This window comes from Elephas maximus, chromosome 1 (genome assembly GCF_024166365.1).
Source record: "Elephas maximus indicus isolate mEleMax1 chromosome 1, mEleMax1 primary haplotype, whole genome shotgun sequence".
NCBI classification, from domain to species: Eukaryota; Metazoa; Chordata; class Mammalia; order Proboscidea; family Elephantidae; genus Elephas; species Elephas maximus.
This window is the reverse complement of record NC_064819.1, coordinates 1,304,909-1,376,997: the sequence shown is the minus strand read 5'-3', so window position 1 is coordinate 1,376,997 and position 72,089 is coordinate 1,304,909. Positions and strand designations below refer to the sequence as shown.

The following is a 72,089-nucleotide window of genomic DNA, read 5'->3' as shown; positions in this document are numbered from 1 at the left end:
TCCTGTGCAAACTCTCGGATGGGAAACTCATTTGCTCTGTAAACTTTCATCTAATGCACAATAAAAAACATTTTTTTAAGTGATTTTGTGGGTGAAGATGATCTAATGTTATCAGATATTATTCTTTTCTCTATATACCTAAAAAACTTGAAAATAGAATTTTCCGAACTATCTTTAAAATCTTCCAAAAAGATTCAGTGTTTTGACCCATTTGCTTAGAATGTAAAATTGCAACACTTTGCAATTCACTTGCAAAAATAGTTGGCATCAGGACAGACGTTAATTCACTAATTAAATTTCATCAAAAGCCTTCACATAATTTGTGGTGACTTGATTATTACTCAAGTTCTGGCAGCAAAGAAGAATGAGCATTATTCATTATTCCGTTATTAGACATCTTCCAACAAGGCAAACAGACTTCATCTCTTAAGTGGTGGATACTTTTGCCTCTACATGTAATAATTTTTATTTTCTCTTTTCTAAAACCATGTGTCTTTCTTGATTCTTCTCTCTCTGACACCAGGCAGATTCAAGCCACGTAGGAAGTATGACATGTTGGCCATAACCACACGGACACTTTCTTTTCTGGGATTACAAGTTGCTGGGGAATTTGCTCTCAGAAACTAAAAAAATAAAATAAACAAAAAAACTGGCCATCATGGGGATTAAAATTCAACACAGACCCAGAGATTCAGATCCAGACTAATGACTTAAATTAGAAATATTAGGGCCGCAATTTCATTTAATCTTCATAAGAAAAATTGTTATGTACACAAAACTACACAAGCACTTTTCGAATTCAAAGAAGAAAAGTAACACGATATTTATGTATTTCATTATGTTTTTATTTAAAAGGAGTCCCTGGGGGGTATATATGGTCAACATACTTGCTGATAACTGAAAGGTTGTTGGCTTGAGTTCACCCAGAGGCACCTCGGAAAAAAAGGCCTGGTGATCTACTTATGAAAAATCAGCCATTGAGGACCCTGTGGAGCACAGTTTTATTCTGACACAAATGGGGTCACCATGAGTTGGCATCAACTCAACAGCAACTGGTTTGATTTTGGATTATTTAAAAGGGCAGCAGGGGCCTACCAGCAGGTAATCCACAGACGCTTCCTGATTAAATGCTCCTGGTCTGCCTTTATCTGGGGAATCAGACCTGCAGGTTGAAGCTATAGCGAATGCCAAACCTTCTGACTTATGGGCTGTCCTGGTTCTACTGCCCCACTTACCTCCAGCTTTACCCCAAGCCCCAACACCACATCCCAGCAAGGAACTAGGGAGGGTAGAATAAAATGTATCAGGATTAGGTTCATCGGAGAAAAACATGGACCGCTTCCCCTCCACCCGAAAAAAAAAGTGCCTTAAGAAAGATAAAAGTGTCATTTCTGCTGGTGTGAAATAATTCCAGGGATAAACAGGAAAGGTCTGATGGCAACTCCACAGTCATCAGGGAACCAGGAGTTTTCCAACCTTCTGCTACAACATTCTTATGGTTCAAGATGGCTGCTGTGGCTCCAACCATCTCATCAGCTGGATGGAGAAAGGGGAAAAGGACGGCTTTTTCATCCTTTAAAGAGACCTCTTGAAATGCCAGACAATACTCCCACTCAGGGCCAGAGTAAGGCACATGAGGACCTTAAATACTGACGATCTGTGGTGCCCTTCCTCTGCTTGCTCACGCATTTGAATGGGATATGTGAGTTGTGTGTGTGTGTGTCTTCACTACCTACAATGTAACTTCTTTTTAAATGCAACTATAATATTTTTTTTTTATAATATTAGCAATTGAACCCAAAAGTGGTGTATGCCATTTCAGCAGAATGAGATGAATTGGATTATAAAATTTTTAGTGCGTGTTTTGAGAGGTACTAAGATTTTTACCATATACCACATTTTCTACAAAAGAATTTTCCACATATTCTACGACAAAGAAAATGAGTCAGTGAACCTAGTTGTTTCAATAATCAGTGTAAAATTCTGTTGATTTCCAACAATAAAAAATTTACTTTCACCAATTTTGCATTAAACATCTCATACTTCAATTTTCATGCTTTCATTTCTAACACGTTGTAATTAAAAGTGTCTTTCCATGCTTTGCTCATACAAATTCTTAAATGATTTCATCACAATTAAGCTGCCAAACAATATCTACTTCCATACATCATAACGATAATGAATCCAGTCTTTCTTGAATCCTTGTTGTAAAATGAAGGTTTTTTGAGTCTCTTTAGGGACAAAAATGAGCATTCTGTTGTGCAGTTTGTGATCATTAAAGTTAGGTATATGCATAAAACAATTTCAACATCGGGAAATACGCATTGTATTTCATCTTCTATTATGGAATCATACATGCCTACATGAGTAAAATTTGTCTTCCCTGAATCTGTAAATTTAGTTCTCATGTAAGAGTGAAACTGTCACACGTCTCTGTACAGGTGTGTATTTAAGTCTTTGGGATAAGCCTGCACTAATTTCTTGAATGCCTTCATTCATTCTTCATCAGGTATAGCCACACTGTCAAAGAAGGAAAATCTATTTGAAGGAGCGTGATACGCTTTTGCTCTTCTTTTCATGCAAGATTCAAGTGTGTCAATAATAGTGTAGCATGTGGTTATGCACAATTGATCTCTGGCCCTCAATGATACTTCTAGAGCACTTCCATCATTTACTTGTTTCTGCTTAATGTATCTGTGATGGTGAACTGCTTGATAGTCAGTATTCGGCAGTATTTGTTTTGTTGTGTTTTCAAAATCTTCTCTTAAATTATGTAAGTACTCTGTTAATGACTGGTGGAGACCTGTGCACATCTTTAATTTTTCTTCTGAATTGAGGAGAGCTTGACTCATATGACGAAAATGCTGCAGTATATTATTCCACATAACCAAAGTAAATACATACTCTAGTGTTTGCATTTTGGTGATGTTTTCAGCAATTCCAGGTTGCACCCATTGCTACATCATGCACTTCCCAACATGTATTAAAAAGACATTTTAATACTCAGTCATTGCCTAAATATATTTTATGAACTGCCCATTGGTGAGTAGAAGTGGCAAAAAATGTGTAGAGTAACTGAACAGTAGAAAAAAAATCAACTGCTCCTGGACAACAATGTAGTGCGCTACCTCCTACAAGATTAAGTAAATGTGTAGCACGTGGTATGAAAATGGCACATTCATTACGTTCTCAAATTTTCCATTGCATGCCTTTATAATGCCCTGACATGTTGGCAGCATTGTCATAGTACTGGCCACTGCACTTAGAAAAATCAATTTTGCAAACTTCACATAACCAGTGAAGTACTTAATGTGCAATTTCTTTCTGACTTTTTAAAGTAGAAAATGTGATAAATCACTCAACGGGCTTCCCAGCTATCGGAAATACGTATCTTAAAGTAATACTTAGCTGATCTGTATGATATCAGGAGTGGAATCTGTAGACAAACTGAAATATCGAACTATCTTATTTCACAGAAAATAGTCAATCGAACTTTATCACTTATTAAGTTTATTAATTCTTCACATGTTATTTTAGACATATGTGATGTGTTGCCCTTTCCTGTGTTACCATATTTTGAGATGTGATCTGCTAAAAATGGATCAAACTAAGCAACAAGTTCAAATAAACTCCCCAAATTTCCATTTTGTGAGGACTGAAACACTTCATTTCTTCCTTCAAAAGATAGTCCACGTTCAGAGATTGTTATAATGACAGCAACAGCATGTGGCAAAACAGCTTTCCAATACTGACATTCTTCATTAATTTGTGTTTCCATTTCACGAGTTAAGCCAAAACCGTGTCTTCAGTTTAAATATGACAATATGCAACCTCTGCGAATTAAACTGTTCATCAGTCATACTTGAGTTGTGCCAATCATTAAATCCATCCACAGCAAATTGAGAATTAAATGATTATGACTGAATAGTTTGCAAACAAAACAATATACAGAACCGACTGGTGGAGAACACGGTAGCCACTCCCGCTTATAATTTTCACCACTAGCTTTGCACCCTAGAAGTATATTCTGGCTACAGAACCTTGTGTGTTTACCATCCAGAAATTTCCAACACAAATTTCAAATGGTCCACTGTGATGTTGATAGTCACTTGGCTTGCTTTTGATCCAATAACTTACATCATTATAAGAAAAATTATTCCACAAAGCAGGATCTGTATTTCTGTTGATGGGGTCTGCAGATGTGACAATTTCAGGTTCTAAAATAGTTTCACTTTCTGTACTATTATTAGTTTTTTTCCTACAGCAGGGAATGGATGCAGAATTTTGAACAAATTCTGTTATACTCGTACTGCTAGTAGTCATTTCGGCACTAGAGGTACTAGTAAAACAATTCACACCCATCAAACTTGAGCATTCAATGGAAGGAGTCTCTTCTGATTCGTTACGTTCTAAAAAGGAAGCGAATTTTGAAATTGTCTTTAGCGATTCACAAATCTTTTTATCTTCCGCGAGCTTTTGCTTCTGTGCTCCATTCATTGTTGCTGTTTCATTTTACTGGGATATGAAATTATGTCACTTTTAAAATTTCGTTCTACCATAGCAAATAAATTTGAACAATTGAGAATAAGTAAAATTTATAAAATAAAATTTACATTCGAATTTGGGTGTTAACGTAAAAATTTTTATTTGAAAATTAGTAAATAAAAAAATTCATTCTGGAACGTGTCATTTTGTTCTTCAGGTAGTCAAAAGAAATACTTACAAGGCAGTTGGAAATAACCTCATTCATTTGTTGTATGATGTTTATTGGCAGGCCCTTTGCAGAGCTCCACAAGCTTTTTTCATCTTGAAATAATACTAAAAAACTTGTACGCTCACTTTCCAACCTTTGATGCTGCATTGTCACAGTTCATTGGACTACTGCTGAATACCCAATGGGGCGAGAGTGGTCACAAAGAGCATGATACAAATACAAGGTATGCTCAATCTGAAGACGAGTTTTGGTTCACTTTGCACAGGACCAGATATGTCACAAGCCACATCACTACAGTGATACTGGAGAGTTCTTATGGGGTTGATGAGAATGTACTGAATGTGAGGTTATACCTGGTTGGTCTGAAATAAAAAGGAAAGTATAATTGTTATCATACATAAAATTTGTAAAATGGTATCAATTTCATTTAGTGCCCTGCCAGTTCTGTTCCATGGTGAAGCTCGATTTTCCTTGTGTCCTCTCTGCTTGGCATCTATGGGTCTTTGCTTTGGATGACTGTTTTGTTGATGCCCTAAGCATGTGCTTACCTTGCTTGTTGGGTAATCCACCCCTGCTTCTACTTATATCTCCTGGCCCAAAATTACACATGGTTACCCCTAACCACAAGAAAAATTGGGAGTATGTGTATTTTCTTATATTCTCAACTAAGAGATGAATTTCTTACTACTGAAGAAGGAGAATGGGTATGGAGAGGCAACTAACAGCCTCTCATATCTCTCATTCCTTCCTTTAATTATTTCCTATTTTATAAAGACAGAAAAGCTCATATTAATTATAAAATGGGAATCTTTTGTACTACGGAACCTAATTTCTTTTATTCAGTTTCCCAAAGAATTTTGAGTTCCTGGCCCAGAGACAACCCCAAAGATTAAGATTCCATGACAGTGGGCTGTTGATATGACTCATATTTTTGCTCCAATCCAAAAACAAATTTTTTTTTTCTTTACTCCTTCATTCTGTGATTAACAGCCGTGGAAACTGGATAATCTCAAAAATACGCAGGTTCAGAACTTGTCTTCAGAAAGCTGTAACTGTAAACAATGCTAATCATATTGTGACCGACAGACCTACCTTGGTCTCCTAACTGTTGTCAAGATTAGGACAGATATTGAGAATGAGACTTTAGAAACCTTTATAGAAATGTGATGTGGCTTCAACATTCAAGCATGTGTTTGCTTTTCTGGTAATTTATTATTATTACATTTCACAAACATACTGGTCTGCAATCAACTATATTTAACAAACAAAACTAGAACTTTACCATAAATAATTTAGAAAGCACTGACTGAAAGCACTTAAAATCATCTAGTTCTGCCCCTCTTATTTTGGACTTGGGGAAACCAAAACCCAGAAGGACGAAGCCAGAAAATACTAGAACCAGATCTTGAATCCAGGTGTCTCAATTCCTGTTCCAATGCATTTTCTCAATGACTCTCGATCCTGAATCTAAAATTGGCATTTCCTATCTGGTTAGAGTATGTGGGTCCACTCCCTCTCCTTTTCTTCCTTCTTGCAGCTTGTGCTGGGACCATTTTCATGCTCAACAACGCTTCCACCAGGGGGAATTCTAATGTATCTTGGAAAAAGAGCAGGGAAAGGCCCACATTGTGGACCCCCTTAATTCTTATATTTTTTTTCTTCTGCCACAGAAAGATGAGGAGGCCTCAGGGATGGACTTATTCATATATGGATTGGGCAAGTACCTGACTTCAGAAGCCCTACCTGCCTACCAATATATCTCCAATTAATCTTTGGTGAGGAACCCCAAATAACCATTGTGAAAGTGTTGGAGGAAACCCTGGTGGCATAGTGGCTAAGTGCTACGGCTGCTAACCAAAGGGTCAGCAGTTTGAATCTGCCAGGCACACCTTGGAAACTCTATGGGGCAGTTCTACTCTGTCCTTTAGGGTTGCAATGAGTCAGAATTGACTCGACAGCAGTGGGTTTGCTTTGGTTTTTTTTTTTTAAGTGTTGGAAACCACTCCTTCATCCCTTACCTGTAATGTGGAATACAACTTGACATATTCTTTCTATCTTTGGAAATTTGAGGTCTGCTCTATCTACCAGAGGAGGATTCATTATTTACTGACTGCCAATTGTCCATCTGGAAAACAAGCAGGACTCCTATTGTTCAAAAGGTAGTGTGAATGGAAAAAGAGAATGGTGGTTATCAGAGAGCTGGAAAGGAGTTTTGGGACATCAGACATTTGACACAGTTACTGTGAGAAAGGACTAAGAGGCTAGAGTCCTGTAATAGAGAGGCAATCCAGCCCAACAACACGTGTTCAAATCTGAATCTCTCTGAAAGAGGTTCTCTGTTTTCTAGCCTGGCTCTCGCTTTAGCTTTCCTTGAGTTTCCTCTAGGAATTTCCTAAATTTTCTCTAAAAATTCCTTTTGGAAAACCCCTACTCCTTTCAACTGATCAAAAGAGGATGTGATTAGTTGACAACGAAGGCAAGGTACCCAGGAGGAACTGAGGGTCCTGGAGGCTAGAATGGTGGCCACATGCACCTTGGAAGATAGGAGAGAGAAAGAGGAAGTCATGGTGACTCTGACTGAAGAGCCCTTTGTGCCTGACATTTCTTCATACAGGATCTGCTTTCCTTGTTCCATGATCCTTCCCTTGCATCAGGCAACCAAATGCAGGGCCACTCTTTCCAGAAGTCCTTGACATAATAGAGGGTGGGAAGGCAAGTCTTTGAAGATGTTAGGCTTCATGAACACCGTCACAGAAGTGGAGGAATACTATAGGCTAACTGCCCCCTTGGAGAGCACAGCAAGGTAAGGGTGACAGTCAGATTTTGAAGGAGAGGTAGAGCACCATAGTGATGGTATTGTTAGCTGTCATCAAGTCAGCCCCTAACTCTTGGCAACCCCATGCACAATGAAATGAAATATTGCCTGGTCTGATGCCATTGCCATGGTCTACCATGGATTGAACCATTGTGATCCTTAGGGTTTTCATTGGCTTATTTTTGATGTAGATCACCAGGGCTTTCCTTCTAGTCTGCCTTAGTCCATAAGCTGTTCAGTATCCTAGCAACACACAAACCACCACCGACTGATGGGTGGTTGCTGGCATGAGGTGGATTGGCTGGGAATCGAACCTGGGTCTCCCATGCAGAAGGCTAGAATTCTACCACTGAACCACCAATGTCTCCTAGAACATCACAGTAGAAGTTAGAAATGCCTAAGAAAAGAAGGGCAGCACTGGGTCCAGGAAACTAGGGATGAAGAGCTAAGACTGAAGGAAAAATCCCAAGAGAGAAGAACTGAATACAGAAGTCAACTCCTTCCCAGTTTTTCCAGGACTAGATTTATAATGAAATGACAATACGATGTCACCTTTTGCTGTGACCCCCACAGGTACACGCATTCTGTCCATGTCTCTTGAATCCGAATCAGTTCTGCGTAGTACTTGGGAACTCTTTTAAACTTTGAAATTTCACTTTTAATAAAAGCAAAGGTATTGGTGGAAAACTATATGAATGATTTTTTTTTAAATGGGGGGAGAGTAATGACTTTTACAGTCTACAAATTTCTAAATTTCCAGGTATTAGGATATCGTAAGATCCCGAATCTTTGACTACTGACCAATTATCTTTTTATATAGATAATATACAAAAAAATTGATCAACTATCAAGATATCAAAATATCTTTTTATTTATTCTCATTTTTAAAATATATTTTTTTTGTGGTCAGATTCCAAATTTAGGAAAAATAATCTACTGGGTATTTCAGGTTTTTCAGTAAGGATTTTTTGTGAACTATTTACAATGTCTGCCATCTTTTACTCAATACTTATTAAATTCACATTTTTATTGTTATTAACTTCCTAACTTATGTTCTCTAAATGTTTTTAGCATTTTCAATATTACCAAATTATCAGACATTTCAGTGTCCCCAATTCAATTTGCAGATGTCTCTTTTCAGGCTGTCTTTGCCATAAAAATGCCCGGCAACAGATTTGAAGGAAGAACACAAAGACATAGAGAGGAGACATGAGAATATATCCTTTTGATAGTCTTATTTCTTTTTTTAATTGGGTTTACATAAATATTTTGCACTGCAGGAGTAGCAATGGGAATTGAAATTTCTACAATAGGTTTCATGTGATGTCAATATTGGATTACTGTTTGAGAGTGATGGTTCCATCCAAGGATGATTAGATGTTGCTAATCTGTCATGTTTTTAAAAGATCTCTTTAAATCCCTATCACATTCATAGGGATATGCTGTGGATGTCAAGAAGGGCTCATGGGAATAGTGTTACCCTTCACCCTTAGGTCTTTTGTTTTCATCCAACACACTTTGTGAATGGCTAATATCCGTGTTTAGTAATTGAGGTCTACATAAAACCAAAGAGAAATCCGTAGTGGATAAAGCCACAGTAATCATCAAAGATGCTAATTAGATGGTGGGTAGTAAAGTTAGATTAAGGTAAATTGGCAAAGCATGAGTAAATGGGACTTCCGCTGCTAGTGTATAATAGCAGTATATTTCCTTGACTTTTCCATTTCAACATGCATTTGGGAAACCAGACCTGAAATTATTTCCTCTGAAAGCTAGGGTGCTTCAACATGATTTCTAAGTGGGAGATTCACATAAAGAGAAAGCAGAAGATTTGAACAATTCAATGATAATTTTTTTACTTAAATTTTAATAGATTTAAAAATAAAGCATGCTTAGAAAGAAAAGCAGCTATGTCTTCATTGGTAAAACTCGGGTCATAGTAATACCTACCTCCTCTGGTTACCCAGTTACCCATGTTGGTTTTCTCTCTTCAAAGAGAATGATCAAGATGTAAATATGACTATTTCTCTGGGTCTCTTACAGAACAGAACAAATTCAGTTTGGAATGTGCTACTTTTCACTTACAGATCAAAAGTCCTTCTTTTTGATGAAAGCAGCCAACTATGGTAGAAGTAGAAAAATCTTTAGAAATGTATTCCTTCCCTTGAGATTTTATCCCCATTGACTGTCACACAAGAGGCTATTGAGCAATATCCACTATATTATAATTCCGCTGTCTGTAATTAACAGAGATAAATATTTAAGTTAAAGATTAAGGTAACTCAAACTTTTTTTCTTTTTATAGAATTATAATTTGGGCTTTAAAAAAAGGAAAGAAAGAAAACAAAGGCACTTCATGTGAGAAAGACGGTGTAATGGCAAACACATGATAACTGTAACCATGAGCTCTGGGTTTTAATTCCAGTTACACAAATAGCACTGGGTGCCTTGGAGACTAGTCCCCTTGCCTGTGAAATGGGGTGATACCTGCCTTGAGATTAAAACAATGCTTGTAAAACACTCGGCCCACTGCTTAGCTCACAGTATTCACTCACTCACTCATTCGTTCATTCAACAAGATCTTACAATCTGTCTGGCAATGTGCTAGGCCCTGAAAATACAGCAGTGAAATCATAGACCCGGTTCCTGCTTTCACAGGCTTTAACAATATGCTAGAAAGGAAGTCATTAAAAATCACAGGAACAACAGCTTAATAAATAAAATTAATTCAGAAAAAAAAAAGTTCCTTTTCGCTTCTCCTCATTTGTAAAAAGAGAATACTTGCCCTTTCTATTTCCACTTATGAGAATTAAATTAATGAACGAATGGGAATCCACTCTGAAAATTCTAAAACCAAAAACCAGACCCACTGCCATTAAGTCAATTCCTACTCATAACGACCCTGTAGGACAGAGCAGAACTGCCCCCTAGGGTTTCCGAGGCTGTGGGTCTTTATGGGATCAGACCGCCATGTCTCCCTCTTGTGGAGCAGCTGGCGGTTTTGAACCACTGGCCTTCTGGTTAGCAGCCTAGTGCTTTAATGACTGCACTGCCAGGTATCCAGTGAAAATTCTAAGGCTCTATACAAATGTCTGTTGCTATATTTGTACCAAAAATTTATCAAACATGTGCTATTTACAAGGCTCTCTGGAAAGTACAAAGATAAACTACTGGGGGAAGGAAAGACAGCTGGGCAGGGTGAGGTCTAATTCCAGGCAGAAAGTACTCAGGGGAAAGTGCTTGGCTATTTGGAGGAAGCCAAGATGGGCTCCAGTGAGGAGGGCCTCAGGGAAGACTTCAAGGAGCAGGTCCATTTGAACCAGGCTTTGAAAATTAGGGGCCATTTGGACTTGAGGAAGTGAACCATCAGTTCCTGTCAAATTGATTCCAGCTCAGGGCGACCCCATGTGTGTCGGAGTAGAACTGTGCTCCACAGGATTTTCAGTGGCTGATTTTTGGAGGCAGGTTATCAAGCTTTTCTTCCAAAGCACATCTGATGGACTGAGACCTCCACCCTTTGTTCAGCAGTTGGCCACATTGACCATTTGCACTTCCGGGGGACAGAATAAGCAAAAGCACAGAAATGGGAGAATAAGAGACAACAAAGGAAGAGTGCGTGGTGCATTTTGGCTAGACTGGAAGAGCCATTAAGAGCAGCAGTTGGCAACAAGAGTTTGGACAAGTAGTTGGGATCAGATCCTAGGAGACCCTGAGTGCCAAGCTAAGGATTATGGCCTGTATTTTGACAGAGATGGGCCATTAATGGAATTCGAGTAGGACAATAAAATGATATGAGCTGAGAGTCAGGAAAAGTCATCTACAACTGTGTGTAGGATGGATTCTTGTGACTATCGATATTATTTTCCTGAAGGGTTTGGGGAGAAAGTTGAACTTCTATATTTTAGCACTCTTGAAATCCAGAGTCTGTAGTGATCAGGGTTGGAGTGGTACTTAATTTTATTCGGTAGTTGTGCAACATTTAGAAAACAAAGGTCCTTCTCCGAATTATATGGAACTCATTTTTTTTTTCATAATATTAGTCTGAAGAACATACTTCTTTGGCAAAAATGAAGCCCTCTCTGTAACTACCTCTTTCATTTGTTTTAGCCCCAGTCACATTATCTATAACCACATATTACAGAAATAGGGGCGAGAGACACCAGGAGGGAAAAACAACTGCTTTACACCAAGCTACTACGATCACGATCCTAAAAGGCGCGCACCAGACTCTCTGCCTGCCTCAGACCCACACAGGGCTGTGACTTTAGCATTCAGCAACGGCTTATCAGAGCAGCTTAGTGAAGTGTCCTTGCTCCTGGAGTTCCCATGGGCTGCACGCACAGAACAGGCTGACCCTAACACTACTGCCCTCCTATAAGCCTCTCGGAGCCAGAACAGCTGTGGAAGATGAGTGGTGTCTGGCTGGCCAATCAACAAGCAGCTGACGGACGACAGACCCCATTTGTGACTCTACACAGATGATAGAGGAAGCTGAGTTGCCCTGCCCTGCTGGGTTCAGAACTCTCGATGGAAAGAGAATAACGGATGTTCAATAAAAAGAAGAAAAAGCCAACTACGAACCCAAAACATAATTTGGCTCCACAAATAACATGCTGGTGGATATCTGGAGAATCAGAGCCATTTTTGCCAGCTCTCACAGGGCATCTGGATGACAAACACAGAGGGAAAGAGTTACATATTTCTGATCTCTGTCGCAATTCCGTGATGAACTCCAAAGAGTGAGACACTGTCTTGGCATGTCCCACAGAGAAGCTCTCTGGGCTCGCACGGGTTTGTTTAGAACCAGAGGCAAACATGGGAAGGGGTTTCCTAGCCCCAGGCAAGGAGAACTCCTTAAGAAGGAGAAAGATGGGGAGCTGAAGACATTGTCCTCTTACCTCATATGAAGATCATCACATTAAAGAAACATACCTGCCATGAATTTACAGACATAGACATGGAGCCATCCAGATAGTCTTTTTAAAAACTCAAAGCCCACAATTTAAAATTCTCTGCATTCAAATAAGCAACTAACTCCAAGGGTTGGGCCCTCAAGGATCCACTTATTATGTAATAAAGAGAGGCAGCCAGGGGTTAAGCCCTTTCTTTCCCTGATGAGCAAGTATGGGAAGAACTTCCACAGAGGAGAATGCTGCCTCAAGGCTTGTCCTTCAAAATCCTCACCTTGCTGCCTTGCCCAAAAGGCCAGGGTGTTTACGGCCAATGTCTGAGGTCATGAGTTACAGAAATGGCAAGGAAAGTGCAAGAAAGTCCTTGACTAGCTGTTTGGATGCTAAAGCTGGGCGTGGATTTTAGTCTACGTTTGTGGCTGTGTGTTATCTGAAACTGCCTCCGAAGACTTCCCAGTTCAACTACGAGAAGACATAAATCCACAGCTCAGTACCAGCATTTACTGACAACCCAGCTCCCTCCCAGGCCGTTACTCTGTGATTAGAAAAGGACCTAACTGGCTTCTGGTGAACTGGAGAGTATGCTCAGAGCGCCCTTTCTCTGTGACTCCGTCAAGGATAAGGTTAGATTTACTTTAAGAGCCCTAAATGATATCTATGAGGGTTGTAGGACTAGAAATTGATTCACATAGGTACTCATACTGATGTGCTGAACCCCAAAATGCCAGAGGTGGGTCAAGAGGCAGGAGCAGGGTTCATGGAGTAGACATCACAGGCAGAGCTGGGACTGACCTAGTTTAGGAGAAGATACCTAAGTCTAGGTACTTTGAAGCCCCTGAAGAATGACCCATAGTTGCATTCAATGACTAACATCCCCTGGGATGCTTCCCACTTCCATAAACTGTTTCTGGTCTAATTAATTAACAGAATTATCTTAAATTTCTAAAGAAGCTTCTGACACAAGAAGCTTAGACTTCTTCCCCTTAAATTGACATATACCTGCTATTTCGCTGTGGATTTGTGTAGGGTGGGAAAGGTGAAAGAATTTCTTATTATTTATTAATAACATTAAGTTATTACTTATTATATTAAGACTATACCTATTAACATGGTGCACCTAATTTTGTATGTATGGTTTTAGATTGTATTAAAGAACTCCCTTTAAAAGTTTAAGAGATCCCTACACTCAACAATAATTTAATATTGGGAAAGAAATATTAACACTAATTTAATACTGGGAAAAGGCCACTAAAATTAACCCATTTAAACAGGTACTAAATGTCACAGGACATAGTTTAAAGTATATTTGAAAAACTTATCTTAAAAACTGAGGAAAAATATGAAAATAAGTCTATTTTATATTTAACAAATGAAGTTGTAATAGCAAATATGCACTAAAGTCTTAGGATGCAGAAAGAGTGACTCAGCTGTTGAGTCCAGGGAGAAAAGCATTTTCCATCAAAATTGCAGTACAGCGTGACATGGTGCCCGTCACATCACTGTTGGGCTATCACAGCACAATCCCAGCAAAGGTCACTGTTTAAAGCCTAATTGCTGGCTTTTCAATGGCTTCATTGGTTTTCTGAAAGACTTATTTTTTAATTTGTTCATATCAGAATACTTTTCACCCGATGTACCAATTATTTCTTCATTTTTGTGGTTTCTCCTTTGTCAAATCCATTTGTCTGTATCTTGGTATGTGATTTCAGTGGTTCTTCACCGTCTCCTTTCAGACAAAGGTGCTGATGGGTGGGCTGAAATTAAGTTACATGGAGAAGAATCTTTGAGAACCAATTTTGTAAGTGGATACTTCATTAGTAAATATTTTTGTGTTATTGAGACAGGCAAGAGATCACACTGGCTACAATTAAAAGGCCTTTGACTCAGTATTCTTAGAATTTAAACCTAAGCACAGACCACCATATAACTTTTACTGCTAGCACCCGAGAAGTACTTGTGATTAACAAACTGGGTGCTCAGACAAGATAAGGGGCTACATTCCAAGGCCCTGTGTGCTTGACCAGCTATAATTAAATAACCTCTGAGTCAGTATTCTTGGAATCTAAACCTAAATGCCCACCACCACATAACTTTTACTGCTGGTACAAAAGGGCTACTTGTGACTAACAAACTATAGGTGCTTAGACAAGATAAGGGGCCATATTTCCTATCCCTGCATGCTCGACCAGCTATAAATTACTGATAACCCTCCTGAGTTGTTTTTCAAGTCCCCCACCAGGTGCAGAGCATGTGCAGTAAAAATCAAGGTAACCTATGAATGACCTTCCACACGAGATAATTGTGAACAAAGATCCCTTGCTGAGACTTGAGCCAAGATCCAAACACATCATGCATGCGAAACATCCCAGGGTAAGTCCTGTTCGACATCCCAGGAGGCTTTGTGACAGACTCCATCCTAGTTCCAGCAATCTCTGCGAGGAAATCCATCTTGAATTCCAACTGTGCACATTTGATTTTCATAACCCCTCCCCTTCTCCTGAAAATTCCCACCCACCTAATGAATAAAGATACTGCCTTTTTATAAGCACTAAGAAACCCTTCGTTCAGTGAGACTAATTTTTTTCTTTTTTTTTTGAGAAACCCTTCGTTCAGTGAGACTAGAGGCTAAGAGTAGGTGAAAACCCCTCTCCGTCTCTCCCTTACAAGCCTTTTCCTAATAAACCTTTGTTCGTGTGGAACCTCTGAGCCTATCCTGGTCATCCTGGTCATTCTTGATCAGGAGAAGGTAAGAACCTAGACAGGGCTTAGTCCTGAGCTGGGAAGCTCTGCCCTGTAACATTATGATGACACTTGTTTCCCTAGCTTGTCCCTTAGATGACAACTCTGATAACAGATTTATAAATAAATCCCTTGTAATTATTTTATTTCTCAATAGGAAGCCGGGGCAATTATTACATCGACTCATAATAAGTGATTATAGTGACCATTTAACCTGTTGCCATCAGTCAGCTTCAACTCCTGGCAACCACATGTATGTCAGTGTGCTCCACAGGGTTTTTAATAGCTCATTTTGGGGGGAAGTAGATTGTTAGGTCTTTCTTCCAAGGCACCTCTTGGTGGACTTGAACCTCCAACCTTTCAATTAGCAGCTGAGCAGGTTAACCTTTTGCATCATCCAGGGACCTCAGGGTACCAAAAAATAAAAATAAAAAACCATAACCATGGAGTCAATTCCAACTCATGGCAACTCCATGTGTTAGAGGAGAACTGCTCCACAGGGTTTTCCTGGCTGTAATCTTTATGGGGAAACCCTGGTGGTGTAGTGGTTAAGTGCTACAGCTGCTAACCAAAAGGTCAGCAGTTTGAATCTGCCAGGTGGCCCTTGGAAACTCTATGAGGGCAGTTCTACTCTGCCCTATAGGGTCGCTATGAGTCGGAATTGACTCAACGGTAGCAGGTTTGGTTAGGTTCTGGTAATCTTTATGGAAGCAGATCACCAGGCTTTTTTTCCCACGATGTCACTGGGTGGGTTCCAGCTGCCAAAGTTTGGTTAGTAGCCAATTCCAAACCATATGAGCCACTCAGGGAATAGTAAATATAGGCTCCCAGAATCTTAAAAGGATAAACCTTCACCTAGTTTAGTCATTTACCAAATGCTTTATATTCCCCTATTTTACCACTTTCTCCAACAGGGAATTCACTGCTTCCCCAGGCATCTCTGCCCAACTTTGAATAGCTTCGATATTTATATCATTTTCCTTATGTTAAGCTGAAATGTTCTTTAGCATTTGAGCATGTGAAAATATGGCTGACAGGATGCTGGCGGGGGGCGGGGGAACTGTGGAAAAGGGAGAGAAAAATTAACTGAGGTTTTTTTTTCTTTGTTTTTTCAATCAAGGTGAATTGAGGCTGAATATTTGAATGAGTGTCTAACTGACCATTGCAATGGAAAGGAGCCCCTGGGTGGCTTGACTACTAACCAAAAGTTGGTGGTTTGGAACCCACCCAGAGGCACTGAAGGTGAAAGCCTGATGATTGGCTCCTGAAAGACCACAGCCTTGAAAACCCCATGGAGCAGTTCTACTCTGTACACCTGGGGTCACCATGAGTCAGAATCAACTCGGCGGCATCTGGTTTTGGTTTATTGCAGTTGAAAACACAGGGGAGAAATTGGTTCTTTTAAAACATCAGTCAGATTTTCAAGCTTTGAATATCTATAGACAAAAATCCTCTCCAAGTACTTGTTTCAATAAATTGGGTGGAGTACTCATTTACACATAATAAAATATATTTGCTTTAATTTTTTTTTTCTTAAAGAAATAAACTCTGGGTTAAAAATACTATTTTATGCTATAATTTTCTCTTTGATCACTTTCTCATGCAGAAGTCTTCATACCCAGACATACTAGCTCTTCACTAATAGGTCATGTTTTAATGCTCGTCTATTTTGAGACATTATTAAATTAAAAATAAAATTAAAACTGCAAAATTCTTCCTGCCCCCAAGCCCCTCCCACTCCCCAACCCGCACCCTCTTTTTAAGTTTTAAGTATAGCCAAGTTAATTTAAGTCCAAAGTGGTAAAAAATTCTTTCCATCTGATTTTTGATGGCCAAGTTTGGACTCAGGCAAACTTTTTTATAACCAAGTTGTTAAAACCCTTAATTAATGGAGCAACTTCTCCTCAATTCCAAATCATGCCTTTGACCTGCTCCGTAACTGGAAACAGCAGTTCTGAGGCCCTGCTTTCCTCTTACACCGTGAAGCCCGCATTCAGTGTGTCCTGTGAGGTGTGTCGAGGGTGTCTCATAACCCCAGCAAATCCTGTGCAGCCCACATCCTAACTGTCAAGTGGTTTTCTCCTGGAGACCACGGCCATAGCCATAGGCCATGGACTCCTCTTGGACCTCCCTAGGGCATCTCTTGTATCACCGGTAGCAGGAGGAAATCTCAGGGGACCAAGCTCCATTCAGGCATTACGTTGCAGGCATACAGTCTCTACTCATTCCAGCTTGACTCGACTTCACAGCACCCTCAGGTGTTCATTGTTACCTCTGGGATCACTGCCCATTTCCCAGCTCACTTCTAGCCCAGAATCCTCTCTCTGAAGCTCTCTGCTCAGTTGAGGAAGCAAGCTTTTCCTCAGCTGACTCTCCAGATCTTATCCTTGAATTCATGGGTGATTTTAGCCCACCTCTGTATAACCCTACGGTTCTCACCCGTGCTGTTTCACCAGCCTTTTGCCTCGGTTTGGAAGTCTGGGTTTATGACTCACTACTCTTTTGTAAAGGTACCATTTTTCCCACCATTGGCTGAGTGCCGGGCATTGTGGTAGGCACATTTCATACATTAGAAATAACCATTCTCAGTTTTATAAATAAGGAAACTAAAGTTCAGGGGTATGAAGAGTTTGCCCACTTCACACAACTAGCGAGAGTGAACCCAGGATTCCAGTCTGTTGGTCTGTTGGCTGCAAATGTTGTACTGCCTTCCCGCAGGCCAAACAAATCTCATCCCATGAACGAGTGAGATCTCCAAATATGGGGACTCTTCTCCAATCAGAATTTTTTTTCCCCTTATCTAAGCTGTTTCTCTTATCTTTGATGCAGTTACATTTATTTGTACTGACCTCTGAATTTTCTCAATAGTTACCGGCAAGGCTTCTGCCAAAATCTACCATCATGAATTATTTCTTAAAGGTTCACATGCCTTTATTTTCCACATTTAACTTTTAAACAAAAATAACATAATTTAAAAATTTTGGAATGTTACCTGTTAACTTATTCGGAATGGATTCTGCTTTGAACTTCCTAACTCACTTTGAAGACCCCGATGCATTTGATTCTTGTTCTGGAACTTTGGCAACAGACTTTGGTTAAAAGCATTTAAGTTCTAACTTAACATAGCTTTTAAACAGAGCTTTATGAGATGTGATTATAAACTAATGGGCCTTTTTTTTTTTTAACAGCAGAATTCAAATTAATAGTGTTCACTTCAAAGCAGTCACTTTGAGAGACGGTAGATAGTGACGCTCAAGTTATTCATTCATTGAAACATGTATTAAATACTTATTCTGTGCCAGACATTCAGAGCAGTTTTGAAATTCTTTTCTCAGATTTTCTCCAAAGCCACCTAATGAGCCATGCAGGACACTCACTACTTTATGGTTGGTTGTTGGTAGGTGCCGTCCAGTCGGTTTGGACTCATAGCAACTGTATTAGTCATCTAGTGCTGCTGTAACAGAAATACCACAAGTGGATGACCTTAACAGAGAGAAGTTTATTCTCTCACAGTCCAGTAGGTTAGAAGTCTGGATTCAGGGCGCCAGCTCTAAGAGAAGGCTTTCTTTCTCTGTCATCTCTGGAGGAAAGTCCTTGTCATCAGTCTTCCCTTGGTCTGGGAGCATCTCAGTGCAGAAACCTCAGGTCCAAAGGACGTGCTCTGCTTCCAGCACTGCTTTCTTGATGGTGTGATGTTCCCCTGTCTCTCTGCTTGCTTCTTTCTTTTATATCTCAAGAGATTGCCTCAAGACACAGTCCAATTCTATAGGTTGAGGCCTGCCTCACTAACACAACTGTCGCCCGTTCTCCCTCATTAACATCATAGAGACAGGATTTAGGACACATAGGAAAACCACCCAATACCGGGAATCATGGCCCAACCAAATTGATGCACACATTTTTTTGGAGACATCATTCCATCCATGACAGCCCCACAGAGTTTCCAAGGAGCTGCTGGTGGTTTTGAACTGCTGACCTTTTGGTTAGCAGCTGAGCTCTTAACCACTGCGCCACCAAAGCTTCCTTTACTGTATAGTCATCTTTTATTTTGACCCCGACTAGAATTACACAGTTTGATCATCTACCTCGTTCACTAAATTTGGCTCTAAGAGACTTTGGACTATGACTAACACTCAACAACGACTTCAAAGGTTAAAGAATTCATAAAATAGAAGCTATGCCAAAAATTCATTTATATGCAGAATGTAACTATTTTGACAAGAATACCTCTTGATAATGTCTGATCACCCCACCTTAAATAGCACCTTCCTCCCTTCATTCCTATTTTTCCTGCATTGTTTTTCTCCAAAGTGCTATTCCCTGCCTGGGTCTATTTGTCTCTCAGACCAATAAGTTCCATGACAGGTGAGACCTGATCAAGTTTGTCTGTTTCTGTATTCCCTGCACTGGAATAATTTCCAGCACTTAAAAGGTGTTTCCTTAACCGCTTTTGCATGAATGAATGAATTTATAAAATGTTTTGCCTCAGTTTTCACAATTCCATGATTCAATGCATGTATAAGTTTTAATTGTGATGATCTGTGAGTACAGTACGTCTTCTGTTCCTGCTATTACTTTGAGTAAATAGAGCTAAAGAGACCCTCTGTTTCAATAGCAATGTAGACTTTTTTCTTCTTTCCTTCTTTAAAGTGATAAGTCATTGTTGGTGCTATGGATTGAATTGTATCCCTCAAAGCTATGTTGAAGCCTTAACCCCTGTACTCAGGAATGTGACCTTATTTGGAAATAGGATCTTTGAAGATGCTACCAGCTAGATTAACATGAGGTCATACTGGAGAAGAGTGGGTCCGAATCCTGTATGACTGGTATCCTTACAAAGGAGTAGCATTTACAGAGACAGGGGTAGGATGTCCTGTGACCGGCACTCCAAGTCAAGGAATGCCTGAAGCTACCAGAAGCTAAGATAAGAGAGAGCCATGGAAGATATTTTCCCTCAGAGCCTCAAAGGAACCAACACAGCCAACACCCTGATCTCAGATTTCCAGCCTCCAGAACTGTGAGACAATACATTTTTGTTCTTATAAGTCACCCCGGTTGTGGTACTTTGTGACAGCAGCCCAGTGACACTAAGACAGTTGGGTAACTGACTTCTGAGGTTTCGCCATTTCTTTTTGAAGCTATATTTGACCGTACCTTAGCTATATACCAGTGTGATAAGAAGAATGCAGCATCAATGTAAGGCAACTGCGTGTTCTCAGAAGCCTAAAGATCTACTTGAAAGAACAAGAACACACATGTGGGGCACACTAGGTGGGGTGAATGAGACTTTACAGGATGCAGAGGACTTCAGGAAAAGGAGAGTGGCCCAAGTTATGCTGCTGCGAAAACCCTATAGAAGATGTAGTATAAGAGGCAGCGCAGGACCTGGACACTGTCAGGTGAGTTGAATGCAGGCACATGTACTGAGGACATGTGGAGAAAAGGCCAAAGAGGTAATGTCTTAGTCATATAGTGCTGCTATAACAGAAATACCACAAGTGGGTGGCTTTAACAAAGAGAAGTTCATTTCCTCACAGTAAAGTAGGCTAAAAGTCCAAATTCAGGGCGTTAGCTCCAGGGAAGACTTTCTCTCTCTGTCGGCTCTGGAGGGCGGTCCTTGTCCACACTCTTCCCCTGGTCGAGGAGCTTCTTAGGCGCAGGGACCAAGGGTCCAAAGGACGCGCTCTGCTCCTGGTGCTGCTTTTTTGGTGGTATGAAGTCCCCCACTCTGTGCTTCCTTCTCTTTCCTTTTATCTTTTGAGAGAGAAAAGGTGGTGCAAGCTACACCCCAGGGAAGCGCCCTTTACCTTGAATCAGGGAGGTGACCGGGGTAAGGATGGTGTTGGAATCCCACCCTAATTCTTTTAACAAAAGGTTACAATCACAAAATGGAGGACAACCACAGAATACTGGGAATCATGACCTAGCCATGTTGATACATGCATTTTTGGGGGGACATAATTCAATGCATGACAGGTAAAGTGGCTCAGGCTGTGGGCTACTGAAAACGCCATGTGCTCTGGCCTGTTTCCCACCCCTCTTCTGTGCCCTCTGCTCCTGCTCTTCTTGGCTTCTATCTACTGCATTCCAGTCTGGGGGCCTCTTTTCATAGCCACCTATACCAACTGCCTGGGGAAGTTCTTCCAGCCTCATACTTTAAACAGCTTCCCAAATTTATAACTCCATCCCCAGTCCTCCTTGAAGTCCAAACTCATGTATCCAACTGCCTACTCAGTATCTCCACCTTGGTGTCCCACCTGATTTTCAAAGGAAACCTTTGATTCTCTCACCCCCAAACTGTTTCTGTCAGCTCTAGCTTCAACATATATACCAAACAGGATGACTTTTCCGCACCTACAGTGCTACTAGCCTCCTTGTTCAAACAAGCACACCTTTCATTTATACAGTATCTTCCTAACTGGTGTCTCTGCTGCCACTCTTGCTGCCATACTCTGTTCTCCAAGTAGCATCCATCTCAGCTACTAAATTATATATCACGGCTTGTCAAAATTCTTCCGTATTGCTCTTCTTGGACACACCTGTCAGCCACACCCCCTGCTTTAGTGTCCCTGTACTTGTTGTTCCCTCTACCTAGAACATTTTCCTCCTCCCCCAAAGCTTGAGTGGCTTGCTTCCTTACTTCACTTAGGTAGGACCAGTATTCTTGACCTTCTATCTACAATGGCCTCCTTTCCTTTACCATCTTTCATTCCCTTCCTTTAAAACGAGCACTTACCTAGGTGTAGGTGTATTTATTTGTTTCCATTCTTATTGTCCATTTCTCACTACTGAAATATAAACTCCATGAGGGCAGGGCCAAATCCTGTTCACTGTTATCCCTTTAGTGACTAGAAGAGTGTCTGGCATTGAATAAATCTTTGTTAAGTAAATGAATTGCCATCCTGTTGGTTAACACTACTGATGTGAGCTGATGCCCTGGGTGATGTAATCAAAACACCAAGTGAAAGGCAGTGCTATCCAGCAGGGCAGAGGCGAAAGACACAGCCAAGACTGCGACTGGGAAAATCAGAATGAAAGGACTGCCAGGCAATCTACCACATCCTGCCAGGAAGAGTATTTTGGACTTTGCTGGATGCTAGAGCCAACATAACAAGCCAAGCAAGAACTTCCAGGTGTCACACAGTGGTTGCCAGAGGAAGTCTCGTTCTGTGTAAAACCTACTCCAGGAATCAAAGAGGCAAAGTCTCCTACAGGAATGGACTTTGTGTATATTGACTGTAGCCATAGTGCTGAATTTTTACATGAAGACAGAACTGGCAGTACTGTTGCAGAAAGTCCATGTTGTTGTTAGCTGCCATTGAGTTGGCCTCCAACTCATGGTGACCCCATGCACACTGAAACAAAATGCTACCTGGTGCCCTGATTAGTTGCCTAACTCATACCCATCTCCATGATCAGTTGCAGATTGGACCATTGTGGTCCATAGGGTTTTCGTTGGCAGACCTTTGGAAGTAGGTCACCAGACCTCCCTTCCTAGTCTGTCTTAGTCTGGAAGCTCTGCTGAAATGTGCTTAGCGTCACAGCAACATGCAATTGTCTACTGACAAGTGGGTGGTGGCTGTGTGGCTGTGTATGATGTGCATCAGCCTGGAATTGAACCCAGGTCTCCTGCGTGGAAGGTGAGTATTCTACCACTGACCCATTACTGCCCCCTGCAGAGAGTATCATTTGTTTATCTTCAACAGGCTGTGAGCTTCTAGCGGGAAAAGACTGGTTCTCTATCGTGTCTGGTACAAAGTCTGCACTCTTGGTAAACATTTGAGAGGACAGAAGAAAGGGGGAAACAAAAGGGGTCATTACAATCTTCTTTGCTAGGCCTCAGGGCGTGGAGAGCAGGATGACCAGATTTCGCCCCTTCAGGCCCAATTGACATAAATGTTTTATAGGTATTAAATGGCCAATGATTAAGACTCTGAATCCGGTGTTGTCCACCCTTTCCCAGCCCAGGCCTAACCTCCCAAGCAGCAAATTCATATACCCATATCTTAGTTATCTAGTGCTCCTATGACAGAAATACTACCAAAAAGAAAAAACACCCGTTGCTGTTGAGCCGATTCCGACTCATAGTGACTCTATAAGACAGAGTAGAATGGCCCCCTAGGGTTTCCAAGGAGTGGCTGGTGGATTCGAACTGCTGACCTCTTTTTTTTTTTTTTTTTTAGCAGCCATAGCTCTCTGAAGCTCTTAACCACTGCATCAGGGCTCCCAGAAATACCACAAGTGAGTGGCTTTAAAAAACAGAAATTTATTCTCTCACAATTTAGGAGACTAGAAGTCCAAATTCAGGGGTCAGCTCTAGTGGAAGGCTTTCTCTCTCTGTTGGCTCTAGAGGAAGGTCCTTGTCTCTTCCAAGCTTTTGTTCCTGGGCTCAGCAACTCTGCCTTGTCTCTGTTAGCTCATTTGCTTGTTTAACCTCTTTTATATGTCGAAAGAGATTGACTCAAAAAACATCCTATGCTAATCCTACTTCATTAACATAACAAAGACCACCCATCCTTAAATGGGATTATAACCACAAGCAAAGAAGTTAGGATTTACAAAGCATATTTTTGGTGAACACAAGTTCATCCCCCTCACGTAGAATGACAACCTATAACAATCTGAACTTTAAATCACTAATGTATATTAGACATTTAAAATGAGTCATTAAGTCATTCCCACGGCTCCTTAATCTCCGCCAGGGCTTGACATTTTCTTAAACAAATTTCCACCTGAAAAAAAAGTGCCTTAAATGTTCCCCCAACAAATTCTGAAGTAACTAAAATAAATGAATTTTTAAAAATCAGTAACTGTTTTCCCTAGAGTTTTGGGCATTATCCCACTGAAGCGGCAGTCATGAAAAGGTTACTAATAGTTGTTTTTCAGAAAAGTCTACTCTTGCTTCATTTTTGTTACAACTTTTACAGCACTTCACCAGGATTGGTCGAATCCCCGGGCTTCTAGTCTTCTCCTGGCCGGAGGCCAAGGCGCGGGCGCACAGATCCCCAATCTGCCCGCTATATGACCTTCCTGGGGTGGCAGTGGAAACCCTGGTAGCGTAACGTCTAAGTGCTATGGCTGCTGACCAAAAGGTCAGCAGTTCAAATCTCCCAGATGCTCCTTGGAAACTTTACAGGGCAGTTCTACTCTGTCCTATAGGGTTGCTGTGAGTTGGAATCGACTCATTGGCAGTGGGTTTTGGATTAGGGTGGCAGTAGGGAGCCATTGCCATTTTTCCAGGGCTGTGCACAGTATTTTTAGAGCTGTGTGCAAAAACCCATTTGGTAAAATTACGCGGACTGTGCACCCATCAAAAGACTGAAAATCCTGCCCATCACTGTTCATGCATATGTATGTTACTCCCTATAAAAGGAGCAAACCTGCCCCGGTTCAGGGAGCTGGCAGCCTTGGGGCACGAGACCCTGCCTGTCTCCCACTTTGCAAACCGTGAATAAACCTTTCTGTTCTTCCAACCCTGTGTCTGGTTGACTTCAATTCACTAGTCTGCTTGACAAGGACCTGTTAGTTGATGGCTTGACCGCCAGGTAACTTTTATGTTTATTTATTTTAAAAAAGTATACTATTTCCTTCAATTTTGGATTAAACATGTGACCTTGTTGACATTTCAGGAATAGTTGTGGAATTATTACTTTTGAGGGCTAATCCTTTCAAGGAGTCTCCCTGGGCTGAAGCAGTATCTGGATTTAATACTCATGGGATTGGGACGGAGGGAGGGGTTTGCCCTTTGCCCTTGGTGTTAATTTCCTTAGTTTGCCCTACATTGTGAATACAGAGAAAGAGTTCTTTTTTATTCTGAAGGACATAAAAAAGTGGTCTAAGAGGACATTTGATTAAGGTCTGCAAATGGAGAGGAAAAAAGTAGCGACATCCTCAGTGTAGATTTGGGTTGTGTCTCTGCCAGGAAGGTGTAATAAAATGGCTACAGCCTTCCCTTCAAAGACCACACTGAATGAAGAGCCTGCTTTTTCTTTTCTTTTTTCTTTTTCCTGGTTTCCTCTCCAGCAAATAATGCATTGAGAGAAAAGAACAATGTTTCAAATTCAGGTCAGTATCATCCACCAAACGTTACTTTGTGTCAGTACCAAGTGTGGGAGGCAGAATCCCTGGTTCCTCCCCTTTCCCTGGGACAGACAGCCTTTTTCTCTGCATCTGGGTCCCCAGCTGCCGATGCCTTAGGTTAGTGTGGGACTATTAGTGCACCCCTTTCTGGATGTACCCTTACATTCCTTCCATGTTTCATTAACAATTCCTCCCACCCCAGTTTCTGCAAAGCAACTCTGTTGCACCCAGTCTTTCCTTTCCTCCCCCAGAATAACCAATAGCAAGTAGTTTCTTATCAGCAGTTTCCCAAATTAGCATTTCCAAGTGCTATTTTAAAACTTCATTTCTTTTCCCTTCCTCTAGGAGCCCTGGTGGTGCAGTGGTTAGGGCAGTTCAGCTGTGAACCGAATGGTCGGTGGTTCAAACCCACCAGTCACTCCACAGGAGAAAGAGGTGGCAGTCTGCTTCCATAAAGATCACAGCCTGGAAGCCTATGGGGCAGTTCTACTCCGTCCTGCAGGGTCGCTGTGAGTTGGAACTGACTGGACGCAGTGGGTTTGGCATACCTTCCTCTGACTGACCTTCCATTCATCCACCTGACCATCCATCCATCCGTCTTTCTCTCAGCTAGTTGGCTGATTGTTTTTCTCTGTCAGGTTGCAGGAAAAATGGAAAGATCTAAATGGTGAACTTCTTAGCACAGGGTTCTTAAGTCACTAGGAACTGAGAATCAGGGCAATGCCATAAATTGTCATGTTTGTACACAAAAAGGTTGAAGGTTATCCAGCTTCCTACTTGTTCCAGGCGAGTCGCCCCCTGGACTTCCCCAAGGGGCTTTTCTAAGGTTCCAGGTAAGGGTCTAGGTATTGAGGTTGAAAAATCCTAAAGAAACACAGAGGCTCCGCTTTGATCATGTGTGTCGGGGGAGGGGAGAGCTGGGACGTTCCCCCATGTACGTATTTAGCGCGCCATCTAGTGGCTGAAGCTCACAGATGGCAAGAAGGCCCGAGGTCCCCAGGAAGACACACAGCTCAGGGTGGGGTGACCTTCTCTTGGGGTCAACTCCTGGTCACTAGAGTAGCTGCATTTCGGTTTTTTCAGTGCACAGGTGATCGGTGTTTTGCGCATCGTTGGAAGGTAGTTGGGACCCGTGGAATATGCAACAAAAAGGATAAAAGAGTTTAAGGGCCAAGCAAGAAAGCAAAAATGTAACTGTACGGTTATTCCAGAAAGTGTTGTTGTTAGGTGCCATGGAGTCGGTTCCAACCCACGGAGACCCTGTGTACAACAGAACGAAACACTGCTTGGTCCTGCACTATCCTCGCAATCATTATTATGTTTGAGCCCATCGGTATTCCAGAAAGTAAACAAAACAAAAAATAAACAGTGTCGTCAAGTTGATTCTGACTCATAGCGACCCTGTAGGACAGGGTAGAATTGCCCCATAGGGTTTCCAAGGAGTGGCTGGGGGATTCAAACTGCCCACCTTTTGGTTAGCAGCTGAGCTCCTAACACTCAAAAAATTCTAAGTGCTCTAGTTCAGCAAATAAATGAGGCTCTTCTGTGAACGTGAGAAAACACAAAAAGGGATTGAAGGAAGAGAAAAATGAGCAGATACAGATAGCAAATGCCGGGGGAGGCAGGATAACATAATGCTTTGTAGACAGCTCTAAATCTGAGTTCAAATTTCAGCTCTACTGCTTACTATTTGGAAACCCTGGTGGGGTAGTGGTTAAGCGCTACAGCTGATAACCAAGAGGTTGGCAGTTCAAATCCGCCAGGCACTCCTTGGAAACTCTATGGGGCAGTTCTACTCTGTCCTATACGGTCGCTATGAATCGGAATCGACTTGACGGCAGTGGGAGTGGGTGCTTTCTATTTATGTGATGTTCACAGTTTATTTAACCTTACCAAGCCTCAGAGTGTTCGTTTGTAAAATGCAATCCCACCTCTCCCTTAGGGATATTATGAGGTTAAATAAAAGAATATATGACAGTGCCAAGTTTAGAACTTCACACGAAAGTGTTCATCGAACAGCAATTATATAGTAGGAGCCCTGGTGGTGCAGTGGTTAAGAGCTACAGCTGCTAACCAAAAGGTTGGCAGTTGGAATTCACCAGCTGCTCCTTAGAAAGTCTACGGGGCAGTTCTACTCTGTCCTATAGGGTTGCTAGGAGTCAGAATTGACTCAACAGCAACAGGTTTTGTTTTCTTATTATTCTTAGTAGGGAGTCCCTGGGTGGTGCCAAGGTTTAGTGAGTTTAGCTACTAACTGAATGTTGGAGGTTCGAATCTACCCAGAGGTGCCTCGGAAGAAAATCCTCGTGATCTGCTTCCAAAATATCAGTCACTGAATACCCTACGTAGCACAATCCTACTCTGACACACGTGGGGTAGCCAGGAGTGAGCGTGGACTCCATGGCAACCGATTGGGTTCTGTTTTGTTTTGTTTTTTAGTAGTAGTAGGGAGAAGAGAAAAGAAAAAGAAAAGAAGGCAAGGAGGAGACCCAGTGAGGGGCACCATAGAACATTATGAGGGGACAAGAAGTAACATCTAGGACCATCCAAGTTAGGACAAGGCATTTGATTAACTTAAAGGGTGAATCCTGTGAAAACGTGAAGTCTTCTCTGACTCCCGTGACAGAGTCTCCGCTGGAAACCCACCTTTGCTTTTGTGCTCACAGCTCTGAGAGGGCTCCACAGGAGGCCCTTTCTTCTTGGGACCACTTGGTCTTCAGACAGGGAGCTGAGGGCTGTACTAAATTTCCTACTGGACTCTCTCAATTGAGTGCTTAGAACTTATGTGAGGGAAAGGCACACACGACCAGACAGAGATGGGGCTGATGGAGGGGTAGCAATTAGACACAGAGATTTATCTAGTGAGGGTAGTCATTAGTGTGGCCTAGCTTGCAGGAGCCTTCTGAGAGCTCTGATTCACCACGGGACATGACAGTTAATATCTCGGAGAGTCAAGAAGACATATCCGTATAATCTGAGGCATCTTCCCTCACCAAGGAAAGCTGAACCCTCATGGCTGACCCTGGCGGTAGAAACCCAAAGCTGCCTCAGTCTTTCCTTTGGAACCTGAGGGGGCTACTTCTAAGGATTGCCTAAAGCCCCACAGACACCTGAAGCTTCCGGAGTGCAAAATGTTGTACTACCCCCTCGCACTCTCTCTCTCTCTCTCTCTCTCTCACACACACACACACACACAGACTCACGCCCTAGAAGGAAGCTGTTAGCCTACCATCTCTAGCCAGGTCCCTGGGCTGGAGATTATAACACCCTTTCCCTGATGTAAGGGCTGACCACAGTCTCAGGGGAGTAGCAGCCATTGCCTGCATTGCTAGCCTTTTACCAGCTTCCTGTCATGCCAAGGAGAAACTAGGAACCAGGACACAGTAATACGATCCTCAATTAGCATAAAATAAAAACAACTCAGTCATGTTTTCCACGGGCTTTTCCAACCTCCAACTAAAAGTGTGAAGCAGGGAGAAAGAGATAAAAAATATACACGTGGAGCTACAAATGTATATATACTGTCTATGTACGTACAGCCGAGGACCATGACCCGAAACGAGTATCTGTCTCTAAGAAAACCACGCAACCAACTGCAGCAACCTGAGAATTCTCCTTTCCAAAGAGCAGCGTGAGAACAGAGAGAAAGGGAAAGTAGCCTGACTCTGTGGTGTGTGAGGGGTTAAGTTCTCAGCTATCCTATTCTAAAGTGATTTATGATGATGTGTAGCGTTTCAAAACTTTCCCCCACCCCAAAGGACAGCCAGCCCTCCCCCTCCTGGCCAAGTCCACCCTCAACGTGCTGAAATGGGAAGGAGGCGGGTGTTTTGCTGATCTGTTAAATTCTTAGTGAAATTTCCTTGATTTCCAGCGGCTGCTGTTGTTTGAGTTTGGTTTGGAGCAAAACTTAGGTTGTCCTGACATTTCTGGGACTGAATCTCGGCAAGAGAAAGAAGAAAAAGAAGGAGAAAGAAAAGAGGAGAAAAAAGGTGGGAGAAAGAAAGGGAGGAGAGAAGAGCAGGAAAAGAAAAAAAGGTCCTTTTGCAACATCACATTCCTGGGTTTTCCCTCAGCCTGGAAAACGTATTAATCCCGGGGCTTTTACGCTCGGAAACAAAAGAACTAAGCCAGACGGTGGGGAAAAGGGTGATAAGAAGCATCCTGGAACTTAAAGAGAGAGACACTCAGAAATAGCTGGGGCTCCTCTTTAAGGGCTGATCTGTGTCGGTGGGAGAGACCCAGGGACGCACAAGACCAAGCAGAAGCTACAGACAAATGGAGACGCCAAGATTTAAAAGGACAGCTCCTTTTGCTTCAGCCTACTTGTCAAGAAGGTAAAAAGAGACAGCAAGGAAGAAAAGCAGAAAATCCTCTCAGTTCAGAGAACAAGACAGGACTCTGGTGCTACTTGGACAGCTGGGGCCACTGCAAACCCCCTTTGTACTGCTCACCCCTGGAGAGGAGAAAAAAGGGTTGGGAGGAAAAACACTTCATCTAGGAAGCCGTCTTGGGACCCAACTTCAGCTTTCTTTTTAATCCCTCTGCATTCCATCTCTATGAGCCACAATGTAAGTGTATAATCCTTTCTGTCTGGGTTTGTTTCTTTGTTGCTGACTTGAAGCCCTGAAATGTGAATGTTGTCATAAGGAATAGGCTCAGTTTCAATTTTCTCTGGAGCGTCCAGGGAATCAGTTGAAACTCAGTGCAAGCATCCTGCCTGGGGGACCGACTTGTATTCCCTGCTTAATGTAACTGTCTCTGCTAAGAACTGACAAACCACAGGGGCTTAAAAGCCACAGCATCTCATCCTATTTTCCATTCCCTGACTTCCTCCCTTCTTTTCTGATCCTTCCTTCCCCCTCCCCTTGGCCAAGGTAGGGAACGGGAGACTACCCAGCTCTGTTTGCAATTAAATGATTTCCTTTCTCTTCTTCCCCTCTCCCCTTTCTGTCTTATGACCCTGCTGCCTCTCAAAGTGGATTACACCATGACGTGGAGAATGGGACCCAGTTTCATCATGCTGTTGGCTTTGTGGCTGGTATGTGGATCAGAACCCCACCTCCACACCACGAAAAGAGGGAGCCATGGAGGGCGGAAACTGCCTCTGGTTTCCCAGGTCGGCAGTAGGCCAGCTCGGTTTCTGAGGCGCGCAGGGAGGTCTCAGGGAGTTGAGAGAACCACTCTGGAAGAACCAAGCCTTCAGCCCCTCCAAAGAAGGAGGAGTGTGCCAGTGTTGAGACTAGCTCGCCCAACTGTATTGCCAGCCTCTGCAGGCATCAGTGGGGCCCTGGTGAGGCCCAAGAGGAGACCAACGGCCAGAACCCCCCCTCGAAAGATGGTCCGAGATGAGGGGTCCTTGGCTCGGTCAAGAATGTTGCGCTTCCCCTCTGGGTCCAGCTCTCCCAACATCCTTGCCAGCTTTGCAGGGAAGAACAGGGTGTGGGTCATCTCAGCCCCTCATGCCTCAGAAGGCTACTACCGCCTCATGATGAGCCTTCTGAAGGACGACGTGTATTGTGAGCTGGCAGAGAGGCACATCCAGCAGATCGTGCTATTCCATCAGGCAGGCGAGGAAGGGAGCAAGGTACGGAGGATCACCAGTGAAGGCCGGGTCCTGGAGCAGCCCCTGGACCCCAGCCTCATCCCAAAGCTTATGAGCTTCCTGAAGCTGGAGAAGGGGAAGTTCAGCATGGTGCTGTTGAAGAAGACACTACAGGTGGAGGAGCGCTACCCTTATCCAGTCAGACTGGAGGCTATGTACGAGGTCATTGACCAAGGCCCCATCCGCAGGATAGAGAAGACCCGGCAGAAGGGTTTCGTCCAAAAATGTAAGGCCTCTGGTGTAGAGGGCCAGGTGGTGGAGGAGGGGAATGGTGGTGGTGGAGGAGCAGGAAGGCCCAGCCTGGGTGGTGAGAAGAGGAAAGAAGACCTGAGGAAGGCACAGGTCCCACCAACCAGGGACAGTCGGGTGAAGGTGACAAGAAAACCGGCCACCACAACAGTGGCTCCTCCCCCACCACCCCCAACCCCAAGGGTCACTACCCCTTCTCTGGCTCCAACCACAACGGTGACCCGGGCCACGTCTCGGGTGGTAACTGCAGCTGCAAGACCTACAACCACCACTGCCTTTCCGACCACCCAGAGGCCCTGGACCACCTGGACGCACGTCTCCTCACGCTCCCACAGGCCCCCCACCACAGCTGAGGTGATCACTGCCAGGGGGCCCTCAGCCTCGGAGAATCTCTATCCTCCCCCCAGGAAGGAGCAACACAAGGAGAGACCACAGCCCACCCGGAGGCCCAGCAAGGCCACCAGCTTTGAGAGCTTCACAGCTGCCCCTCCCACCACCATCTCGGAGCACAGCACAAGGGTTGGCCCAGGCCGTTTCCGGGACAACCGCACAGACAGGCGGGAACATGGCCACCGAGACCCAAATGTAGTGCCAGGTCCTCTCAAGCCAACAAAGGGGAAACCTCCCAAAAAGAAGACTCAGGACAAACTTCTTAGCAATGAGTATGAGGCCAAGTATGACCTCAGCCTGCCTACTGCCTCTCACCTGCGGGAGGAGCTGCAGGTGGGCAACATTCCCCCTAAAAAAGCAAAAGAGTCTAAAAAGCATGAAAAGCTGGAGAAACCTGACAAGAAAAAAAAGGTGAAGAATGAGAAACCAGACAAGCTACTAAAGAGTGAAAAGCAAGCCAAGAAGGACAAGGCTGAGAAAAAGAGCAAGCAGGAGAAAGAGAAGAGCAAGAAGAAAAAAGCTGATAAAACCGAGCAGGATGGCTACTTGAAACCCACCATGAAACATTTCCCTCAGAGTCCCAAGAAGTCAGTGACTGACCTGCTGGGGTCCTTTGAAGGCAAACGGAGGCTCCTAGTAAGTAATCTTCTCCTGGGGCTTGTTTTGTGGGTTGAGGGAGGGCGTGCTAACGTTTGATCTCTTATTTTCATAAGATCCCATGGCTAGATGCCAGACTGTGGCTGAACCTGTACTGTGTCAAAAAGGTCAGGAGATTTGTCAGGAAAGGGTAGCCAGGCTACTAGCTTCTGTTGGTTTAGATGCTCCGTGAGCCTGTGCCCATGAGACTCATGGTTGTAGGGTGTGGACTCAGTAGCTGGGATGCCTGAGATGTGAGCCCAGGGAAGCACCTGTGGTCAGCGATTTCCAGACCTGTCAGTGGCCACCCCCGCCCTTACTGTCCTCTTCCAAGGTATATTTCTGGGTACAGCTCTCTTTTTCCAAGTGTGGAAAATAGGAAAAGAATGAAAAAGTTCTTAGAATGGAATGTATCGTCTCTAGTCATAACTGCTTGAGCTTGAGAACCAGAAGCAGGGTTCCTCCCCTCTCTCCACTAGTTATATCTAGCTTCATAATGAAAAACCGCAAAGGTAAGGCAGCCTTGGTGGGGAGCAGGCATGAGTGGTCGTGTGGAAGGGTCCTTGTTGGTGTGACCCTCATGAACACATGTGAAACCAGCTAACAGAAATAATCCCCCCTTAAAGTCTGCCTCCCCATCACCACCCAGCTACCAGTAAGAAGCCAAAAGAATGGAGGGTAGGGAACTATGTTCTTTGCTGCAGTTTCCAATACTCCTAAATTTGGAGTCTAGGTGTCAGCTTCTCCTGAGCCACGATAAAATGAGCATGAGCATGTGTGTGCATGCGTGTGAATGTGTGCACGTATGTGTGTGTGAAAAGGAGGGGGGACAAGCAGCCCTTGTCCTTATTCAGCTTTGTCTGTGGTTCTAATTGCTGCTGGTGTTGAGCAAGTCACAGATGCGACTCAGCCACCCTCTCTTCTGGCCATTATGGGATCTAGTTATACCCACGGAGGGCTTTGAGCAGCAGTGAGCACCATCCTACAGCCAGGGCTCCTTCTTCTTTCTGGGCCTCCTTTTTCCATCTTTTAGTGCCTTGAAATTTCTACCCCTGGCTTCCTAATGCTGTCATTTTACTCTGAGCTGTCAAGGAGAAAAAGATTGTGATACAATTAATTCAAACTAAAAGGTGAGTAAATCGACTCAGCTGCAACTAACAACAGCAGTGTGGGTCAGGAGGGGGGTGATTGTCTCAGCACCCGGGGGGAGGAAGCCATCGCATGCCACTGAGTTCAGCCCCATCCTGCTGAGGGCACAAGGTGACCCCCGCCCTGCAGCCCCCACCAAAACAGACAGTCACTCTTAAGGCGTTTCTCAGATGACATCTTTGAGTTTTCAGCCTGGCCCACATCTGGATTAATGATCTGGGCGGAGAGACTGCTGCCCGCTTATCTTTAGTGGTTTCAGAAAGCTTCAGTGCGCCTTTGAAATGTTCAAACAGAGTCTCTTGTGGGGTTTATCATGGCGTGTCCCAAGATTCTCCTAGCTGTTTCCATTGGTAGTGAACCTCTGTATTGGAATGACGCTCAGGCTTTGGTAGATTCTAAGGGTTCGTGTGTCTCTGTGTGTGTGTCTTTTGTGCTACAACTTACATATTTTTTTAAATATATTTGAATGCATTTACTTATGAGTTTTTAACGAGAGCCTTAGACAGCATAAATTTAGGTTAGCGGAGGATAAACTGGCTGTTAGCGTAGTTTAACAGCTATTTGGATGTTCAGAGTAGATAAACAGAAATCTTTCCGTCAAAATGAAAAGAATCACTGATTTCAGAACAGAATTCCACATGATACTTGAGTGTTTGTTAGGGGACCCATAGGGGCAAACTTCTCTCTTTTGGGTGTGGTATGTTCTGTGCTCTCCTCCCGAGTACACGGGACTGGGTCCAGTCTACTTAAGGACATCCCCCAACCCTGGTCCTTTAGCCAACAGCGCAGGCTTAATGGTTAGGATCAATGGCAGGGAGGAGGGTTAGGAAGAGAGGAGCCATGGGTAAAATGCCAGGATTGTAACTGTGCACCCACCTGGCAAATCCTTTCGTTGCCCCTAGTTTGTGAAGCAAAAGAAGGGGGGTTTTCACTACTGAATCCCCAATACTAGTTATGCCTTTTCCTCTCTTCTTCCTTTCGCTGCCTTGGTAAGGAACCTGAAAGCCCAGCTGGGCCTTTTCTGCTTTGAACAGTATCCCTGCTCATAAATTTCTAGCAAATGAAACTCAAATGACAGCTTCTGCTGATGTCATGTAAGGCAAAGCAGAAACCAGCTGGGATTGCTCATGGCGGCGTTGGCTCCTTGGGGCCCGCAGGAGAACAAGGCTTGTTATTAGAAAGGAAGCCCCAGCAGGAGGGGCTATTGTCCTGCCACCCCGTGGGCCCCAGTCAGACATTTGTTTTCTGAAGAGCTAATGATGACTAAAACAAGAATGGAATTGGAAAAGAAATGATGGGATACACATGATACAAAATCAAAAGGTGAAGAGAAAAGAGTTTTCTTCTCCAGACAGAGAAGACCAGGGTTTCTGGGTGAAAATCTTGTGGGTACCATTTCTCCTTTTTTTCCTCAGTTTTCCCATCAAGCCCGGATGATGTTACTCAGGAAACTCAGAGGTTCAATAAATATTCGTAAAGGTTAGCACTCTCCAAGCTGTCCAAGGCCTGAGCACACTTCCTCCAGGTGGCCTCAACTTAACGCCATGTGCACACACTTCAACAAGGGTTACCTTCCAAGCAGTTGTACAGGTCTTTGGGCAACTCTTTCCAGCTTTGCGGTAACCTGGGGCCTAACTACAATTTATCACAAACCACGAGAGCTTTTCATTTATATACTATTCTTCAGATGTGGAAAAAAAAAATCATATAATCATTCCTTTCCCAATTACTTGGGAGAAACACCAGTAACGAAGGCATAGGCTGTGGTTGGGTGAAAGGAATCACAGAGAGCTTCAAGAAAGCTGCAGGTGGACCCAGGTCCTCCATTCTTAAGCCAGAGTTCAGTCCTTCAAAATCGCTTCTGCTCAACTTGTCCAAAGACAAGGGCATAACTTGCAAGGGGTATGACAGGGACTTTGTGGTTGTAATTCTTACAACAACCTCAGGAGGAAGGGCTTTTTAAGCCCCATTTTACAGACGAGGAAGCCGGAGATTAGAGACTTTGAGGAATTGCCTAAGATGTATAGCCAACATGTGGCAAAGCTGGTATTAGAACTCAGGTCTGCTTGCTTTAAAGCGCGTGCTCCAACCGGTCCACCATCTGCCTTCCTGGGGGGATGCACTCCCTGTAGGCACATGCCATGAAGGGAAAGGAAGCCTAGATAACCTCCTGTTAGTAAATCCATCTTCATGTTTCAAATTCATTTTCAACCATGACTTGTTCAGATAAATGGTAAAATACATTGTCAACATTTTGTGCTAAGCACCTGCAAATGTGCGCTTTCTGCCTTTAATACTGGGCTAGTTCTATGCACCTTAAATCTCTGGTTCTCCCAGCAGTCAGTCAAGGACAATAGATTGAGTCCCGGTTAACCTAACCCGTCCGACGGCTTGGCGTCAGCGTAGGGTCAACTATGATGAGTCTATAAACAAGCTGTCTATCACCAAAGCGTTACACTATGTGAATACAGCTGGCAAGTCATCTTTGAGGGACCCTGAGATCAACTGATCTGTCAGTCAACAAGAGGCTTTATAGTTCTGAGCTGTGTAAATTCAGGTCAAGTTCAAGCATTCTTTGGAGACTGAATCTCCTGTACTTCAAGTGAGTTGATATTTACAATCTAACCTCAGAAAACATGGACATGGAGATACCAATCTACTTACTTGGTTTAATTTAGAAAAGGGTTTAAAGTTATACCTTAATAGCTTGAATGTTCTTTTTCTGTGTACTGTAAAAATCTAGTGCTTTGAGCCTAAAACCAAAACCAGGTACCTAGTCAGCTCTGACTCATGGTGACCTCATGTGTGTCAGAGTAGAAGCGTGCTGTATAAGGTTTTAAATGGCTGGGTTTTTTGGAAGTAGATCTCCAGGCCCTTCTTCCAGGGCACATTTGAGTTTACTCAAAGCACCAACCTTCTAGGTAGCAGCTAAGCATGTTAACTGTGTGTACCACTCAGGAACTCTAGGGTCTAAAATAGTATTTAGAATAGTCTAAGACGGAAAATATCTTCCCACACAGCATCTTCCCATTCCTGCTTGCTCCTGTTAGATATGTAAACAGGCTTCGTTATCCTCTCAGACTCATCGAGCCAACGCACCATTTGAAACAGAAACATACAAGAGAACCACAACACAATTTTAAATTCCCTGATTTATGGCTACCACACTGGTAGCCAAGCACAACTGCCAGACAGTAATGTTTACTGTGAAGTACTAGGATGCTCTTTTTTGGAAGAGGGAACTAGAAATGGTTTCCATCTTAAACACTGTTTGAGATACTGCCAAGCTAGAAAATGAATGTGACAGGGATGCCAGTATGTAGGGAAAGAGTCCCTGAAACATGTACAGATGACCCCTTCTCCCTGATACAAACTCCAGGAGCAGATGAAATGTGAGGAAGAGGGTCTATACCAATGGTTTGTGGGCTGTGTCTAGACAGAACCAGGGACCACAGCGAGCCCCTCTCTTCTCTCTGGCTGTAGTGATCTATGTAACCTGAGGAATGTGGGCCAACATTTATGCTCCTACCTTTACGGGGCCCAGGGATAGGGGCTGGGGCTTTAGCTTCTTAAGGAACTTAAACTCCAGTTGGGGAGGTATGACATAATATAAAGGACAAAAGGGACTCAGGGAAACCCAAGAAAGTAGTACAGACAATAAAAAAATCACAGAAAAAAAAAAAAAACACAGTTGTTATCGAGTCAACTCTGATTCATGGCAACCCAATGTGTGTCAGAGTAGAAATGTGCTCTACGGGGTTTTCAATGGCAGATTTTTTTAAAGCCAGACCTTTCTCCCGAAGTTCCTCTGGGTGGACTCAAACTTTCAGCCTTTTGGTTAGCAGCGAGCGCATTAATTGTTTGTGCCACCCAGGGACTCCACAGACGATGTCGCGGTGGTTGTTTGGTGCCAAGGAATCGAATCCAATTCATAGCGACCTCATGTGACAGAGTAGAACTTCCCTGAAGGGTTTTCTAGGCTGTCGTCTTTCCAGTCTTTCTGTTGTGGAGCCACTGGGTGGGTTCAAACCTCCAACCTTTTGGTTAGCAGCAGAGTCTTCAAACATTGTGCCACCAGGGCTCCTTCCACTGACAATAAGAACAGTAATTAAAAGAAGGGAGAGACCACTATGGGCTAGAAAAGGAAAATGGTGCATTTCAAGAATGACTGGGAGTCGGATGAGGTGGAGCAGATGGGGGGCTGGCTAGGTGAGGGCAGGTGACATGAGCAGAGGAAGCAATGCCAGCAAACTATTCAGAGGCTACGGTCGGGCACGGGGCTTGGGTGCATGTAGCCTGTTCATGTATATTTTTTTCGTTTGATTCTCACAACAACTTGATGAAGTTGGCAGAGAAGCTGTTCCGTTTTAAAGATGAGAAAGCTGAGGTTCATAAGATTAAGTGGCTTCCTTAAGGCTACAAACTAGCCAGGGGCTGAGCTAGGGATAAAATGCAAACCCTCCGATTCTGATGGCAGCCACCCTTTCTCTGTGCCACTCTGCCCAAGATTCCTTTCCTTTCACAGTTTAGATGGATCTGGCTGCTCCGGGTGAACGGGTTGTGGAAGGGAGGAAGTGGAGGAAAGGCTAGCAAGAGAGACTGGGGCCAGAGGGTGGAGGTAAAAGAGTGAGGAAATGAGTCATGCAGAATGAATTTCACCTTAGCAGTGGGTTAAGGCACCCCAGGGCCAAGGGCCTGAGGTGAAAACAAGCATCAGAGACCTGTATTTATTTAAGTCTCATTCCTACTGGGTATCCACAGCTTAGGGCTGCTGTGTGCAGGAGAAGAGCTGCCCAGGGGAGCCGAAGGTTCTGCTTTACAAATTGTCTGAAATCCTTAACTAAGCACAAGGGGAAGACTAGAGCTCTGGGCCTGTCATCTTATGGTCTGCTGAGGGTTGGCACAGTTCATGGCAGAGGATAAGATGATGACATGGGGGCTATGAGTGGTTTTAATTTACAGAGCCAGGTAATTACCAGTGATCTAGCATCTGGGCAGTTGTACACAGATTCTAAATATGGGCTTGTCCTTAACTTAGAACTCACCACCATCATCCGTTGCCGTGGAGTTGATCCTGACCCCTGGTGACCCCATGTGTGGAAAAATAGAACTTTCCTCCAGGAGACTTTCAATGGCTCATTTTTTCTGTAGTAGATCTCCAGGCCTTTCTTCTAAGGCACCTCTAGGTGGATCGGACCTCTAATCTTCCAGTCAGCAGCCAAGAGTGTTAACTGGTTGCCCCACCCAGGGACTCCTAATTTAGAATACCCCCCCCGCCAAAAAAACCCAAAACCAAACCCATCGCTGTTGAGTCAATTCTGACTCATGGCTGGGGCGTCTAAAATCATTAACAGTAAATATTTCTCTTACTTTTATTTTTGACTGTCCTAAGCTTTCACTTAAACATTCGTTTTATTTATTTTAAAATAGTGTCTTTATGAACAAAGATCAGCCAGAAATAGAAACCTAAAATAAAACTCCAAGATGTGGGCTACCATCGAAACCTGAAGAAATATTTTCAAATATCATATAGCTAATTAAAACAAACCAACGAAAAATGCCATCGCCATATCTTTTTATAAACACCTTAATTTTTTTTTTAAAGGCTTAGTATGAATAAATGAATAAACTTGGGGAAATATGATTATTTTTTCCCCTTGAGAAATTACATTTCTAAAACAAGTGTTTCCTACTCACCATGACCATCTGAACAGGCATATAAACACAAAATAAAAAATAAACTAGGTTATGTCTAATTAAAATAAATAATGGGGGAAAATCACTTCATCCCAGAAAACCTTTGTTCCACTCAAAGGCCATTGAACACATTTTCATTTGCAGGAAGGAGAGTAATATTTTGTCCTGTGTGGAGAGTTCTTAGAAGGGAAAACCTGCATACAGTAATAAACTCATCTCTGAAAGAGAAAAATAAACAGCAGGATCAAGCTGGTAGCAGATTTATTAAGTGTTTTTGATAATGTATTTGGAAGAGGTTTAACAAAATGACATCTTACCCTCTGATAAACACCCAACTGGGTAATATAAAGTGTTCACACACTGGGCTGCTAACTGAAATGTAGGGGGTTTGAGTCTACCCAGAAGCACCTTGGAAGAAAGGCCTGGCAATCAACTTCCCAAAAAATCAACCATCGAAAGCCGTATGGGAGCAAAATTCTACCCTGACTCACATGGGATTGTCAGGAGTCAGAGCTGACTTGACAGCAACCAGTATTGGTATTAACCACAAACTGCAGAAATATTTTATAAGCCTAGGTAAACGTAGTAGAAAAGTGCCTGGTAAATTAGAATATGTTCAAATGTTAAAAAAAAAAAAAAAAAAAATTGGGGAAAAGTAATTTAAAGAGGCTTGCCTCTGAGCTCAGTGATGAATCAGCAAAGGGTAAATAGACCGTGTTCGTTGCAAATATTAGCTCAGTGAGCTGTCGTCCTCAGGAGGGGCTGGAAGAATAAAATTCACATCTTTCCACTCCCGGGGTAAGCAGCGCCGTGCCCCGCCATGCATGGCACATGGGACGCAGTTCTGGTTTCAGCTCAGGAAAAATCTGGTGATGTTTGAGAAGGCTCAAGAAAAGGTGACTAAAATAATCAAGGGAGTAGAGAGCTTTTATATTAGGCTAGATCAAAAATATTGAGACATTCTTAAAGAGGGGGTTCAAGTGGGTCCCTAAAATATAGGGGTATCCCCATTTTATGCAAAAGAAGGAAATATTTTTCCAGATGGCCGATAATTAAAACACCTCTTTCAATTTCTCTGTCTTTCCTCTTTTTCCACAGAAGAAGTCAGGGACTATTTGTAGAGGGCTGGAGGCTTTCTGAGGGTGGAGGAAAGGGGCTAAGTGAGAAATACCAGACCTGAGTTGGAGAGAAGGCTGGACTGAACAAATCAAAACTATCCTCCAAAATCAAAAGATGTCTGCCACGAGCTCCAAACAGGCACATTGTGACAATGAGTATTTTCTATGACAAAACAGAGGACAAGGAGCATCCTAAAAACTTTGTCCAAGATGGCCCAAATAAAAAATTCTAAACCGCAGGATGTCCCATAGTGCCCAAGGCTGGCTTGGGAAGCTCTCAGCTCTGTAGAACGTGACATAGGAGTAGTAAGCACTGAATTCGTAGGTGTCTGATCAGCCAGTTGGGGTAAGGAAGAGCAAATGAGGAATGGAAGGTAACATTTATTGAACACTTATTATGTGCCTGGTTTTCATGTAAAGCTCACAACAGCCTTGTGAATAAGAACTCCTGTGCAGAGTTCACCATGAGAAAGCCAGGACACAGGGAGATGAGGGATGAAGGTAAATAGCAGAACAGAGTAGAAAACTAAGCTGCTTGCCACCATTTTACAAAAAGCGCTTTTCAGATAATCTTTCTTGGCCCTAATTTTGCTGAGCGTCCAACAGAATAGTCAGTAGTTTAGATGTCAGTCACTACCATCCCTCTGTTCCTAACCGTTCATTTGGCTTTTGCCTCAATGTGAAACTATCACCATAAATTAATCTTTGCTCCCTTCCCCCACCCACCTCCAGCTGCTCACCACTCCTAAGGCTGAGAACAACATGTACGTGCAACAGCGAGACGAATATCTGGAAAATTTCTGCAAAATGGCCACCAGGAAAATCTCTGTGATCACCATCTTCGGCCCGGTCAACAACAGCACCATGAAAATCGACCACTTCCAGCTAGGTTCTCTTAAAAATTTTTATTTATTCTTGTCTTTCTTACCTCTAAGGGGGAGACAAGCTCTACAAGAGACATAGAATGGGGTGGGGAACCAGAAAGGGAGTTCAGATGACCCGAGGGCCTTTTTTCCTTGCATCAACATAGGTCAGTTTGCCTACCTAGTTATATAACCGTGCAGGGATTTTTCTGGTTTGTTTCAACACATGCAAGCACTCTATGGTTTAAAGGTCAATGGGAGAAGCACCCGGGAGGCACTGAGACATTTTTGTTCGGATCCTGAGTCTTTTTGCCTGTGAGAGACATCACCTGATCCTCCCATAAGTGACTCATACACAGATGGGGACCCGCCAGACCCTTGGAAGTACTTGACTTCTGGCAAGGCCAGGGAGGGAATTAACCAGGGCTGAGAGAAGCTATTAAGATAAATGAAAAGTCACTGAGACTGTGGACTGCATTGTGACCAAGTCCTTTTGGAAAGAGAAGGAACTTGGCTGAATTTAGGAGTTTTCACAACTTTTCATATTAATGATGCATGTGAGACGCATGAAGCCCACAGCTCCGTGCTGGGCAGCTGAGATCTAGGTCACTGTAGGTCTCATGGGAACATTGTCGGTCTTATTGTGAGTGATTAAGCCTCAGAGAAATCCAAAGAATGACCCACCTACTTTATTTTATAATTATTCCATTTCTAGGGCTCTATTCTTTTTAAAAACTTGTTCCTACACGCATTATCTGCTTTTGGAGCTGCGGGGTGGTGTGAAAGGTTAGTATACTCAGTGGTAATGGGAGGTTTGAGTCCACCTGGAGGCATCTCAGAAGAAAGACCTGATGATCTGTTTCTGAAAAACCAGCCCCTGAAAACCCTATGGAGCATACTTCTGCTCTGACAGTCAGAATTGACTTGTTGGCATCTGGTTTTTACCTACTTTTATTGGCTCACTTTCCCCTGAGATATCTCCAAAGGGGAAAAAAAAATAGTTTCCTTCCTAGGGTCCCATCATAAATCATTGTGTATCAGTGATTGGTTTGTGTGCCAGCACCCCTGGACCTTTCTCCTTGTGTTGTGTGTATGTTTGGGGGAGAGAACACAAACAGCAACAACAGTGGAAGTCATTCACACATACCAAAGGCACAAGAGAGATTCTGGAGTCAAAGGAAGAACTCCAACGCCGACCCACAACCTAAATGCTGTGTGACCTTAGGCGAGTCTCAGCTCAGAGGACAATCATGTCTCTGTCGCAGGCTATGGTGAGGATTACCTGATATAATGTGTGCAAATGCCTATCGCATAGTAGGCACTCAGTTGGTGAACGGTATTGTTCTGGCCTTCATTGTCGCCATCAGTTGATTGGGCATCTGGAGGTCAATGAGCAGTCACTGGGATGACTAAACCCAAACCGAACCAGTTGCCATCGAGTCGACTCTGACTCGTGACAAACCCGTGTGTGCAGAGTAGACTGTGCTCTGACTCGTGACGACCCCGCGTGTGCAGAGTAGACTGTGCTCTGACTCGTGACGACCCCGCGTGTGCAGAGTAGACTGTGCTCTGACTCGTGACAGCCCCGTGTGTGCAGAGTAGGCTGTGCTCTGACTCGTGACGACCCCGCGTGCGCAGAGTAGACTGTGCTCTGACTCGTGACGACCCCGCGTGCGCAGAGTAGACTGTGCTCTGACTCGTGACGACCCCGCGTGCGCAGAGTAGACTGTGCTCTGACTCGTGACGACCCCGCGTGTGCAGAGTAGACTGTGCTCTGACTCGTGACGACCCCGCGTGTGCAGAGTAGACTGTGCTCTGACTCGTGACGACCCCGCGTGTGCAGAGTAGACTGTGCTCTGACTCGTGACGACCCCGCGTGTGCAGAGTAGACTGTGCTCTGACTCGTGACGACCCCGCGTGTGCAGAGTAGACTGTGCTCTGACTCGTGACGACCCCGCGTGTGCAGAGTAGACTGTGCTCTGACTCGTGACGACCCCGCGTGTGCAGAGTAGACTGTGCTCTGACTCGTGACGACCCCGCGTGTGCAGAGTAGACTGTGCTCTGACTCGTGACGGCCCCGCGTGTGCAGAGTAGACTGTGCTCTGACTCGTGACGGCCCCGCGTGTGCAGAGTAGACTGTGCTCTGACTCGTGACGGCCCCGCGTGTGCAGAGTAGACTGTGCTCTGACTCGTGACGGCCCCGCGTGTGCAGAGTAGACTGTGCTCTGACTCGTGACGACCCCGCGTGTGCAGAGTAGACTGTGCTCTGACTCGTGACGACCCCGCGTGTGCAGAGTAGACTGTGCTCTGACTCGTGACGACCCCGCGTGTGCAGAGTAGACTGTGCTCTGACTCGTGACGACCCCGCGTGTGCAGAGTAGACTGTGCTCTGACTCGTGACGACCCCGCGTGTGCAGAGTAGACTGTGCTCTGACTCGTGACGACCCCGCGTGTGCAGAGTAGACTGTGCTCTGACTCGTGACAGCCCCGCGTGTGCAGAGTAGACTGTGCTCTGACTCGTGACAGCCCCGCGTGTGCAGAGTAGACTGTGCTCTGACTCGTGACAGCCCCGCGTGTGCAGAGTAGGCTGTGCTCTGACTCGTGACAGCCCCGCGTGTGCAGAGTAGGCTGTGCTCTGACTCGTGACGACCCCGCGTGTGCAGAGTAGGCTGTGCTCTGACTCGTGACGACCCCGCGTGTGCAGAGTAGACTGTGCTCTGACTCGTGACGACCCCGCGTGTGCAGAGTAGACTGTGCTCTGACTCGTGACGACCCCGCGTGTGCAGAGTAGACTGTGCTCTGACTCGTGACGACCCCGCGTGTGCAGAGTAGGCTGTGCTCTGACTCGTGACGACCCCGCGTGTGCAGAGTAGGCTGTGCTCTGACTCGTGACGACCCCGCGTGTGCAGAGTAGGCTGTGCTCTGACTCGTGACGACCCCGCGTGTGCAGAGTAGACTGTGCTCTGACTCGTGACAGCCCCGTGTGTGCAGAATAGACTGTGCTCTGACTCGTGACAGCCCTGCGTGTGCAGAGTAGACTGTGCTGCATAGGGTTTTCATGGCTGAGATCTTTCGGAAGCAGATCATCAGACCTTTCTTTTGAGGTGCCTCTGGCTGTTTCGACTCTATAGGGTCGCTAAGAGTCGGAATCGACTTGGCGCACTGGGTTGGGTTTTTTTTTTTTTTTTTGTCTGGCTGTTTCAAACTGCCACCCTTTCAGCTAGTAGCCAAGTGCTTAGCCATTTGTTGCTACCCAGGAGCTCCTTCACAGGGACTAGAGCACTTAAAGTTGCAAAATACTTGTAATTATTTTCTCCTAATCACAGAATGTTGACCCATGAGCCCTCACAACTGCCTCCCAGGGTCAGGCTGCATTACTACTCCTGGTGAGAAAACTGAAACCCACGAGACTAACACTATGAAGCCAAAAATTCAGTGGTTCATGGGGATTCAAGCCGTTTGCTTTCTGGATTTTCAAATAGCAGCATGAGCCAGTGAGCTTAATTATAATCCAGATGTCTAAAGAGGAAGTAGATGTTCCATCCAGCACAGAGACCGGCGCTGGCTGGGGTTGGAAGCCATCCTTGACCAGGTGTTCCTAGTGTCAAATGCATTACCCACCAGCCCTTTCACAGAGTGAGAGAAGTTTGGAAAAATCATTATCTCTTCCACCTCAGCCTCTATATTTTCCTAGCTATTATAAGCATTTGGTGCTGCCTTGGCAAATTTTTCACATAATCCTGCCGTTTTCTGGATGTCTGGGTTGACAATGAGTTGCAGAGTTGCTGAGGTTTTCTGTTCTGCCTTATTGAAAAGCAGGTATGGTGATTTGGGTGTTTGTCTCAATGAGTGGCAGTCTGGACCAGGTCTGGAGGCCTTTCGTTTTGCTCATCGCTAATTCCTGCAAGGCCTTTCTTTCCTTGTGTCCTGTCCCACGTCAGCCTTATGGGAAAGGCTGCAGCGCTTTGAGCCAAGGCTGAGAGCAGCCATGGGAAAATAAGAATTGGTGTGAGCGTGGGCTCAGTCAACCAAACGCCAGCCTGGACCAATTTTCAGCTGGAAATCTATCAGATGGCCTTACTTTCTTTAAAAATAAATCAAGTGCCCTCTGCTTTTCCAGGCTTTTGCTGGGCCTTGAGAGTAGTGATCCACATCCAACTGCAGTGTTGGCTGTACTCACCAGCTGGCCCACCTTTCTCAGTATTTGGAACATCAGTGATGGACCTACAAAGACTAGGAAATTTACCTAAGATTTCAGGCATTTGCCTAAAGAAAGTTATGTATTCTCAGCAAATTCCCCTGAGAGACAGCCCATCTGGTTTGGCCCAAAAAAATAAAACCCATTGCCCTCGAGTCAATTCTGACTCATAGTGACCCTACAGGCAGAGTAGAACTGCCCCCATAGAGTGGATTCGAACTGCTGACCTTTGGGTTAGTAGCCATAGCACTTAACCACTATGTCACCAGGGTTTCCCTATACCACCAGGGTTTCCAGGATAGTGTATATTAAGTACAAGGGTTTAAAATGACATACCATATAAATACATTCTTAATTGTAGTGATATTTCAAATGTCGATCTAGGATGGGGTATTGGTGGGTGGGTGTGTGTGTGTGTGTGCATGTGTGTGTGTGTTAAGAGGATGGATTATAGACAAAGTTCTTTCTATAGACAGGAGGAAGTTGCTGGCTAAAGACACTTTATTGTAGAATAAAAAAAATGAAGCGAGAATGAAGTTAGCATTTCTTTCTTAGCAAAATATACAGATGAAAAATATTTTGATGCTGGTACTTGACCACCAATTTTGAGAGCTGGAACACACTTAGGACACCCTGGGGGCAAAGGGAACTCTTTGATAGCTTCTTGTGAAGGAAGGAGTTTGAGGGTAATTGATAAAAAACGGGTAGAGTAGTTGACAGAGATGGAATAAGGCAACAAGGAGAGGGGTTATTGATGTGCAAATTATATGAGTAAGGAGGAACTTATGGATTGAATTTTAAATAACCCTTATAAGTGAGAAGGATGGAATACGTTTTGACTATCAGTAACCTAAAATACTCTTTTCAGTCTTTGATCCCATTGAAGAGAATTGTTCTTTATGGACAAGCCTCAGAAGGATAAGGATCCATAACAATCTGAAAACGCTGCTTTCCCTCAGGAGTTTGTTGTTGTTCTTAGGTGCTGTTGAGTCAGTTCCAACTTATAACGACCCTATGTACAACAGAGCAAAATACTGCCCAGTTCTCTACCATCCTCACAATCATTGCTGTATTTGAACCCATTGTTACAGCCACTATGTCAATCCATCTCCTTGAGGGTCTTCCTCTTTTTCATGGACGCGCAAAAAAAAAAAATTTTTTTTTTTTTTTTCCTACTTTACAAAGCATAGTGTCCTTCTCCAGGTACTGGTCCCTCCTGATAACATGTCCAAAATAGGTGAGATGAAGTCTCGCCATCCTTGCTTCTAAGGGATTTTCTGGCTATACTTCTTCCAAGACAGATTTATTCATTCTTCTGGCAGTGCATGGTAAATTCAATATTCTTCGCCAACACCACAATTCAAAGGCATCAATTCTTCTTCAGTCTTCCCTATTCATTGCCCAGCTTTCACATGCATATGAGGTGATTGAAAATACCATGGCTTGGGTCAGGCATACATACCTTGGTCCTCAAAGTGACACCTTTGCTTTTTAACACTTTAAAGAAGCCTTTTGCAGCAGATTTACCCAGTGCAATACGTCATTTGATTTCTTGACTGCTGCTTCATTGGGCATTGATTGTAGATAGAAGTAAAATGAAATCCTTGACAACTCAATGTTTTCTCCATTTATCATGATGTTACTTATTGGTCCAGTAGTGAGGATTTTTGTTTTCTTTTGTTGAGGTGTAATCCATAGTGAGGGCTGTAGACTTTGATCTTCATCAGCAAGTGCTTCAAGTCCTCTTCCCGTCCATCAAGCAAGGCTGTGTCATCTGCATAACGCAGGCTGTTAGTAAGTCTTCCTCCAATCCTGACGCCGAATTCTTCTTCATATAGTCCAGCTTCTTGGATTATTTGCTCAGCATGCAGGTTGAATAAGTATGGTGAAAGGATATCTTTCCTGATTTTAAACCTTGCACTATCCTCTTGTTTTGCTCAAAAGTCCGCCTCTTGGTCTACGTACAGGTTCCACATAAGCACAATTAAGTGTTCTGGAATTCCCATTCCTCACAATGTTATCCATAGTTTGTCATGATCCTTCAGGAGCACTCTTGAAAAATTGACCCTTAGCCACCAATTCCTCCTTTCATCAGTGGTGACAATGCCTGGCAGCTGCCTTCTCTCGATCTTGACACCTGAGTTGGGAAGAGAGGCTGAGTAAGTGCTCAGATGTCCAGCCAGTGACTGCTCGCTCTGTTTATTCAGTCTTTGACGATCAATCATTCTGCATCCAGAGACTAGAGAACCTCTCCTAAAGTGTTCAGTCCTCCTATTCCATTGCCCTTGCTGCCTCTAATATCAAGAATATCAGCGCCAAGATCAGCCCCTGACAGTCAAGGCATGAAAAGTGCCTGATAATCAAATGCATGAAACAAGTGTTGGAATGATGTGGTGGAAGGCTGAGCTCTTCCAATTGCAAATATCAGAGAAGGTATCGTAAATCCCATCGAATTTTGAGAAGTGAGCTGATTTAATGGAGGGGCTGTTAAAATTGAATAAATTGTTTGATAGGTGATGACACTTAAAGATATGTTGGTTTTTTTATTTAAGTTTTTTGATAAATGATGTTTTCTAGTTTCAAAAGTCAAGCTATATAAAAAGGTATACACAGACTAGTCTTGCATTTGCTCACCTATTTACCTTGCAAATTTTCTGCCCCTGTATGTAATCTTTTATATGATTCCTTGTGTTCCTTATATTCCTTTAGTGTTTCTTTATGCAAATAGGAATAAATATAAATACTTATTGTCTTAGTCATCGAGTGCTGCTTTAACAGAAATACTAGAAGTGGGTGGTTTTAACAAAGAGAAATTTATTCTCTCACAGTCTAAGAGGCTAGAAGTCTGAATTCAGGGTGCCAGCTCCAGGGAAAGGCTTTCTCTCTCTTTTGCTCTGGAGGAAGGTCCTTGTCATCAATCTTCCCTGGTTGAAGAGCTTCTCAGTGCAGGAACCGCAGGCCCAAAGGATGTGCTATTCTCTTAGCTCTTGTTTCTTGGTGGTATGAGGTCCCCCTGTCTCTCTCCTCGCTTCTTTCTTTTATATCTCAAAAGAGATTGGTTTAAGATACAACCTAATCTTATAGATTGAGTCCTGCCTCACTAACATAACTGCCACTAATCCCATCTCATTAACATCATAGAGAGAGAATTTACAACACATCGGAAAATCACATCAGATGACAAAATAGTAGACAATTACACAATACTGGGAATCATGGCCTAGCCAAGTTGACAGATATTTTGGGGGGGACACAATTCAATCCATGACACCTATATTCCCCTTATATGTATTCAAAATCTTGTTATTGTTGTTAGCTGCCATCGAATTGATTCTGATTCATGGCGACCCCATGTGTGCAGAGTAGAACTGCTCCATAAGGTTTTCAAGGCTGTGATCTTTAGGAAGTTGATCACCAGGCCTGTCTTCTGAAGTGCCTCTGTGTGGGTTCGAATCATCAACCTTTCACTAGTAGTTGAGTGCTTAATTGTTTGTGCCCTCCAGGCACTCCATTTATACAAGGTATGCTATATTATGTACGCTGTTCTGCGCCTTACATTTCTTACTTAAAGTATTTCCTGGAGGTCTGTCTCTATCTGTTTCATTTTTTAATTAAGCCATTGTGAGATTGTACCATAGTTTATTTATCCAGTCCCTTGTTGATAGACCCTTGAGCTGTCTTCAGTATTTTAGTATTATAAGCAATTTCACAATTAATAATCTTGTAGGTATGTCACTCTATGTAACTGGGTGCATTTTTAATATAGTGTCTAGGAAGTAGAATTACTGGATCAAGTGGACAATGTATCTTGTTTGGGTATATTTTCAAATTTCTCTCCATATGAGCTGTACCATTTTATAATCCCATCAGCAAAGTATAAGAGTATCTATTTCCCCAAACCTCTCCAATAGAGTGTGTGATCAAACTTTTGACCAATCTTGATATGTGAAAAATGATATCTTAGTGTAGGGTTGTGTTGGTTTTCCCTTCCCTTTTTGTGAGTATGAATGAACATCTTTTTGTTTGTTTAAAAAGCATTTATATTTATTTTTAGTATCCTTTGCCCATTTTTCTATTGGGTCATTGGTCTTTTTCATCTCTTTTGGTAGGTACTCTATATAAACTGGAATGAAAATGCAGACTCCCATCCAAGACACTGACTCATTAGCTTGGGGACAGGGTCCAGGGATCTACATTTTAAAATATTGATCAGGTTATTCTGATTTTCAACTGGTTTGATCTGGAGCAGAAGGCTGGATCTAGGATAGAACTGGAATAGAGGTCTAGTGGTGCTGTTCAACATCTGATTTTAGAAGATTCTAAATGACAAAGAATTTAAAGTTCCTTGGTAAACCATGGAAAGTCAAGAAAGATCTGCAAATATATTATTTGGATAATTTTTAAAAACTTTTCAGGTTTGGTGGATTCACTCTGCAGGGCATGAAAGCATCTGGGCAGGATGAAGTCTTCACTGACTGACAGCTGTTTTCTCTAGGGGCCAAGCGAGAGCAGCAGCTTTGGGTTCAGGAACAGGCAGGTTACTCCACCTATGGATTCAATCCGATCACTCATCACACAGTGCTGTGGTAGGTAGGGGAATGACCCACTCATAAAATAGGAGTAAGAAGATCACATAGAGACAGTCATTTGAACTTACCGGTTTCTAACCAAAAGGAAGTAAGTTCCATAGCTGGAAGCAGAGTTATACTAACTGAAATAATCTACTATAGACTGCTCAGCAATTTCAGGAATATTCTTAAAATAAAAGCAATTCAGCTTTGCTAGAGTCTTTGCATCCAGGTTTACCCAAACACAACTGAGAGATTTTTTTTTCGTCTGTGCAGACTTCTTGAATTATGTATTCTTAATACATTACAAATATGTCTTATTAAAAAGACCTAATACATGAAACTGGAGCCCTGGTGGTGCCGTGGTTAACAGCTATGGCTGCTAACAAAAGGTCAACAGTTCGAATCAGTTCAAATCTACTAGCCATTCCTTGGAAACCCTATGGGGCTGTTCTGCTCTGTCCTATAGGGTTGCTAAGAGTTGAATTTGACTTTATGGCAATGGGTTTGGTTTTGGTTTTAATACATGAAAATCTAAATTTAGAAAATAAACATATGAGTGTTTTCTCAAATTGGAGGCAAATTGGGTTGTGCAAATGGTTAGCACGCTCGACTGCTAACTGAAAGGTTGGAGGTTCAGGTCCACCCAGAGGTGTCTCAGATGAAAATCAGCCACTGAAAAATCCTATGGAGCACAGTTCTACTGTGACACACATGGGGTCACCGTGCGTCAGAATAGACTCGACAGCAACTGGTAGTTTTTCTCAAATGGCAGTCAGACTGGCTGCATTGTGGGCTCACAGGGTCAAAGCAAAGTGTGAAGTTTCAATGGTAGGTTTTCTACATAGACCCAGATTTTTTCAGCTTCTTTACCTGGTAATTTTTCACATGGTATTTTTACTAGAGGAGAGTTTGTTTATGTGCCAGGAACTGTGCTAGACTGTGAGGATATGAAAGGGGACCAAGATTCAATCACTATTGTGCAGCCGTTCATACTTAGTGGGAAGATTAAAAAAAAAAAAAAACCCCGTTACGATCGAGTCGATTCCAACTCATAGTGACCCTATAGGACAGAGTAGAACTGCCCCACAGAGTTTCCAAGGAGCATCTGGTGGATTCAAACTCCCGAGCTTTTGGTTAGCAGCTGTAACACTTAACCACTATGCCCTGGTAGGAAGATAGGCATGTAAATAATCAGTGACAATACAAACTGATAAATATTATCACAGAAGAAGGCATGGTGTTTTCAATCGCCTCATACGCATGGAAAGCTGGGCAATGAATAAGGAAGACCAAAGAAGAATTTGAATTCTTTGAATTACAGTGTTGGTGAAGAATACTGATTATACCATGGACTGCCAGAAGAACAAACAAATCTGTCTTAGAAGAAGTACAGCCAGAATGCTCCTTAGAAGCAAGGATGTCAAGACTACATCTCACATACTTTGGACATGTTATCAGGAGGGACCAATCCCTGGAGAAGGACATCATGCTTGGTGAAGTAGAGGGTCAGCGAAAAAAAGGGAGACCCTCAATGAGATGGATTGGGCTGCAACAACAGGCTTAAGCATAACAACAATCATGAGGATGGCCCAGAACCGGCCTGTGTTTTTGTTCTGTTGTACGTAGGGTCACTATGAGTTGGAACCAACTCAACAACACCTAACAACAACAACAATTAGATTCAGTGTCGGTCAGTGCATTTATTGTCATTCTTGGACAGGTTCTCCTACTCAGCGTAAACATTCGTTTAGGATGCAATCATTTCTGTAGTCTGGGAATGCAGAATGTTTTGTCTAATATTTGGTCAAAACATTTCAGAAAATATTTTGCTTGAAAGGAGAAGCCAGACCATAAAATTAGTTTCTTGCTATATCCTAGTAGAACAACATTTGGCTTAAATCTTGGTCCTGGGTCCTCTCACCTTTTGAGAGTGAGGCATTTTGGTATAGTAGAGAGGGCACTGGACAGGAGCGAGACCATGTTGTCTGAGTTCTAACCCTCACTCTACTGTTAACTAGCAGTGTGAACTGAGCAAGTCATGCCCTTTCTTGAGATCTGTCATAGGCTGAGTTCCTTGGGCAATGGATTCTGAGATTTGTGTGCAGGAGGTTAATGAGAAGTGTGCTCAGGAACAATACCACAAAGTCCAGTACCGTTCCTTAGTTTTATCCTCAGTAAAGCGACTGGGTTGGGCCAGATAATGTCTGTATCAGTTACCTATTACCACAATAAGGCTGTGTGACAAAGACCTACAAACCTCAGTGCCATATAACAATAGACATTCGTTTAGTCACAAGTCTATGGGATTCCGCTGATCTGGGCTGGGCTGGGCTGGGCCAGGCTTTGCTTGTGCATCAGCAGTCAGCTGAATATTGGATCGGCAGTTCTGCTGATCTTAGCTGAGCTTGAACACATGTCTGGGGGTCAACTGGCTGTCAGCTAATCTAGGATAGCCTTGGCTGGGATGAGATTGGGGTCATTTCATTTGACTTATCCTCTAGCAGTGTACTGTGGATATGTTTTCCTATTCAATAGCAGAAGCAAGAGCAATTCCCAAAGTGCAGGCTCGTTTCTAGCCTCTGCTTGTGTCATTTGTGCTAACCTCTCTTGGCCAAAGCAAGTCACACAGATGAACTTAGAACCAAGAGTTGGGACAGCTCAACCCATTCATCATAGCAGGGAGCTGCAGAGTTACTGGGCAAATGGCGTAGGTATCTGGAAGAGTAAAGAATTTGGGCTTTTTTAAAAAAAATCTACTACCATATCCAACTTCCTTCCATCTCAGACATTCAATGGTTTTTGTGATTTCACACTAGGTAAATGCAGGGAGATGTGGGTCATAACAAATTGTGGATAACTTTGCGAAAAATGGGAATTCCAGAACACTTAATTGTACTCATGAGGAACATGTACATAGATCAAGAGGCAGTTGTTCGAACAGAATAAGGAGACAGTGCGTGGTTCAAAGTCAGGGAAGGTGTGTGTCAGGGTAGTATCCTTTCACCATACTTATTTAATCTGTATGCTGAGCAAATAATTGGAGAAGCTAGACTAAATGAAGAAGAACATAGCAACAGTATTGGAGGAAGTCTCATTAACAACCTGTGATATGCCGATGACACAACCTTGCTCACTGAAAGTGAAGAGGACTTGAAGCACTTCCTGATGAAGGTCAAAGATTACAGACTTCAGTATGGATTATACCTCAACATAAAGAAAACAAAAATCCTCACAACTGGACCAGTAAGTGACATCATGATAAACACAGAAAATATCGAAGTTAATAAGGATTTCATTTTACTTGGATCCACAATCAACACCAATGGAAGCAGCAGTCAAGAAATCAAAAGATGCGTTGCATTGGGCACATCTGCTGTAAAACACCTCTTTAAAGTGTTAAAAAGCAAAGATGTCACTTTAAGGACTAAGGTGCACCTGACCCAAGCAAGCCATGTTGTTTTCAATTGTTTCCTATGCATGCAAAAGCAGGGCAATGAATAAGGAAGGCTGAAGAAGAATTTATGCCTTTGAATTACCATGTTAGTGAAAAATATTGAACATACCACTGACTGCCAGAAGAACAAACAAATCTGTTTTGGAAGAAGTACAGCCAGAATTCTCCTTAGAAGCAAGGATGACAAGACATGTTATCAGGAGGGATCAGTCCCTGGAGAAGGATATCATGCTTGGTAAAGTAGAGGGTCAGTGAAAAAGATGAAGACCCTCAATGAGATGGATTGATACAGTGGCTGCAGCAGGGGGCTCCAGCATAACAGTGATCACATGGATAGTGCAGGACCGGGGAGTGTTTCGTTTTGTTGCACATAGGGTCGCTACCAGTCAGAACCAATTCCACAGCACCTAACAAGAACAGGTGGTCATAGTCTTATTTTGATTCTTACTAGGAACTTGAACTCCCTGAGGTCACAGATTGTGTCTTACTTATCTCTGAAACTAGTACCCAGCACAGGACCTGATCAGGTCAATGGTAGGTTTTGTTGAATAAACAAAAGCAGGAGTGAATGTGTATTGGGAATAGTAATTCCTAGGGGCAAGGTAAAATCTGGCTTGTAAAATCTTGGCACCACACATTAATTGTTGAGAAAATTTAAAAAATTCATTTTTAATGCATTTTTTTTATTATTGTTGTTGGAGTCCCTGAGTGGCACAAATGGTTGTGCTCGACTACTAGCCTGAAGGTTGGCAGTTCACACCCACCCAGAGGCACCTCAAAAGATAGGCCTGGTGGTCTACTTCCAAAAGATCACACCCTTGAAAACTCTATGGAGCAGTTCTACTCTGCTGGGGTCACCTTGAGTCTGGACTGACTTGATGGCAAATAAGAACAAAAACAAATAATTATTACTATTGTCATTATTATTAATAATTACGAAGTAAAATACAGGCATACCTCAGAGATTTTGTAGGTTCGATTCCAGACCACCACAATAAAGTGAATATGGCAATAAAGCAAGTCACAAGAATTTTGTGGTTTCCCAGTGCAAATAAAAGTTATGTTTACACTATACTGTAGTCAGTTAAGTGTGCAATAGCATTACGTCTAAAAAACTGTACGTGTCTTAATTAAAAAATACTTTATTGCTAAAAAATGCTAACCATCATCTGAGCCATCAGCTAGTCATAATCTTTTTGCTGGTGAAGGGTCTTGCCTCGATGTTGATGGCTGCTGACTGATTAAGGTAGTGGTCACTGAAGGTTGGGGTGACTGTAGCAATTTCTTAAAATAAGACAAAAATGAAGTTTGCTGCATCGATTGGCTCTTTCTTTCATGAAAGATTTCTCTGTAGCATGTGATGCTGTTTGATAGCATTTTACCCACAGCAGATCTTCTGTCAAAATTCCAGTCAGCCTTCTGAAACCCTGCTGCTGCTTCATCCATTAAGTTTATATAATATGCTAAATTCTTGTTGTTTTAACAATGTTCACAGCATCTTCACCAGGAGTAGATTCCATCTCAAGAAACCACTTTCTTTGCTCACCCATAAGATGCAGCTCCTCATTCGTTAAAGTTTGATCATGAGATTGCAATAATTCAGTCACATCTTCAGGCTCTACTTCTAATTCTAGTTCTTTTGCTATTTCCACCACATATGCTGTTACTTCCTCCACTGAAGTCTTCAACCCCTCAAAGTCATCCATGAAGGTTGGAATCACCTTCTTCCCAACTCCTGTTAATGTTGCTATTTTGGCCTTCTCCCATGAATCACAAATGTTCTTAATGACATCTAGAATGGTGAGTACTTCCCAGAAGGTTTTCAATTTACTTTGCTCAGATCCATCAGAGGAATTACTATCTATGGCAGCTATAGCCTTATGAAATGTATTTCTTAAATAATAAGACTTAAAAGTCAAAAATACTCCTTGATCCATGGGCTGCAGAATGGATGTTGTGTAGGCAGGTATGAAAACAACATTAATCTCCTTGTACATCTCCATCAGAGCTCTTGGGTGACCAGGTGCATTGTCAATGAGCAGTAATATTTTGAAAAGCATCTTTTTTTCTGAGCCGTAGGTCTCAACAGCAGGCTTAAATATTCAGTAAACCCTTGTTGTAAACAGATGTGCTGTCATCCAGGCTTTGTTGTTCCGTTTCTAGAGCACACGCAGAGTAAATTTAGCATCATTCTTAAGGGCCCTAGATTTTGGAATGGTAAATGAGTACTGACTTCAACTGAAGGTCACCTGCTGCATTAGCCCCTAAGAAGAGAATCAGTCTATCCTTTGAGGGTTTGAAGCCAAGCCTTGACTTCTCCTTTCTATCCAGGAAGGTCCTAGATGACATCTTCCAATAGAAGGCTTTTTTGCCTACGTTGAAAACTCTTGTTTAGCGTAGCCGCCTTCATCAATTATCTTCACTAGATCGTCTGGATAACTTGCTGCAGACCTTCTACATGAGCGCTCGCTGCTTTACCTTGGACTTTTATGTTATGGAGACGGCTTCTTTCCTTAAACCTCATGAACCAACCTCTGCTAACTTCCAAATTTTCTTCTGCAGTGTCCTCACCTCTGTCAGCCTTCATAGAATTGAAGAGAGTTAGGGTCTTCCTCTGGATTAGGCTTTGGCTTAAGGGAATGCTGAGGCTGGTTTGATCTTCTATCTAGGCCACTAGAACTTTTCTCCATATCAGCCATAACCCTGTTTTGCCTTTGTATCATTCATGTGTTCACTGGAGTAGCACTTTTAATTTCCTTCAAGAACTTTTTCTTTGCATTCACAACTTGGCTAACTGTTTGGTGCAAGAGGCCTAGCTTTCAGCCTGTCTTGGCTTTGACATGCTTTCCTCACTAAGCTTAATAATTTCTAGCTTTTGATTTAAAGTAAGAGACATGAGACTCTTCCTTTCACTTGAACAATTTTGAGGCCATTGTAGGCCTCTAAGTGGCCTAATTTCAATATTGTTATGTATCAAGGAACAGAGAGGCCTGAGGAGAGGAAGAGAGATGAGGATTGGCTGGTCGGTGGGACTCACACATTTATCACTTAAGTTTGCTGTCTACATGGGTACAGTTTGTGGCACCCCAAAACAATTAAAATAGTAACATCAAAGATCACTGATCACCAATCACCGTAAGAGATATAATAATAATGAAAAAAATTTAAATATTGTGAGAACGACCAAAATGTGACACAAAGACACAAATGAGCACACGCTGTTGGAAAAATGGCACTGATGGACTTGCTCAAAGTAGGGTTGCCACAAACCTTCAATTTGTAAAAAAACACAGTATCTGCAAATCGCAATAAAGTGAAGTACAATAAAACAAGGTATGCCTGTATGCTCCTTGTTAAAATGTAAAAAAAAAAAGTTATATAGACATGCATAAACAGTGAAGTTATCCACCGTGCCTCTCCTCACATCCCACTCCCCAGAGGCAAATTGTTAGCACCTGTTTGTCCTTCTAGACTTTTTAACTATATCCGTTGAGGAGCCCTGGTGGTGCAGTGGTTAAAAGCTTGGCTACTAACCGAAAAGCTGGCAGTTCAAACCCACGGCTGCTCCTTGGGAAACCTATGGGGCAGTTCTACTGTGTTCTACAGGGTGCCATGAGTTGGAATCAACTCGATGGCAACTGGTTTTTTTTTTTTTTTTGGTTTGTGTAATATTCTGCCACTTACTCTTTATGCTCAATGAGATGTCCTCAAAAACAAAACCAACATGAATCTAGAAATCCTTTCAAATTAATTTGTATTTTGTTAATGGCAGCAAAAATTTACATTAAAAAATAACAGTAGTTAGTATGTGTATGAGGCATGTCTTTTTCATTTTGCAGATAGTGGCTGGTCCTGGCGTAGTCTCTCTGGTCCCACGCCTTTGCACCACCTCCATGAAGCATAGTTACAACTTTGGGGAGGAAAACAAATTCTTTCCCTTCTCCTAATTTTCATCTCCTTGGGTGAAATCAAGCTCCTTGTTCCTATACTTTTAACAACCCTAATCGAAGAAACCAAAGTAATAGTTCAATTGCAATTGTCCCTTTTTTCTCAACCAAAGAGTACAGGTATTCAAGCCATAACCCCTGCATTGGCAAAATTGTGGTTGCTTCTGCTGTAGGACTATTCATTGGATAGTAGTGTTGACAAAAACTAACAGATTCCCTCAGGTAATATTTCTATTATCACGTATTTGCTAATATCATTTTTTCACACTTGTTTTTAATATATGAGATTACTTTGCAGATAAAAATTTACATAGGGTTGAGGGAAACACTGTGGCCTGTATAAAACCAAAAAACCAAACCCACTGCCATAGAGTCGATTCTGACTCCTAGTGACCCTGTATAAGAGGGAAGAAGTCAGTAAAGCTGTTCTGTCCTTCCTTGGCAATGTTAAAATACTTTCTAGACATAGGAGTTGTCACAAAAAGCCACAGCTACCTTCATTTTCATGCTTCCGAGGAACCCAGTGACACCTTCAGGAACCATTCTGAATTATAATGATTTATTTTAGGGCTTGATGAATGCAAAAATACAAAATGGTTAAAAGCTTCCATGAGTTCAGTAACACTTGACATGAAACTGCATTTGCTCACAAGATTTGCATCATAAACAGCTTTTGGAACCAAATGAACCTGGGATGAAGTTTGAACGTAGACTTTTTGTTTCTCTCTATAACAATGATATGATTTACTGAGTCCCAAAGTGAATCCTATAATAAAAAAGAGGTTCAGACACAGATTTTAGACTCAGAGTTATATTTCATAGAAACAGAACTTAACACAATCATCCGGGTCTAATTCTCTGGTGAGTTGGGGCAATGACAGCTTCCATGGGTGACTTGGCAGTCTTCTTCCAGGGATTACTCAGCAGCCTTCACTCTCGCTTTGCTCCTTCGGATTTCCTAAGACCAGGATGGGCAGAAATGGGGCCTATACTTATTTATTCACTTTAGAGTATTTTGATCAAACACAGTATCAGTCAAATGTGTAAAACTAATGAAGGTTGGTCAGATTAACACAGAACGGAGGCCTAGAGTCTCCACCTATTCATTCTTTACCAATTTCTGTCATGCCACACCCATATTTATTCACATTTCATTTGTCTTAAGATAATGAGAAACCGATGCGTGTGGTAGGTGATGAGGACTTGGTAGACCAGCATCTCATCAGCCAACTGAGGAAAGCATATGGAATGACGTACAATGATTTCTTCATGGTGCTGACAGACGTGGACCTGAGAGTTAAGGTACCATTCCTATTCTGGATAATGTTGTACCATTTCTTAGAATCGAGACTCTAAATTTTTTTTAGGTCATTAAGTCCATTAGACTCATAAGTAAGCTGCACAAATTATTTCATAAAATGGAAGGTTTTGAAATAACCCAAATATTTTAGGTTGTCCTACAGAATTTGTGGCCAGAAATGTGGTCTCAGCAAAGCTGAGGTTGGACTGACCTCCCATGGCCCAGCTACTTGACTCACACTAAATTCTTCTCTAATATCAATATCATGCATTCATCAGACTCATTGCACAACCATGATGTGTCAGGCCCTGGAAATAAAATGTGGAGTGTACTGGGCCTCTGTCTTTAAAAGAAAATTAGATTTAATATTGGTTATGCGTTGGAGGGTCTAGAAATTTACCTCTTATTCCAACATGGACAAAAACTGTAGGGTTTTATACCTACTTTCTCCCTATGTTTAGGGTTAACAACTCTGCAATGTAGTCAAAATAATAATAATAAAAATGGCTAACCTTATTGAATGCTTTTCTTGTGCCAGGCACTCTGCTTAACCATTTACAATCCTGATCTCAAGCCTCTAAGAGAAATACTAGTGTTATCTTTGTTTCTCAGAGGAAGAAACCGGCCCACCAGTGGTTAAGTAACTTGTCCAAACTCACTCAGGTAGTGTTGGACTTCAACTGTCGCAACCATTGTAGCATACTGATAGTAAACCACGCTTACATGAGGATCTTTAGGAAAAAGCCTGCCTGGGCTATAAGTAAGAGTAGTTGATTCAACTTGCTGTATTTTTCTGCATCCAGAGAGAATTCCCTGCATTGATTCATTTGGCATTTGTGTTGTGCTGTCTCTAATGTGAGATGTGTGACTAGATGATCTGCCAGCTAACCTTCTATGATTTGCTGAATTTCTATTGTAGACACAGCTCTAAGCCATGTCCACACTGCTCTCTGGCTTGTGCTTGGTATGCTTAGCCAGTCCCAAAATCCATCTTGGGTTGCTGTTGTCAGTCTAGACAGCTACGATCCAGGACACTGAACTTCATTGTCCTGACCTTGTTTCTGAAAAATGAGTAAGCAAATGTGACCTTATTTCGAGGGATGCTCACTCAGTAAAATCACCTTTGAGAATAATAAAGAATTCATGGAGACTCCTGAAGGCCACAGAATAGGTGGAATTTTCTCTGCTTGCTCAGGCCAGGTCCTCTAACATGTTACTCCACTTGGTTTCCTGTGTCAGACACGGGGTTTCTCACTTCCCCTCCAGTTGTGTAGTGACCAGGTCCCAGCTTAGTCCCAGAGGTAGGGAAGTGAATCTAGGATTTGTATGGTGAAGAAGGCATGGACCCTTTGCAATGAAAAGAGCACAGTTAAGAAGAAATCCTCATGAAAAGAAAAGTGACCATCATATCATGATTTCAGAACCTCAGAACATTAGCAGAGGCCATGACTGCAGTGGGGGCAATGGTGATTCACTGGTAGAATTCTTGTCTTCTGTGTGGGAGACTCAGGTTCGATTCCCTTCCAATGCTCCTCATTGCACTCACCACCCATTTGCATATGGAGGCTTGTGTGTTGCTATGAGGACGAGCAGATTTCAGCAGAGCTTCCAGGCCAACACGGACTAGGAAGAAAAGCCTGGTGATCTACATTTGAAAATCAGCCAATGAAAACCCTGTGGATCACAACCAATCATGGGGATGGCGCAGGACCAGGCAGTGTTTTGTTCTGGGATCGCCATGAGTCGGAGCGTGGGCTTCATGGCAGCTAACTAACCATTGTAGGAGAAAGCTTTTAGGTCAATGAGAACCCCGGCTTTGGTTTCTAAGATTTCTCCAGAGCTTCCCTGAGTTGTCCCAGTTTCTCTATTTTCTGAACAGAGGGGAAAAAAATCCACTTATACATCATATACTTTCTATTCTTTCTTAAACAGCAATACTATGAAGTGCCAATAGCAATGAAGTCTGTGTTCGATTTGATTGATACTTTCCAGTCTCGAATCAAAGACATGGAGAAGCAGAAGAAGGAGGGCATTGTTTGCAAGGAGGACAAGAAGCAGTCTCTGGAGAACTTTCTATCCAGGTATATTAACTTGGTAGGCTACGAGGAGGCAGAAGGGAATTTGTTCTGGGTGAGCTAATGAAAATACCACAGAAACAGAGCAGCGCATGTGTTTACAGAACAGTGACCTTCCCTGGAGAGAGGTCTGTCTTGGTTCCATGGCTTGCTGGCTGATGAGCTTAACCTTGTCCTGTTGGAGGTTGCTGTGATCGGGAAGCTGGTTGGGTTCAGTCCCAAGCTTGACTGTTCATTTGGTGACTTTAGATAGGCCTTTTTTTGCGGGGGAGAGGGGCCACGAATGCAGTATCCTGGCCTTCCTCAAGGGTTCATTTATTTAACTAGTGAATTTGGAGAGCTTGTATTCAGCATTTTAATTTTGCGTGTTTATTTCTTAGGCCCTTTCTAATTCCAGACAGGATTTAGCACACTGTGCTTGATTTCTGGCTTCCTTCCAGCACTGCAGGGAACACAAAAGGAGAAATCCTCTTGACCCGGCTCCCTGATTCCCTGGGAGTTCACTTCTTGAAAGCATTGTACAGAAACCTGGTGCCAGTGGGGGTGAGCATATCCACAGACCGCTGTAAAATAATCACTCTGCTTCCTCCCTCTCCATCCCTCCTCTAGGTTAGATCATAGTTCTATGGGGCCTCAGGGGCCCTAGGAGGTGCAAAGCTAGGGACATTCCACCCAGAACAAGTAAACTCATGGAGATGTCAGTGTAAATACCACTCAGACTACACTACAGGGCTGGGGGTTTCAGAGAAGGGGCGAGCATTTGCTGGGAGGCTCAGTGGTACATGGATATCGCTGCAGGCAGAACTTCCTTACGTGTGTCTATAAAAGTACATCCTTCAGATGTGAGTTAGAGAATCAAGAATTGTATGATTGTTGTTGTTAGGTGCTGTCAAGTCGGTTCCAACTCATAGCGACCCCTATGCACAACAGAACGAAACACTGCCCCGTCCTGCACCATCCTTACAATTGTTGTTATGCTTGAGCTCAATGTTGCAGCCACTGTGTCAATCCACCTCACTGAGGGTCTTCCTCTTTTCTGCTTTTGACCCTGTACTTTGCCAAGCGTGATGTCCTTCTCCAGGGACTGATCTGATCCCTCCTGACAACATGTCCAAAGTATGTAAGACGCAGTCTCGCCATCCTTGCCTCTAAGGAGCGTTCTGGCTGTACTTCTGAGACAGATTTGTTCGTTCTTTTGGCAGTCCATGGCATATTCAATATTCTTTGCCAACACCACAATTCAAAGTCATCAACTCTTCTTCGGTCTTCCTTATTCATTGTACAGCTTTCACATGCACATGATGCGATTGAAAATACCATGGCTTGGGTCAGGTGCACTTTAGTCTTCAAGGTGACATCTTTGCTTTTCCACAGTTTAAAGAGGTCCTTTGCAGCAGGTTTGCCCAATGCAATGCGGTTTTTGATTTCTTGACTGCTGCTTCCATGGCTGTTGATTGTGGATCCAAATTGTGTGATTACTATCGTATGATTTCTAAGGGGATAATTTGAATTCCTACAGGCTCCGAGGCTTGAGCCTTTTAGGAGAGAACATCATGATGGATGAAAAGCACAGACTTTTTCCTTGGTTTCAGGTTTGGTTCCGCGACTTAGGAGCTGTGTTAATCCTGTACTTCTCAATTCACCTGCCTTAAAAATTTCTCTCTTTGATTCTTAAAATATTGTAAAAGTGTCGTGGCTGAGGCCTCTGCCTGCCTCGCTTACCTTCACAAGGGGGAGAAGACAGGGTCTTTACTGGCATCTGCAGCCCAAAGCTGATTCCTAGGAGGGAGAGGTCAGGCATACCTCTACCCTTGACATTTTTACCATTCTGCTGTAAATTCCAAGACCTCAAGCTGGAGAATTAAGCGCTCTTTCAATCTGTAGTTGTCCCAAATCCTGGTGGATTCTAAAGAAGGAGGTGCTGAACTGATCGTTTATCTAAAATTACTTTTATTTTTAGTGAAGACACATGACGGTGTAAAGGAGCCTGGGAGACTTGCCTTCTAGACCAATTTCTCTAATTTTTCCTATTCTCACTGGGGCAAATCAGTTCAGCAGTCCAGGCCTAGGCGTGACAGGGTGTCTGACCTCCTCTAACTTCATGAGGGGGAAGGGGAGTCAAGATCAACAGCCCAAGGCTGATTCCCCTGAGGCTCAGGTCAGGTATGTTTCCACCCTCCAAACTTTTTACCAATTCTGATACCTACCATTCCTCCCACAGCACTCTCCACTTCTCTGCTGGGTTCAGTAATTTGTTGCAATGGCCACACAGAACTCACAGGCCACACTCACGATTATGGTTTTATCAGGGAGGTGACATGTTACAATTCAGGTTCAGGAATGACTCAGGAGACAGTTCTTCCTTCAGGACAGCCTCTTCTCAGCCATGCTTCAGGCAGGTCTCTCTCTAGCCCTCGGCCCCTTGGCCTGGCCTCTATCCTGCTTGGTCAAGTGTTACAAAGCTCTTTCACCTCAGCCAGTAAGTGCCTGGAGGCACCCCACTCTGCCAGCAAGTCTTGTGCCTGAAGGTGCTCAGCTTTCTCACTCTCTGGATCAGCACAGACACTGTAACCACCTTACTCTGTGGGCCAGGAAGGCCATCTTGTGCTGGTCTCCTGGTTTTGCTGCTACCATTTCTATGCTGCAGCTTCTTCTCTTCTTGCTCCATCTCTGATGTTACAGTGGTCTCTCTCTCTCTCTCCTGGGTCTAGGAGGTTCTCAGTACAGGGACCCTGGGCCCAAAGGATAAGCTCCACTCCTGTCTTTTCTTCTTCATGGTAGTGATGCCCCCCCCCTCCACCTTTCCACCTATGGGATGGCTCATTTTAAGCCTAACAGGATGGCAAAACTGAGCAATTCCCTTGTTAGGGCTCCATATACCTTACTTGCATGGTCCCACCCCCACAAGGGTGCCATGAACCTTATTTGCATGAATAGCGAGCAGTCTGATCCGCTTGGTGGGCCATAAGCTTTGCATAGTCTCACCCAGTCATCTACTGGGAGTTACAAGACCATGGGGAGAAAAACCATATAAAAGCACTCCATTGCACCGCAGATTTGTACACATATTTTGCACCTAAAGTCTTTTTAACTAGATAAGGCCCTAACATATATAAATACATTTTCCATATATTTTATGGAAGTTTATAAGAGCCCCAGCTCTTGCATTCATTACTATTTAGTAACATATATGATGGATACTTATTATGTGTATAATTGGGTTTTTTATAATACATTATAGATATTCAGGATGGCCTAGGATTAACATTTGGCTGTCCCATGGCTGAGCCTGACTGGTGGTCACAGCACATAAAATCATTCCTCTGACAATTATTATTATCTTAAAATTTAAAGTGGGATAGTGTATTGCTTAAAGACATGAGTAAGACAGCCCTCAGTTTGCTTCTGGGCTTCTCTACTTATCAGCTGTGTGACCTTGGGCTAATTACTTTAACCTCTCTGGGCTTCAGTTTTCTCACGTGCAAAATGAGGATAAGTATATCTATTCATAAAATCATTGTGAAGGGTAAATTCAATGCTCAAGGAAATACACTTAGTCCAGAACCTAGTATATTGTAAGTAATCAGTGAATGTTGCCTATTACTAATATTAGGGTTAATTATTCAGTTCCTGGTTAGAGAACTTTGTCATCAAGGAAGAGGTAAGAAAAGGAGACTTAGTAACACCCTAGAATTAAAATCCAGGTAAAGAGAAAGGCAGATAAAAAAGTAAATTAAAATCAACAGCTGTGACTAAATCTTTATCCACATGGGAATTTTCCTTTAACTTTGCTGAGTTGTTGGTGGGTCGGTATAGCCTAGTTTCAGCTGACCAGACCCTGAGCCCTGAAGCCAGTCTGACCTTCAGTGATGCTTGTGTGGTTCAGGCTATGATTACCTCTCCCCGGGACAGAAGCTCCAAAGAATGGTGTCAAATGCCCACTGATTTGGGAATGCCAGTTAAGAGAAGCAAACACATGCATGGCTTGTATAAATTTTTATTGACTGAGAAGCTAAAGTGACAGAAAAGCAAATTGTCCAAAATATGGATCTGGGCCACATTCACATCTCTTCTGACATCCGACGGAGGTTATTTTCTTTGCTGTTGTGAGCTGGGGCCTTGATTTTTGATGGAAGGTCTGTTGGAGAAAGAACCGTTACCTAAGGGGAAGTCATCCTCTCAGCTGTGTCCGTGACTGGGCATCTCAGATTCTGGCCGACTCCCATTATAACGGCATTCAGTGGGGCACACAGGTAAACAAGCCCAAATATAAAACCTCACCCAAAATAGCTTCCTCCAGGACACCCTACTGCTTGTGGGAGGCCAGGAAGGCTGGGCTGGGTGGAGCCAGGCTGGAGGCCCGTGCTGGTCTGGCACACCTCCCAAGGAAGCAAGGAGAAGTACAGGAGACCATGTTCATGATCTATCAGCAGTCCCTGCTCCTTTCGGAAGAAACCTTGCATGGTCTCAGATGCTGCTGTCCCCACCTCCATACCAAAAACGCTCATCTGCCTATTCTCAGCAGGGATTTAATTTTTCTTTCCCTTTGAAGAAAAACAAGCAGAGGAAGCGAATGTGATGGTACGGCACTCGATTCTTGGCAGCAGCATCAATTCAGAGGTTACATTTCATCAGACTATCATTTTCTTTCATTCCCCCAAACCACTCTGCCCCCAAGAGGCTGCTTTCTTTGGAGTTCAGAATGCTCTTGTTCACGCTGAAGCGAGAAGGGGGCAGGGAGAGAAGTCATGAATAAAATCAACTGATTTCCAACTCAGTGAGCGCAGGGAAGGGAGAGAGCAAAACACCCCTCCAGTGAAGGTGAGTTTTGAGACAACTTTGTACAGTGGACCCCAAACACACCTTCACTCCTTCACACCCCTTTGGACCCTGATCGCCCCAGTATTGGCATCTCTGAGGGAGGCGGACTAGCAAAACCACTGGACCAGGTGTCAGAGAACCCTTACCTGGAGTAATTGAGCATGTTGCTTTACTTCTCTAAGCCTCATTTTGTTATCTGTAAAATGAAAAAAAAATTAAGCCATGCCCTCGCCAAAGTCTAGTGAGGAACACATTGTATAGGTGACCGTGAGCTATAAAATGATATACAATATGAGTGTTAAGAGGTTATCATTTTGAGAGATAATGTCCAAGGTCTGTTAATGGACAAAGGTCTACATCTAGAAGCAAGCAGGTTAACACATGATCTTCTGTATCCATGTGCCACCATGTGGGTACCTTCCATGGATGCATTCTAGAGTTCAATTCTTCTAGCCCCTCTTTGAAGTACACAGTGTCATTTTCAATTCTGTGGTGGTTGTTAGTTCCTGTTGAGTCTATTCTGACTCATAGTGACCCCACGTGTGCAGAGTAGCACTGCTCCATAGGGTTTTCAAGGCTGTGGCCTTTCAGAAGCAGATTGTTAGGCCTGTCTTCTGAGTCGTCACTACATGGATTCAAATCACCAAACTTTTCACTGATAGTCAACGCCACTCTCCAGGTAAGGAAAAACGGAAATGTAAGTGATTGAGTGATATGCTCGAGGCACTGAAAACTGGAATTCAAGTTTCCTGGCTTGAAGACATAGCTCTCTCTATAACCCTACTCCTTGGCAGCTATAAGAGCACAAACCACGTTTACTATATACTCTAAAATCCTATGACTGTAGGTTTAGCCCCATTCCACTTCATAGGGGTACTCTTAGAAGCAAGGGTGGTGAGACTGTGTCTTACATACTTTGGACATGTTGTTAGGAGGGATCAGTCCCTGGAGAAGGACATCATGTTTGGCAAAGTACAGGGCCAGCGGAAAAGTGGAAGACCCCAACAAGGTAGATTGACACAGTGGCTACGACAATGAGCTCAAGCATAACAACAATTGTAAGGATGGACCAGGACTGGGCAGTGTTTCATTCTGTTGTGCAGAGGGTCGTTGTGAGTCGGAATCGACTTGATGGCACCTAACAACAACAAGAACATAAGTGGTAGAAGTCCCTGCATGGCACAAATAGTTAAGCATTTGGTTAAGGTAGATGGTTCGAATCTAACCAGAGCAACCTCAGAAGAAAGATCTGGCAATTTACTTCAGAAAGATTACAGCCATTGAAAACAGTATAGAGCACAGTCCTACTGAGAAACACATGGGGTCGCCACGAGTTGGAATCAGCTTGATGGCAACTGGTTTATAAGAGAGTTCTTAGGGTTGAAAAAAGGGTATATTTTAGAACCTGTATGTGCCTCTGGAAGAACCCTAGGCTACTGATGAAGGTACGTAGGGTTTTGTTTTCCAGGAATCCTCTTTAATCCATTGAGTCACTCTCCCATCTTCCTTCTTCCTGTCACTGCCATTTTCTTAAAATTCGGTTCTCTTTTTCTATTCTGTTTCCTATTCATATATCCATTTCTTAACCTTCAGACGCTAGTGAGAGCTCTGCTAGAATTGAGTTCTCTTCGGTGTTCTTCTGAGTTCCTTATTTCTGTTGCTACAATTTAAAATACAAGTTTGACCAGTCTTCACTGCGTCTGAGAACGTCACCTTACCCCAAGTGACCTCCAACTCATGCCTAGCACACTGCCAAAGTCAGAAACTGTGAAGTTACAACAGAAAAAGTGCAAGAGATGTGGTCATGCAGCTTCATGGATCTGAGAAGCCATGGAAGGTTCCCAAGGTTCAGAGTTTTTTATTCTGGGCAGAGGAAAAAACAAACAACCAAAGTTACTGTACTTTCTCACACTGGCCTCTACTGTTTGAAGTGGTCACTGGACTTCTGCTTATTTTCCAGGTTCCGATGGAGGAGGCGGTTGCTGGTGATCTCTGCTCCTAATGACGAAGACTGGGCCTATTCACAGCAGCTCGCTGCCCTCAGTGGTCAGGCATGCAATTTTGGTGAGTGGGAAGCCGGGTCATTCCTGCTTTCCCATACACTGTCTTCCTGGTCAGTTTTAAAATGGAACACAGAAGCTTAGATCATCCAAATATTCCACAGTCCAGACTGGATTCCCAGACACATACTCTATTATATTGAGCGTAACTTGATCTCATATTGGAGCCTTAGTCAACTAGGGAAACATATTTTTTTATTTTTGTAATACTCTCCCCTTTCAGCCTTTTCACTGAGGTATTAGAAGATATCTGCTGTTTGACTTTTAAGTGATCTGTATTATCTATCTTCTTGTTTGTTTTTAAAAATTTATCTCAAGACCATAAAACCGTTCCATTTTACTTACTTAGGTATCATCATTGGGTGCGTCTCCATAGACTAAATGTCTTTTATAAAATAGAAACAACTTTGGGAATTAACATATTACAGTTAAAGCATGCTGTGCCATATTGCCATTCTCTCAAAAAGGGTTTTGATCTATAACTGAGTACTAAGAAGACAAGATCTGTTAAACAGAACCTTATTTTTAAGGTAAATAGGTCAAAAAGAAATATAGTTTACTTTTTTTTTTTTTTTAACTAAGTTGCTCAGTATTTTGAAAATTAACACACGCGCTTTTTTTTTTTTCTTTTGGTTTTTGGTTTATTTACCAGACGTTATTATCTTAGTGGCCTGAAAGAGCTAACGCAGAGTTGATACAGAAAGGAAAATATGCAGTACATAGAATTGATTAATAAGTTCAATGGTGAACCAAGGAAATGAGGCAATTTTAAAAGTGGCAGTCACAACTGAAATCTCATTTAAGATATGCTTCTGTAGTGGAAGAATTTTGACAGAGTCACTAGAGGAAAATTAAAAAAAAAAAAAAAAAGCTAAGAGCCACAGATTAAAAATTCATAGCTAGAACATACATGAATCAGCATTATTTTGCTACTTCTATTAGAGAGATGAATCATCTATTAATTATGAGGCTGTGTTTTTTTGGAAAAAAATAAGGGACAGGATAAGTTTTATAAGCATTAACAGAACCTGAGGCCTTGCTGTGACCCAATACTTAGAAATACATTTCCATTTTAAGGTGTGAAACAGCAACCTAAGTGAGGGCAAAAACAAACTCATAACTGTAAGAACAACTACAAAATTCATGAATTTTTATTTGTACTCCTACCGTCAAGGAGGTTGGTAATTTAAGACCTTACGTAAGATTTGACTATGCCAGTGTTCTTAAGTCTAGTTTAAATTATGTGTAGTTGCTAATGGTGCTAAGGAAGACAGCAGCTCTTAGAGCCGTTAAATCGTGGTTTGTTCATTTCTCTACACACAGACTGCTACTACGTCAGTGTCAGCAAACCCTTTTGTAATATGCAGGAAATGTGAAAAAGTCATATTTTCCAGGAATAATTACATTCGTGGTCTTCACTTCTTAAAATACGACTCACCAACATTTACAATAAAACTCTTGACGTCTATAGAATAAGAAGAAAGACCAAAAAAAAAAATTTTTTTTTTAATAGCATTTTGCTTAGATTTTAGCTCTTGGGGGCTCTGGTGGCACAGTGGTTGAGAGCTACAGCGTGCTATGGCTGCAAACCAAAATGTTGGCAGTTCAGATCCCCCAACTGTTCCTTGGAAACCCTATGGAGCACTTCTGCTTTGTCCTATAGGGTCCCTATGAGTCAGAATCGACTCAGTGGCAACTTTCAATTTTCTCCCCTGAAAAATGAACACCATCAATACTCATATTATTAGTTCCAAATTACCACCCTAAGTGGGCTGGAACTTGGTCTAAATCTGTGAAATCTTGGTATGATGATTTGACAGCCTCCTGTCCTCCTGTTTTCTTTCTCCTGAATCCTTTCATGTCCACTTCATTTTCAAAAGAATCCCGACTAGCTACCAAGACTCGGCATTCCCTCCTTTCCTGAAACTTTAGCTGAAGATACGAAAGCAAGCTGTGCCTGCCTTAGTGTTTCCCTCTGAATCCTCTAAAGAAGTTCTGAGAACCTGCTCTTTAAGCCAACAAACTTTTGTGCAAGGAAGCCCAGAACTTTTACTGTAACAATCGCAGTAGATAGAGTCTACCGTCCTTTCTCTGAAAGTTGTTATCCGTGGAAGCTGTTATGACTTCAGAACTTTTTTTTTTTTTTTGCATAAGCCTGATCAGCTTAGATCCTCTTAGCTGTTTTAATGTTCCAGTGACTTCATTTTTGATTTGCCATTTAAGAGAGTGAGAATCACAATTTAAAAACAAATTCTACATGAATCTGGAAAAACAAATAATAACCTGACCCTGTTGTGACATCATGCTTGGTAAGGTAGAGGGTCAGCAAAAAAGACGAAGACTCTCAAAGAGATAGACTGATACAGTGGGTACGACAATGGGCTCAAGCATAACAATGATCGTAAGGATGGCCCAGGACCAGGTAGTGTTTTGTTCTGTTGTACATAGGGTCGCTATAAGTCGGGACTGACTCGATGGCACCTAAAAACAACAACTGTTCATCCTAAAATCTGCAATTGGTCTTCTTTCAAAATTTCAAAAATATTTTATTATTTTCTTACAGGAATTAAAAAAAAAATGGATTATTCTACTTAGGTTATGCATATTCTTTTTAAATTTAGGAGATTTTTAATTGTTAGGCCTCGGGTCCTTGGCAGTAAAAGATGACTTAGAATCATTTATCCTAATTTTGTGGCTTCCTTTTCTTTCAGGTCTACGCCACATAACCATTCTGAAGCTCTTAGGCGTTGGAGAGGAAGTTGGGGGAGTTTTAGAACTGTTCCCGATTAATGGTAATGTGTTGTTACTTTAATACAGTACAAAGTAGTGTTCAATGAAATTATATTAAGTTAGTTATATGTAAGCAGTGAGTATACCTCCAAGGTGAACAAAGTTCATTGAATCCCCCCTCCTTCCCTGCACGTGCGTGTGCATGTGTGTGTGTGTGTGTGTGTCTGTGCGCGCATGTGTATATACAGAGTATGGGGAGGGGAAGGGGAGACGGACAGCAAGCACCGATATTGTTTGTAATATAAAATCCCTTAAAAATGACATAAATATCAATTTTCTTAACTACAATAATGCTTTCTATCTGTATACGGTTTTATGGCTTAGAAAGCATTTTTATCTTTTATCTCATTTAATTCTCACAATAGTTTCATAAGGCATGTAGGCCAAACCTCATTTATTCCCTTTCAGTAGATGAGGACATATACTAATGGCTCAGAGAAGATGAAAGAAAATCACTAGTGACTGAAATTTTCAGAAAGCAAATCCAGTCCCTCCTCCCAAGAGTAAGCTCTTTGCATGAGAATTTGTGTCAAATACCTGGCACTGGCAGCACCAGGAAGTGTCATCCCCCTCACCCCTTCCAGTTTCTTCTTTTCATGAATTATGGTTTAAATACATTTGTCTAGATCTTCTGTAATTGGTATTTTCCACCTTTCACTATGAAATAAGTGTCACAAATAAAACCAAAATGGCAAAAAAAAAGTGAGTAATTAAGCTAATTGGCAATAAATTTAGAAATATAAACAACACAGTCTTTTAGTGATAAAATTTAAAGAAGTGGATCCTGCCGGGGTTAAATTAATGGACTGATTTTATACTTAGTAGCATTCCTGTAAAAGAGGTATCATCTGCCCCAAAGTTTGATACTAATATAGTAGAAAAGCAGGAATTTAACTCCTGGTAGAAAAAGCAGGTATTTCTTTAATTGGATTTTGAGCTACAGAGAACAGAGGCATGGGTCTTCGCTCTGTTCTTACAGTGATTTCCTCTCACTTCGATGTTGCCCTGAGCTCTGATTCTTTAATCCACTAACAGCTATTCCAATCCTACTCTAGGGAGTTCTGTTGTGGATCGAGAAGATATACCTGCCCATTTGGTGAAAGACATACGTAACTATTTTCAAGTGAGTCCCGAGTACTTCTCCATGCTTCTGGTTGGAAAAGACGGAAATGTCAAATCTTGGTATCCTTCGCCAATGTGGTCCATGGTGATCGTGTACGATTTAATTGATTCGATGCAACTCCGGAGACAGGAAATGGCCATTCAGCAGTCACTGGGGATGCGCTGCCCAGAAGATGAGTATGCAGGCTACGGTTACCATAGTTACCATCAAGGATACCAGGATGGTTACCAGGACGACTACCGCCATCATGAGAGTTACCACCATGGATACCCTTACTGAACAGAAATATGTAACCTTAGCCCCAGCTGCTGTCCCCTGCTGCTGCTGAAGCCACATGTGGCCAGCTACATAAAGGAGTTTTTCCATACTGCCTACATTCCCTGCCTTTCTCTTTCAGTGTTCTTCTAAGACTAAATAAACAGCAAATTTTTGCCGACTCACAGTTTGTTACTGAAGCTTTAAACTATAAAGACATTTAACAGAACTGTTTATTTCTGTAATTGGAGAGAATCTGGTGCTAATAATTGTACTGAAGACAGTTATTCCTTTTCTTATAATGGACATTATTTGGTAGACAAAAGACTATAAAATAAGCATTGTTAGACCTCTCTTTTACTTTTTCTTTATTTTAAGATTTATTGGTAAGTGAAAACGATTGTTAAAAAAAATTACCAAATATCCTGGCACAGATGTTTTCAGGAAAGGTGAATGTGGGGACAGACAGTTTCTTAGCACCTTTGAAATATCGGTCTAAAAATGAAACTAATTCTGCTTTGTATTGTGAGCTT

At 42.7% G+C, this 72,089-nt stretch overlaps 1 protein-coding gene across 1 annotated transcript; it reads left to right on the top strand.

Annotated features, from left to right (window-relative positions):
- Positions 1–29,048: 29,048 nt before the first annotated feature.
- Positions 29,049–71,830, top strand: CCDC80 (coiled-coil domain containing 80). The gene is made up of 8 exons (XM_049875926.1): positions 29,049–29,826; positions 30,235–32,135; positions 40,832–40,988; positions 58,298–58,434; positions 60,365–60,513; positions 67,289–67,392; positions 70,100–70,180; positions 71,234–71,830. The coding sequence occupies exons 2-8, from the start codon at positions 30,246–30,248 to the stop codon at positions 71,578–71,580; spliced, it is 2,865 nt and encodes a 954-aa protein (XP_049731883.1). The 5' UTR covers positions 29,049–29,826; positions 30,235–30,245; the 3' UTR covers positions 71,581–71,830.
- The last annotated feature ends 259 nt before the right edge of the window (positions 71,831–72,089 follow it).

Coding starts and splice junctions, on each gene's coding strand:
- CCDC80 (XM_049875926.1), top strand. CDS start 30,246: ATGACGTGGAGAATGGGACCCAGTTTCATCATGCTGTTGGCTTTGTGG. Junction 40,989..58,297: donor AATCGACCACTTCCAGCTAG/GTTCTCTTAAAA, acceptor ATTTGTCTTAAG/ATAATGAGAAACCGATGCGT. Junction 60,514..67,288: donor CTGGAGAACTTTCTATCCAG/GTATATTAACTT, acceptor CTTATTTTCCAG/GTTCCGATGGAGGAGGCGGT.